Source organism: Cyprinodon tularosa, unplaced genomic scaffold (assembly GCF_016077235.1).
Source record: "Cyprinodon tularosa strain WSP-4 unplaced genomic scaffold, ASM1607723v1 ctg61, whole genome shotgun sequence".
NCBI classification, from domain to species: Eukaryota; Metazoa; Chordata; class Actinopteri; order Cyprinodontiformes; family Cyprinodontidae; genus Cyprinodon; species Cyprinodon tularosa.
This window is the reverse complement of record NW_024039352.1, coordinates 821,896-893,984: the sequence shown is the minus strand read 5'-3', so window position 1 is coordinate 893,984 and position 72,089 is coordinate 821,896. Positions and strand designations below refer to the sequence as shown.

Sequence of the window (72,089 nt, the reverse complement as noted above, 5' to 3'; positions counted from 1 at the left end):
AAGGTAACTATAAGCCCAAGAGCATAAACAACTAGACCATGTGAAGATGTGAGCCCCATAATGACATGACTGGAACATAAAAAGGCCAGATTACAGGTTGCAAATGTCTAGCATCTTAAAGTTAAAAGGTACTGAACAATACCAAAGGAACACCATCAGTCTGAAACATGGTGGTGGTAGCATCATTATCAAGATTCTTTTTTCATTTTTGAAATGTTTTTATAGTGACTTAAAATATTAATTCATCCAAAATAGTGGTCCTCCTAATTGTCAATCATTGTGATGATATGGTTTAGTAAGGTCGTCCTACATGTGGAAACGTGTGCAATGATCTGATTGTCTAAAATTTATCAGATTAACATTTGGAGGCCTGAGAACACCATCCCTACAGGGACGAATTGGTACATTTAAACCAAATAAACCAAAAAAATCCAAAAAGAGTACATTTAAATCCACTGGACTTTGTTTCCGAGTTTGTAGATGTTGCGCTTCCCATCCAGGAAGCTTTTTTTAAGTCTAAAATTTTGAATAGAAGTCTGAATTTTGAAAGTCTAAAATTTCAAATTGAATTTTGACTTTGAATTTTGAGAGTCTAAAATTTTGAATAGAATTTTGAAAGTCTAAAGTTTTGAATTAAAAGCTTCCTGGATGGAAAGTGAAATGTCATAGTCATTCCAAAAAAAAAAAAAGTTGAAGTTGAAGAGGTTTCGCTTCCTTCCACAAAACTTTTTTTGAAGTCTAAAATTTTGAATAGAATTTTGAATTTTGAAAGTCTAAAATTCTGAATTGAATTTTGAAAGTCTAAGATTTTGAATTAGAATTTTGAAAGTGTAAAATTTTGAATTGAATTTGAATTTTGATAGTCTAAAATTTTGAATTGCAAAAGTTTCCTGGATGGGAAGCAGATGTCTTCAAACTTGGAGACAATGTCCAGTGGATTGTTTTTTATTGTCTTTATTTGGTATATGGAAAATGACTTATTTAACTTTTAATTAATTAAGCCAGTTTAATTATATGGTGGTTAAAGAGAGATATGTTTTGCAGTATAGGCATATCAAAGCCTTACAGACATGAGTGACCCATCAGTTGTATTTAAATAAGAAGGAAATGCCTGCTTGTAATATAAATAAAAACCTGACTGTACTGGAAATGTTTAGTTTGATTAAACCTGACAAAAAACCTTTTGTTTATCTATCTATTTATAAATACACACCTTCTATAAGCAAAATGCAATGTAACTACTTTACATCAACCAATGCAACAACATTATTGACGTCACAGTAACAGTGATGGCCGCAGAGCTGTTTTTAAAGCTGATTTAGCAACAGCTGCTTTGACAGCATCGCCACCAACCTTCTTTGAACAAAGACACTCGGGGCTGTAAGACGGTCAGCTGCTCGATCTGCTGTCTCAGCTGGATGATTTCTCTCTTGGAGCGGACCGCCTCTTCCTGGTACTCCGTTATTGTTTTCTCAAAGAGCCCGAAGATCTCTTCTGCAGCCACCGTTAGCCGCTCGCTAACCAGGAGCCTGAGCTGCTGCATCCCCGACATGTTGGAACCAACCAGCACAGCCAGGAAACTAATGCTTTAAAAAAATACAATAACCCAGCTTTTTAATGCAGGGAGGCTGTTCTGTTGTCTGGCCGATCCAAAGTAATTAAATTAATATTTCGTCTTTTGTTACAGGCTTACTAAACATTTAAAAATGAAATTCTTTAGCGCCCCCTGCTGCCCAGATGACCAGCTCTTTAATACTGTACTCTATTAAATACATTTCACTTGTTTATCTTTTCTTCTTGTTGTTTTTTACATTCTTATTGTGACCTTTGTGGGTTTTTTTTATGTCCTGCTAGTAAAAAGATTTTTCTTTGCATAAAGGTTGAAATGTTCCCAGTTTAAGATGTTTATCTGGTGTCACTGGGATGCAAATAAGCAGAGGGATAGGCAGGCCACTAAGCAGCAGTGAGGGTTAAAATGGGAGTTGTTTCAGTGAGGAGGCTTTGTGGTGATGCTTCTTTGTCCATCAGACACAAACAAAATTCACTTTATGGAGATTAAAGTTTATTCTTTGTTTAATGAGAGGCAGATGCCAATATCTGGCGAACAAATGGATGAAAAATGTAGAATAACAGCTTGTTCAAAATAAAGACTGATCTGTCTTTATAGCTGTAAAGCTATTAATGAAGCCCTCTAATTCTCGGGGAAATTATTTGTACTCATCTCAAAAACAAAATAAAAACCTTTTTCATTAAAAAAACTTTTGTTTGTATCTTTGTGTGTTTCCATAATTACATCTGCATGCATTTAAAAATGTATAGTAATTACTTTAAATATTTATCAAAATGATTATATAATTATTAGATATTGGCATCTATTCTTATTCGAAAGGAGCCTATGAACATCTTTATTTGCAGATTTGCTTCAGACCTGTCAGACTGTGTGGAGATCTCTAGCCTTCCATTGTTCGAATTTTAAACGTATAGTGGAGGATTTTCACAAAATTTTTGAAAAGACCCACCCTCACCACTTTTAAAAAAATGCACATGCAAGAACCCTGTACCTGCTCCCAAGAGGGAAGGTCTATTAAACACGTGTGAAAGCATGCACAAGCCCAATTTTCCTCATGCACACTCTTTAAAAGTTGCTGTTTGCATTGTTCATACAAGCTTAGTTTCCAAAAGAAGATTTGCAATTTGTCCACTAATGTCAGACTCACCACTTAAGTGAAAATGGGGATGAGCACATAGGACGTCCTAACGTAAACATATCACCAGAATGATTGACAATTAGGAGGAGCACTCATTTTGATGATCCACCCAGAACGAGAACACCTACAACTATACCTTTATGGTTCATATTTAGCTGCATGTCTTCCTCCTCTCTTCAAACCACTTCCTGTCACAGTACTTTGAAAATAAAGGCTACTTTTGGCCACAAAAACAAATATTTTATGCGTTTTAAAAAGCATTTGAAATATTTTCAGCCACTATAAAAACATTTTAAAGATTAAAAAACTCTTGATCATGATGCTAACACCACCTGATGGTGTTCCTTCGGTATTGTTCAGTCACCAAGTTTATAAAACTTTACTAAAATGCTTGCATTTTACAGTTTGCATTTAGACTGAACACTAATCTCCTTGTGGCTGTGTTGTGAAGGCTATGTTGACATCCTTCAAAATTCAGTTCAATTCAAAAATACCTTGTTAATCCCAAAGGGAAATAAAATGTTGCAATGGCTAAGGTTTTTTGTTTTTTTTAAACGAGTTATTATGGTTGTTGATAGGTAGGATCTACTGTAGCGGTCTTTCAAAATCCTATGTGTAAACCCTGGTCTTAATTAAGTGAGCATTTAAGTGTGCATTTAAATTTGAATTGTGGTTAACCAGTTTCCCCATGACTGATGTCAGTTTGCCAAACAATGAGAATCAAAGTATTAGCTTAGGGGTGTATACATTTATGCAGTTTTTCATTGTCTTTGTTGCCAGTGTGTTTTTCAGTTAGTTGGTACAGGACTTCACATTAAAAGGAACTTTTATACATTACAAAACATTTTATTTTAAGAGCCTGTTGATGAAAAAATAAAAGTCTGAGTCTTATTTAACAAGAAATTGAGATCTGCTGATCCTCGTTCAAGCCAATATTATATTAAATACCTTGCAAAGAAGGACAGATGCAGTTGGCAATATTCCTGCCTATTCTGACTCTCACAGGTTTAAGGAGCCTGGAAAAGGCTACGGTTTCTCCCCATACAGGTTTAAGAACAAGTTACATACAGTGGGAGGAAAAAAAAAAAGTTAAATGTTGAAGAACCTGGAGAGGAAGGATTCTGAACTGTGATGGGAAAAAATGATCTTGTTTAAAACAGCATCTCTCACCCAGACACTGTGTAGCCTTGCAGGTATGCGACGGCCTGAGTGAAGACTTTAAAATATTATGAAGGGATTTGATGGGAAATAGATTTTCTTCTGACCACAAACTAAAGACGTTTCCAGGCTAAATTAAATCTATTTGTGCATTTATGTTTATTTCAGGGTTGTAGCTGCTGCTTCTCTCAGCTAGAGGTCAGAATTTAAAGATCAAGTCAGTGAGTTTGTGCATGATGAGAAATCTGTCTGCAAGCTCTGTGTTTTATACAAAAAAAAAGGAGAAAGTAGAATCTTCTGCTTTACCACCATCCCTGATGGACTGACTAAGACGTTAATGTAAATCTAAGAGCTTCTTTCATAATTACCTAGTTAAAAAAAACAAAACATCTGTGATTGGATCAAAAAGATTCAGAAGATCAAGCATAATGAGATGATCATTCTATATAGACTGGTTGGTTAACCCCCAAATCAGCAAGAGGAAAATAAATGTTTGAAGAAACTGGAACTTTTCAATATGCCTTTATTTCAACAGCATGGCGCCGGCTCATTGTTAACACACATGGTCCTGCAGATTACACCGAAAGAAATGATTAGAAAAACACCTGTACAGCCACATAATACATTATAAAAGAGATCAGCCTACTTCTACTAGGAGGACACTTTATAAATAACTGGGATCAAGTATTTCATATGACGGCCCATTTTGTTTTTTTTTGCATTTTTAAAGAAAATTACTGAACTGTTTCACTCCAGATCTTAACAAATGTCAAACTGTGCATTGGAACAGGACATTTCAAATCATATTTATTTATACATATCAACAGTCCAATTAAATGCAGAAAGTATTGCATTCGAAAAAAAATTATGAATGTTTGCATACTTGACTAAAAAAATGTTAATGGGCGAGTCCGTTTGCGTTATGCTTTATAACTCATTTAGTAGGGAAAGACGAATCCCTGAGGCCACACCCACCACATCTAAATTCAAACATAGGAAAACACTAGTAAAATTTAGCAAAAAATAAAAAATAAAGTGAATTCTTTTACTAAAAAGAGCCGGAGGAGGAAAAACAAAAGTTCATCTGGTTACAATCAGAAAGAGAGACATTCAATTCTGCGGTTCCCTTTTTTTATTCTAAAAGGGAGCTTTGTAGGTCAAATAATGGGACAGTTTGTTGTTACAAAAGCTAACTTCCCAAATTCATTGGATCATAAGGAGACCAACAGGGAGAGTTTGTTCACCAGCTCCTGGGAGTGAGTAGCCTTCAAGCCGATAAAGTGGAGTACCTTGTGATGTTGCTCTGTTTTTACCAGGTTCTGCAGAAATTTTACTGTTTCTAACATTTAGAACAGTTTGAAGCCCTTTAAACAAGATCCTTGAAAATGTGCCAGAGCAGTGACAGATTGATAAAAATAATGCTCGGTTGCCCCTCCCACACCTGCTGCTGTTGATCAGCTCTTTGAAAGAAAGCTCGGTTCTTGCGTCATGAATAGCAAACATCTTAAGAGAATGATGGTGGAAGAAATAATCTCCCCAAACGTTTAGCTATACAGGGTTTAGCCAACTTCTACCATTTTAAGATTGTTTTTGGTCAATTTTGCAGCAGCATAAACTGATTTACTCTTTTGTTTTCAGTTTTGGTGAAAAATGCTGAAAAGGTTTTTTTTCCCCCCACAAGCGTTACACTGAGAAACTGATACCAACCCACTAAAGCGACCAGATGAAACTCCAACAAGAAAGCCTGATGTAAACACAGAGCCTCCTGGTCTGAGGCCGGTAATTCCCCCCCGATTGTTTACAGTATCTCCCTCCCCTGTAATCCCTGCAGCCGTCAACTCTGCAAACTTCATGACGGCTGGAGGATCCACCAACAAGAGACTCAATGAAACACATCTAGTACTGAAACCTACTGCCAACACACTGTCACCAGTCACACAGACCATACCATGTTCAGGCAGTAGTAATGCAAACAGTAATTATTCAAAAAAGAGAGATTATATCCACCATTAATTCACAATCACACATTGCTGATTTGATCTGATGCCAGGATCTCTTGACGCGCTCGCATTCCACAGCACGCACACTTCCTGTTTGTTCCAGGAATAAACGAAGGCCTGCCAGCAAAGAAGAAGGACTGAACTCAGGAAGACTCAGACCACCCGGGGCTCGTGCAGCAGCGATGTTATTAAGAACAGTTAGTGCATACATGGGCTCACAGAGACTCCTTTACAGCTCTGAATGTTGCATGAATATGAAAACAAAAAATCCCCAGAGATACGGTGGTTGGAATTCTGGCCAGTGAAGTCAGCGCCTCAGTTATGCACTGATGTCATGGCTACCTCCAAGCTCAAGGCAACAACAATAGGAAAACCTTTGAACTTGGTATAATTAACATGGATTTCATTTATTTTCAAATTTTAGTCAAGTAAAGAAAAAAAAACAGGGAACTTTAGGTTAATGCAACCAATTAGGCTGAATTTCTAAACCTAAATGTCATCCTTTGGTAAACCTCTTAGTAAATTGCTAATTTCCAAATATAATTTTATAATATAATGAAATTAAAGCTTCCTAGAAGTAATCCAGACCTATATGTATCCATTTAGGTTGTAAAAGAGCAACAAATTCAGATCATGACGCATTCTTTTTCCCTTCAAATTTTCAAACCTCCCAGTTTAAAATCCGACAAGAGCGCTTCCTAAAGTCAGGATTAAGACTTAGGAAGATAGTCAGGTTCCATGACTAATGCTTTCACTGTGCATAAAAGAAATGAAAATCGCAGAAGTGAGGTTATTCAGAAAGCTCTCTGTGCAAAGTTAATCCTTTAGGGCAGGCATCCCCAAAGTCGGTCCTCGAGGGCCGCTGTCCTGCAGGTTTTTTGAGGTTTCTCTGCTTTAGCACAGCTGATTCTGATGATGCAGTTCAGCAAAAGCCTGTTAATCAACTATCAATGTAAATCAGCTGTGCTGGAGCAGGGAAACCTCTAAAACCTGCAGGACAGCGGCCCTCAAGGACTTTGGGGATGCCTGCTTTAGGGTCATATTGCTGATTATAGTCAACACCTTAACAAACGGGTGGAGACATCTCTTCCGGGTCTGAGCCCCCGATGGAGAGACAAACTGCATGCAGCATTGATACCAAATATTTCAATTTAATTACATTTAATTAGTCTGTTAGACGATAGTTGATGGGAAATATATTTAGAAACATTAAATGAACTCATCCTGTCTCGACAGCCTTAAAATCCTTTTCTTGCAGTGAAATTTTCTGATATTTCGATATATAAAGCTTTGGCAGGAAATGGCAGCAATGTAAAAGGTAAATAAAGGAAGAGGATTAATAGCAGCACCAGCAGAAAGTAAGACTTTTAGCAGTTTTACTACAGTTGAGCTGAGAAACAAGTTCTCCTGCACACCACAGTACATTGCATGTAGAGTTTAGGAAAAGCTGCTATCTTCACCGTGAGCTGGTGAGGAATGATTCAGGAGACCAAAATAGGAATGTAAGAACACAAAAGTTGGTGAACTGTGATGTTACAGTCCAAATAACCCCCCAAAAAACCCTGGTAAACATTTTAAATTAATTATGTACATCACTACATCTTCTACACACTTATGGAAACATGCACATCATACATTCAAAGTACCAACAATGATTTGATCCTGATTTCAGTCTTGCTACCAGGTTTGAAGGGCAACTAAAGAAAGAGCAACGTTTGTACAACCTGCCATGAACAAAACCATCCAGAGGCAACTTCAAGATGATTTTCAGCTTCCTATCTGCAAGAGCCACACAAAGAAAAAAAAAATAAAAAAACAGCAGGAAGCTGCCAACAAATACAGCAAATAAAATATGGGACATCTCAAGATAATCCTTATTTTTTGGGTATTTAGGTCGATGGAAGCTGCAGCGAATCGTGTAAACTGGGATAAACGTTATGCAGAGCAGAGGAGCTCGTCTACACAGACAGTTCTGCAGTAACAAGAGTCTTAATTCAAACTGAAACTATGCCTCCAGCTTTGGAAGATCTAATCCAAACACACAGATGAAGCAGCAACGTCATTTTGGATCTGCTATGAAACTCACATTCTGCTCTAATGGTAAATTTGTGCAAATCTTGATCAATATGTGAACTTTTTTTTCTGTGCAGAAGTATCCTTGAATTTCGTGATCACAAGCAACAAAAATGAAAAAAAAAAAAAATTTTCCTTTAGCTCATATTTCTCCTTACTATTCTACTCTAGAAGTTTGCTTTTATTTATGAATTGTGAAGAATTTACACTTTAAAAGCGCTCAGAATCACAAATGCAGGACTGGATAAAAAAAATGGAAACAATTTCAAATAAACAAGGAACAAAAGACTTTCAGCGGTGAATCAAGTCCTGAAGACCAATTAGAAAAAAACAGTAAAACCTTAGATGGTTCCTTTTGTAGAACTTTTGTTTCCCTCATGTGGAACTCTGCTGCAGCGGGGCAGGATAGATGATGATGTAACAGACGAATGTGTGTTTGTGTTTTATAATCAAGTCTTTGCTTTAAACACTCCTAGGAACTCCAGTGAGAGGAAGGCTTAACCGAGCTTGGTGATCTGTAGATCTCCTTGTATCAGTACCGTGTCAATAGAGGGCAAGGATTTTACTTTGTGATAAAAGTCAAAGAGCTGGTGTCCGTCCACGAATATCCGGAAGCGCTGGTGCTCGCAGTGGATCTCAATCTGCAGAGAGAGATGGAGGGTGAAAGAAAAAAAAACTTAGTGAACAAATTTTTTTGCATACATTTGATTGAAAAAAAACCCCCACATAAAATATCTTACAAATGTATTGAGTTCTAAACTTTTCAATTTGTTAGGGAACAATCATAAACTTGAACCCATTTCTGGGCCATGTTCGATGATGAAGCAGTGAATTATTTGCTAAAGTGGAAGGAATGATCAAAAATCTTTTAAGGTGACCCCAAAAAGTTTTTAAAAAGCTTTTGTTTGAGCAGCGCTTAGGATTAATTAGCCCTGCAGGAAAGAATAAAAAAAAAAAAAGGAGATTATTGGTCAAACATAACAAGCCTTGAGGGGTGCAGGTTCATCTTCTAGTGAGACACCAACCCTTAACATCCAGCCACAGATACCCAAAGTTAGGCTTAGATCAGAGGTCTTCATCATGAGGTTTTCACCCCCTAAGATTTGTCTGTGGTCCCAACTGGGATACCCTTTAAAAACACATGGTCTCCAGCCTTTAAAGGTCTTAGCTACCAAGTTTTCATCTAAATTTTCTTTTTTTTTTAATAATATATCCACAGAATGTCTGTATCGGTGCAGAATAAGTATTCATTTTATTTTTTTTAAATAAAGAAATTATAACTTTAAAGTAATACATTTGACCGGTCCAAAACATAAATATTTACTTCTGCTTACGATGCAAACATTGAGGATTTTTATTTATTTAATTCATTTTTTTTTTTAGGATTGAGGCAGACCAAGAGAGAAGAAAATTAGGGTGAACATTGTTCCAGCTTTGGGCGTTGGTGACGATTTAATGAAGAAAAACGGCCCAGAAGTTATGTAGGGGTTGATGGGTTTTTTCTTGGCCCATAAATTGAACATTTGCTAATGTTTAGCAATGGCAGACCTGGCAAACGGTACAACTGAAGGTTTGAACGAGAGCAGGAAGGTGTAAGTGTCCCACCTAATGCCCGGGAGGGCTGGAAATTATAGCTATGGTCTTTAACCCTATAATGCCAAATGTATCGTATTTGATACATACGGTTTCTGAAATGTTTTGCATAATTTAATGGTAAAAACTTTGCTCAAAATCCTATTGTACACAATCAAATATACCTGATAACAGCCAGTAGAAGACTACACAAAAAATAATCTTGACTTATCGCATAGTAATAAATTATTAATATCAAAAATGTATTTCTGTTTTTTCTTTTTACATATTTTGATAAAAGGGCAAATAAGGAATTAAAACCAAAAAAAGTAATTTTCTGTTTTGTTTTATTCTTGGATCGGGCTTTAAAGGGTTAAGGCCGGAATTTTAAAAGCAATGTTAAGATTTATTGTGCTTGATCACAAATGAATCTAGCAGAATAGTAACATCTGCTATACAGTTAAAGAAACTAAACTACAGTTAAAGAAACTAAACAAAAAAAACCCACAAAATTTGCATTAAAAGCTGATCTTCATTCATCCATCCATCCATCTTCTTCTAATTATCCGGGGTCGGGTCACAGGGTAGCAGCTTCAGTAGGAGGCCCAGACATCCCTCTCCCCAGCCACTTGGGCCAGCTCCTCAGGGGGAATCCCAAGGCGCTCCCAAGCCCGCCGAGAAACATATTCCCTCCACCGTGTCTCGGATTTGGGGGCATCGATCCTCATCCCGGCCGCTTCACACTGGGTTTCGAACCACAGTATATTTTCAGGTGGAAATTTGTTCTAAAAACCTTTGGGTCTGCGCAGGAACCACCCCTCCATCCCTTCCCAGCAACCCTAAACCAGCTATCACCAAGCACAGCATGACAAGATGGTCCTGGCTTTGTGTCTCCATCAATCTGTGGGTCTGGGATTGATAAACACCTTGTTTAGAGACTTTATTTTATGTTATTGAATGTCCTAGTCAAAGCACAAAAACAAATTCAATTGGGAATGTGTGGCTAGACCTAGACTTAGCAATTCACAGACACTCTCCATCCAAACTGACCAAGCATGAGCCGCTCTACAGAAGAATACCAGGCATTTTCAGCCTCAAGTAGAGCAGAGATGGTAGAGATAAAAACCAGACACCTGCACCTGGAACAGTGGAGCTCCTGGAGCTTGAATATGAATGCAGAAAAAATATTGAGATTTTGTTAAAACTATGGCTGAAACAATACCCTGCCTCTCGCCCGTAGACAGCTGGAGATGGGCACCATCACCCCTCGTGACCCCACTCGGGATAAAGTGTGTCAGATCAAATGGATGGATGGATAGGGCTGAAACAATGAATTGGATTAAATGTCGATTAATCGATTATCAGAATAATTGTCAAATAATTTAATGATCGATTAATCCTTAACTGAAGCGTAGAGACTCTAAAACATGCCTTTAGCTGACAGAGCGACCCACTTAGAGCAGTAATTATACCAAAATCGTAAAAAAAAATAAATAAATAAATAAAAAATGTTGTATCAAAGATATAAAAAAAAAGAAAATTCATTAATATGCTCTACCCAGAGCCCCTGAAGTGGAAAAGGTTTAGTTTCACTTGGTTTAATTCTGTAAAAAAAATCTTCCTTAAGGATCCTTCAACTATCTAAGTATTAATCAGTTAAATGAATAAATATTTAATGGATTAATCGATTAGCAAGTTAATCGTTACTTGCGGCCCTTGTTAAAACAAAAAAATTAAAGCATTTTCCTTTCAATTCAGTGTGCTGCGCTACTTTCTGTTGGTTTCCAAGTTTGAAGACGTTTCTTAAAACCTCAAACTCAAAGCTATTCCGGACATTTTGAATTGAAAAAGCGTCCTGGACGGGAAGCGAAACTTCTCCACACTTGGAAACCAAGTCCAGTGGATTGTTTTTCATTTTCTTTTATTTGGAATGACATTGTCGAGTTCAGGAAGAAACGTCCTAACCACGCTCCACTGCTCATCAACAGCTCCGCTGTAGAGGTGGTCAGCAGCAGCAAATTCCTGGGGGTGCACATCACAGACACCCTCACCTGGAATGTAAATACCATATCACTGATCAAAAGGGCACAAAGCGCATGTACGCATGCTTCCCTGTCCTCGGAACCTTCATCAGTGGTTCGGAAATGAGGAATGTTGTGCACTCTGCAATGCTCCCAACGCAAGCCTCCAGCACATCTTGTTAGGCTGCAAAGTGGCCCTCTCACAGGGCCGCTATAGATGGCGCCACGACCAGGTCTTGAGAAAGCTAGCCGAAGTGCTGGAGGAGCGCAGAAAGGGTAGTAGAACACCATCGCCAGCAGAGGACCCCACCATCTTTGTCGCGGAAGGAGGAATCAGAAGCTTCAAGCAAAGAGAAACCTCAAGGCCCTTCCCTACTGGCCAGGAGTGGAGCATGAAGGTTGACCTGGACAGGAAGCTTCAGTTTCCCACAGAAATCACCACCACATCTCTCCGACCAGACATTGTGGCGTGGTCCATAAAGGCAAGAGCGGTAGCCCTCATTGAGCTCACTGTGCCAATGGAGGAAGGGATCGAAGCTGCCTTTGAGCGAAAAAAGGCCAAGTATTCAGAGCTGGCTGCAGAGTGCCGGGAGGCGGGCTGGAAGACTACCATCTACCCAGTAGAGGTCGGATGCCGAGGCTTCACAGGGTTGTCGACCATGCGCCTCCTGAAAGACGTGGGAGTCAGGGGAGGAAGGCTGAGGAAGGCAACAAAGGAACTGGCTGAGGAGGCGGAGAAAGGGAGCTTTTGGCTCTGGCTGCGGAGGAAGGACAGAACCTGGGGGAATAACACCTAAACCCCAGATAACAGTTGCAGGGAATAACATCTTTCAGCTGCAGGGGGTGACAGGGAGACGCCCCTGTCACTGCCCCGCCACCAGGAGACGTTCCAGGATTAAAGGGGCGAAACGTTGGTGAATGGTGGTTCCTGGCTGATGACCCTGCAGCTGACCCATGGGCACCGGAGGAGGTGCGACAGGCAGAAATGCCAAACAGGATTTAACACCCTCCTGTATTATCCTGAATCAGTTAAATGAATAAATATTTAATGGATTAATCGATTAGCAAGTTAATCGTTACTTGCGGCCCTTGTTAAAACAAAAAAATTAAAGCATTTTCCTTTCAATTCAGTGTGCTGCGCTACTTTCTGTTGGTTTCCAAGTTTGAAGACGTTTCTTAAAACCTCAAACTCAAAGCTATTCCGGACATTTTGAATTGAAAAAGCGTCCTGGACGGGAAGCGAAACTTCTCCACACTTGGAAACCAAGTCCAGTGGATTGTTTTTCATTTTCTTTTATTTGGAATGACATTGTCGAGTTCAGGAAGAAACGTCCTAACCACGCTCCACTGCTCATCAACAGCTCCGCTGTAGAGGTGGTCAGCAGCAGCAAATTCCTGGGGGTGCACATCACAGACACCCTCACCTGGAATGTAAATACCATATCACTGATCAAAAGGGCACAAAGCGCATGTACTTCCTGAGGAGGATGAGGAGAGCCCACCTGCCCCCACCCATCCTCACCACCTTCTATAGAAGCACCATAGAGAGCGTTCTGACCAGCTGTCTCACTGAGTGGTGTGGAGGCTGCAGCGCCTCAGACTGGAAGAAGGTGAGAGCAGTGTTGAGAACAGCAGAGAGGATCATCAGGGCTCCTCTTCCCTCCAAGAAGACATTTTTAACCCAGCGCTGCGTGTCCTGAGCCCATAACATCATCATTGACCCCTCACACCCCCACCATGGACTGTTCTCCCTGCTGCCCTCTGGGAAGAGCTTCAATGCAGGACCAGTAGATTCTGTAACAGCTTTTTCTTTGCTGCCATAAGACTGTTGAACTGTTCTACTTTAAACTGGCCTCTGCATCACACTCAAAATATTATTTTGCAGCACCAACATGGCTGAATTTTTATAATTCTTTTAAATAGGACACAACTCAGTGCTGCATTTTGCACCATATTTATTTTGCACTAACAGACATTTCCATATTAATGCCTTTTTGCACCATTATTTGTTTACATGATGATCACTGCTGCACTTTAAATGGTAATGTTTATTTCACTGTTTCAAGCTGTACGCAAGTTTGTCTAAGTCCAAGTCTAAGTCTTAAAATTCCAGTAGAGTATATTTAAGACTGGGTGGCTTTAAAGGGAAAAAAATGTTTTTAAATGCCTGACAAAATAATGGTTAGAAAAATAACTGAATTTATCCTAATTTCCATCTCTTTCACCCCTCAGTCAGGTATTTCAAATATTTCATTTCTTTCAGGCTCTAACCGGGAAAGGTTATTTGTTCCATTTAACCCCCACCACCCCGCCCCATCTGCTTCTCTATGCTTTTTTCAAAACCCTGAAGCAAAACCAACGATAAACATCAAACTCATCGAGTGCAACTTTGACCAAATACAGTAACAAACACATCAACCATATAAGGACCTCGATGACTTCTGCACCAATTTTAGGCCAAAGGAAACATCCATTAACAGTTGAGCAGAAATTAGCCTTCTCACTGTAAAACCACAGCATGTCAGGCGTCTGCCCACATGCTTCCCAGTTAGTTTTAAACATGGCGGCTCTAATCTCCACGCTCCAGCTTCCGACAGCAAAGCCTAATCAGAGAGTAGATGGCAGAGAGTACGTAGAACCTGCAGAAACCCCGTCTTAAAGTATTTTGTGAACAGAATGGTAAAAAGTGAGTGCAGCAGCAGTTCAGGATTAAAAGGCGGAGGAACAGCTTGTCCTATTTTTAGCAGATGCAATATTCTGAATTTATTAGAGCGTGATTAAATTAAATGAGCCAACAGGTCCTGATCTCTACTAGCAATGAGTCACAGCTGTTCATCAGGAGGCCTCCTCCCTCCCAGAGGACTTTGTTCTTAATGTGAGTTTTGTAAACAGACCACTGATCGTATGCAGGCTGTGTTAACATTAGACAGAGAAGGGGCAGCATAGGTGATCATCTCACAAACTCAAAAACAAAAATGTTAGATTCTCCTTCCTATCCCCCGTAATGCGAACAATAGACAATGCTAATATGCACTTTTTACATGGTTTAAAGTCATGGCGCCTTAGTATTAATTGATATTTCCAAAATATTGCAAACATTTTTTATATAGTTTCCTCACAGGCAGATTCAGCTGGACTCTTAATAGATCAAACTGAATCATTTTGCTTAAATACCTTTTTCTTTCTGCCATCTGCTGACACCAATTCCCTGTTGCAGCAGCTGAATAATAAAATAAAAGTCTCTAGGCTAAAAATGCAGCTTCTTTCCAAAAATAAACAAACCTTTCTGACATTTCCTGGTATTTTTTTAATACCGTACAGATTCAGATAACTAAATAGAGCCTGCTAACATCAGTAACAACTTCCACACCGAAGAGTGTTGTTAACAAAACCAGCTATAGTTAATATATGGTGCATGTAAAGAATCCTCTTGAATCCTAAGCAGCCTTTAAAAATATGCTTTACCTATAAATTTAAAAATATCCCTTGTCACACAATGCTGCACAGTTCTTACATTCATAGATGATCATTCAACCAACCCAATGATAGAAATTCCTTACAACAAAAGAGCTCTTTAGCCACGCCCCCATCTATTCCTTATGCAAACATGTGGCTGAGAGGTGCAAATGATCTGCAAATACACACATTTTGATAACACCAAAAAGAATTGAAAAATGATGCAAATCAGAACATAGAAAGAAGTGAAAGCTATATACACTAAAGCAGCTAGCTAATAAAGATGCAAACTTTTCACCGACAAGAAGCTTAGTGTAGCTTAACACTGGGGGAGTTGGCCACCACGCCACATGGGACCTGAGAGGAATGAAGAGAAAGATGCTTCCCTAATGTCATTTAAAGCAACACTATAAGTCTTGACCCAAGTATTAGCTTACTTTAAAATGTATATTAAATGCTTTTCAGGTCAGTATTTAGCACTTGGTACATATTGATGCTCCTTCTCGAAAACTCAACTTTGTAACTTTGAGAGGGTTGAATCCATTTCTGAATAAATCATGTTTTTATCAATATTAGTTATAGAGAGGAAAGCTTGATTTACTGTTTTTTTTTTAAGTCATGAAAATATTTATTTAAAAGATATTCACATACTTTTTTTTTAAAAGACCTGCTTGTGCCATCTTTGTTATAAGTAGCCGCTGACGCTACACGAAAGCGGGCCGCTGTGACAGCAAATCCCATAAGACTTTGAGCAAAGCATTCTGGGATATATCTGCCTCTTCTGAGGCCTTTCTTTTCTTCTCATACACAGACACTTTTTCTCTTACGAGCCTCGGCCATTTTCAAAGACCGGCAGTGAGAAAGGTGAGCTTCAATGACTGTGTGAAACCATAGCTCACCACAGATATACGCCTGAAAGAGCGCATGCATAGAAAGAGATAGCTAACGGGACAAACGCGTAGGACAGCTTTATGTAAACACATCACCAGAATGATTGACAATCAAGAGGACCACTTATTTAGATGATCCACCCGGAAATAAAAGATCATCCTCTATACCTTTAAGCTTATGTTATTTACTTGCTTTTTTCTGGCTTTCATTCAATAGCGTAGCTAATCCCTTCAGATCCACCTTTAATGGCTTCATCAGTATCAGCTCCAAAAATTCAGTTCTTGTTTTTAGGTATTAATGTTCCAACCATAGATGGAACTCTCACCCTACAGGTCTCTGGGGATTGGGTTCATCCTATGCTGAGATAACAGAGGAGCACTTACCCTAAATGGCTGGTCTGGGATGAAAGGAAAGTAGTCGGTGGATGCCTCCTCTTCCGTCCATTTCCCCGAGACGCGGGCGCTGCGCATGAACTGGCGATCGTTGAAGCGAGCGGTGAGTTTCAGCGCCACGTCGAACGGCGACGTGTCCTTTTCTGAATCCCGCCCGCAGGTGAGGCTAACGTCAAAGCTGAGGAGACGAGAAACAAGTCAGGAAGGATTCTCTACAGGGCAGCAGACGTAGGAGTTCAGACCGTGAACTGGACAGTAATGTTTAAAAAAAAAACAAAACTATGAATCCATCTTTTTATCTTTCCTGCCCAGCATCATCTCTTCTCTTCAGTTTCCTAAGTCAAGGGACTGAGAGGGTGTTGGAAGATAATAGATTTTGTGTTATTTTAAATGCAGAGTTGGACATACAGTCCCACAGCACCACGGAACCTCCACCCTGCTTAATTACACATGAGCTGCTTTTCCATAAATCATCAGTTGTTCCTCGAAATGCTGCCTTCTCAGAGAGTTTGTCACTTCTGGACATAAAAAATGAATCCATTTAAACGAATCTTTACCAGTGGGGGCAATAAATGTGCTTATGTCTCTAGCTAATCTGGGATGAGACTTAAATAATTCTGCTGTTGCTGTCTAAGAGCTCACCATGTGTGTGTTAATTATGCATAATCCCTGATGCCATCCTGCCCTGCAGCTGTGCAGCTCATACATAATGAAGCATCTCTCGAGGAAGTTTCTAAGCTGGAAAAAAGTCTATTTTCACATGAACTTTAGACTTTGGATCATCTTCCAGCAGCAGCCTCTGAACAAGATGAGGTCATGGAGAGTTTTTTTTTTTTTTCCAGTTTTAGAACAAGTCTGCATACAGGGTAAGGACACACCCAAACAAAGCTGCCTCATTGCTCCTTATTCCTCATATTTTCCCTTCATTTTCATGTCCTCCCTGCTGGTGAGGGAACGCCCTGTCTCTGCATATTTAAAGTGCTCCTGTCCACAGTCTCATGAAGTGGCTTTGCAAGTTTGTTTAAGAAAAAACAGAACAAAAGGATCTAATCTAAAACCAATCAGTGCACACAGATTTATAATAGGAAGTTAAGTAGGCTATGCAGAGATGAGGACGATCAGCTGCTGTGTGGGGCCATTATCTCACCTGTGTGGCTCCAGGTCCACGATGCCCATCACTATGATCTTCTTGCCCGGCCGCATTCCGCCGCGGATGCGCCCGCTGAAAGGCACAGTCTGCCCACAAAGAAAAAAAAAATCAGATAAACTCATCAGTCATTCATTTGCATGATGATAACTCTGCTCAAAGACAGCGACACAGAAAAGATAGAGGGGCGCATTTCTCACCAGCAGACGGGATAAATCCTCCTTGTCGGGTGAGATCAGCCCGGAGTTTCCCAGTGAGTCGTTCAGCGGGTGTTCCTCATCCATGCTCATGTTCTTGGAGAGAACAGAACAGATCAGGAGCTTAGAACCAGTCAGGGCTGAAGTTAGACACCCAGATCAATAATTGATATTATTGTAGCCCCGCATGCGGACAACAACAATGTAGATCTGGCAGGTTTATTCATCCCTGTGGATCAGGGAGCTGCTTGGATTGAACACCAGGCGCTTTGAGCGCATCCAGATCTCCAGCTGGGCAGCCTGGATGAAGGCACCACATTAAAACTGGGTTTCCTGGCTTCCTCTCAGGCCCACAGATAGATGATAGTTGGATGAAAGAGGAGTCCCCCCCTGCGCTCTGATCGCTCAGCCCCCCCACCTTTACAACAACCATACATCCAGATAACGGCGCGTAATGACCTCCACCAGATAAACGCACCACCGCCCACCGCAGCCTCCGATCACTGATCGGGCTTGGAAAATACTCACTATCCCGTCCTTTTCCGCTGCCTGCACCGCCATCTTGAGCCGAAGAGCACAGGATGAAAGCCTGCCGCGGCGTGGGGGAGCGTGGCGCGTCAGCGTCGTGGGACTTGCCTCGGGAGGATTTCCCAGTTCCTACGTCCCTGACGTTCCCTCCGTCCTTTCGCAATGGTGGAAGAAAAAGGGGAGCGCAGGCGTCTGCCTGCCTTTAAGATGGGTGGATAGATGTGCTGACGAGCGCTTTCTAATAATGAGAGACCACCGTCTTTAATCCACCGTCTGCTGCAGAGCGCTAATCATCGGACAGATCTCCTTCAGCCAATTAGGAGCTGCGCTCTTTGGGCTGATTTGGGTTTTGTCAGCAGGCTGGAACCACAGCCCTGGACTGCTTCCAGTTCAGGAGCGTTTGGATGTGGGAGGGAGTGGGGAGACTGGTTTAAAGGCTGCTGCGAGCAACAGGAGAGCAAATGGTGCAAAATAGGATGAAAATGCGCACATTTGCACAAATGAAACACATTTTAACAAATAAAGCGACAGATTCTTAGACTTTTGGCCCTTTTTCTCTCTCCCACTCTTATCAGTTTAATTGAACCACTCTGCCCCGCTGTGGACGTTTGGAGACATTACAACTAGGGGCGTAGCTAGATGGGGGCCCAGGGGTGGCCATGGCTACCCTTAACCAATCATTGGCAGAGGTGTCAAGTAACTTGTTACTGTACTTAAGTACACTTTTTAGGTATCTCTACTTTACTCCATTACTTATTTTCCTCCTACTTCTGACTTCTACTCATTACATTTTGACACAAGTATCTGTTCTTTCTATTACTTACATTTTTAAAACGTTACTCGTTACTCTTGGCTTCAGTTTAATGTTTCTAAATATTTATTTCACGTCATGTGCGCCATCCAATGCAGATCATTGGCTCCATCCACATCTATTGAAAACTAGTGTAATTGGATGAGTCATATAACGCCAACACTCATTGGTTAGCTAAAGGAAATCATCAGAAGCAAGCAGGTGTTCTTCAAACTGCAAACGTGAATTGTCTGTGCCAAGGGTCACCAACGCAGTGCCCGCGGGCACCAAGGGGCCCTCAAGGACCACATGGGGTGCCCTCAACGCTTTCTGAAAACAGCAACTCAGCAGTGGGCTAAGTTTGAAATTTTATTTTATTCTGTGACTCTTCTTTTTAATCATTTATAGAGCATTTCATCATAGTAATCATATAGGGCATTTTAGCATTTATAGAGATTTAAAAACTATATTGTTTCAAGGAAAATTAGAAATTAAAAGTTAACAATAAAAATGTGTTTAATTTGGATGAAGTTTAGGTGAACGCTGACCCCTCTTGTTCATAGGTCAGTATTGGTAGCCCTTCCTAGGATTGATTAGCCATGAAGTAGCCCTCAGGCTTGAAATGGTTGGTGACCCCTGGTCTATGCCATGCTACAATGTCGGATTCAGAAAAAGATGCTGAAATGTCTGAAAGGTCGAACACAGGCGAGAGCGCATCAGGAGAATGAGACCAACAAGACCTCACTCATCCTTATAGCCTGGGTGCCATTCCGAACTTAGTCCCGCCCACAACGTTTGAGGTCGGGAAGTTCGGTCTGGCATTACTCCATAGCAGCGCGAGTATGCTCGCACAATATCTGGTCGAGTCAATCAAATTGTCAGGGCGGGCTTTATACGATGATGGAAAGATGATCAACAGTAACGTAATCAACCACGTCACCAAAAAGCTCTTGGGTGACAACAACAATGGCTGCCGCTGGAGAGTTGAGGTGAGTAGATTCTGCTATTAGGTCTGTTCTAGAAGATATCGACAGCAAATTAATTTTAAAAGAGGAGCAGAGAAACGCGATCAAGGCATTTGTTGAAAAGAAAGATGTTTTTGGCGTCCTTCCTACGGGATTCGGCAAAAGTTAAATTTATCAGCTGGCTCCTTTGGTCGCTTATCATACGTCACGCACTCCGTTGCTCTTAATGGTTGTAGGTCTATCCAATTGAGTGCAGAGGCATTTTTTTTTCTGGTTCGTTCGAAACACGCCCCATAATCACAGCTCTATGGAGCAGTATCAGACTCATATTCTGACTAGAATTGAGTAGGACTACGTCAGGCTATCATCCTTGGCCCTACCTCAAAGAATTTTTCAAAATAGTCGTAAAACTGAGCTTTAAATTCATATAGTGGCATCTGGCTGTTTTTTGTTCTAAAGGTTACTTTATACTTTTATACTTTAAGTAGTTTTTGGAGCACATACTTTTTCACTTTTACTTGAGTAAAGAGGCCAAGTTAATACTTCAACTTTTACCAGAGTGTTTTTAAACTGCAGTTCCGTAAAAATTCAAAAAATATCCACTGGACTTGGTTTTCAAGATTTGAAGACGTTTCGCCACCTCTCCAGGAAGCTTTCTCAATTCAAATGTCTGGATCCGCAGTGAGTTTGAGTCTTATATAGACAACCCCTTGTATCGCTTGGAAACATGCAATGGTAACCGATGAATGGGTCGTTTAGTTCCATCGTTAGCCTGTAATATCTGAACCTGTCTATGATTGTTAAGGTTTGGTCGTTAAGGAGGTATTGTTCACCGGCTGGAGCGGGTAGGTCCCTCGTTCCTCTGTGATGGGGCGGGGGGGCTTCGGAAGCCATCTATGTTAAGAGAGAAAAAACAACTTAAAACAGAGGTGCTGGACTGAGATTCCAGCTTCCAAAAACATACAATTCAATCATAGACATGATCCCTTCCAGATATCACCAAACCCCCCACCCCATCACAGAGGAACGAGGGACCTACCCGCTCCAGCCAGATTTGAATGTCTTCAAATCTTGAAAACCAAGTCCAGTGGACATTTTTTTAATTTTTACGGAATGACTATGATCTGGATGACTGAGAACCTTCATCAGCATATTAAACTGCAGTATCTATACTTCTACTTAAATAACAAATGTGTGTACTTCTGACCCCACTGATCATTGGTCACCCCTACCATTTTTTTCCCTAATACAGATGGTGGCAGCAGTAATACTCTCAAGTGGAATATTCAAAACATTGACATTTTTGTGGTTAATTATACACATCAATAAACTATCAAAGATGATAAATACAGAATTCCTGCTCTTTTCAGAACTAGATTTTGTGTTATATGGGGTAAAGAGAAAACATGTCTCTGCAAGTCATCTGGGAGTCTTCAGTGAAATCATAGATAAATACCAATTTTAATAAAAACTTATCAAATAATCAATTTATGTAGATATTAGTGCACGTAAATATCAATTTTAGGCAGAATGTTTATTGATACAAGTAAGTAAGTAATGACGATGGAAAGATTTACGCCCCAGATCTCAAAACTGAAAGAGTTTTATCCACTATATCTTTTATTTAGAAAGCACTGATGTTTAAATATATGCGTCTACTTGTCAGCAAAGGTTGTAGAAAAGTATAGTTTGTCTTTATTTAGAAAATGTGGATGTTTTTCTCGTTAATTTTCCTGTTGGAACAGTGTAGACTGACCCTGAGGTTCTGGTGCCTATCTGCTTTCTTTAAAAAAAAAATGCTCTGGCTACGCCTCTGATTACAACATCTCCGCTTAGAAATTATGGCAGCAATGAATGCTATCAAAATTCTAAATATACTTTATTATCATCCATAAGGAGGTGCTTATTTTGTAGTTAGCAAAATGAAACATTTAAAAATTTAACAAATAAAAAATACAATAAATATTGCAAACATTTATTCAGAGCAGAAATGCTGGAGTAGAAATATCTTCTGTTTTCTAGTGTTGGATTAGGTCCCATTGTTCAAAAGGCTGATCCTTTTTCTTTTTATACTTCAGTATTTTTCTGCCAGAGACCAGATGGTTGCATCCTCTAAAGGAGGTGAAGACAGAGGCGGAGCTGGAGGGCGGAAGCAGATCATAGCTGTACTTAGATATACTGGAATTAGAAATATTGCATTTGAAGTAAGACAATAGAAGATGATCATTTTCTATTTTTTCTAAAACAAAAATCATATTCTTTCTTTAGATCTTATTTACAGTTCCCATTAAAATAAAGTACAAATCCATTCATTTAAAGAAAACATTCTAGCCTTTAGTTTACTTTTTGCAGTGAAGGGGTATCAGTAATTCTAGGACTGGAAAATTAGTTAAAATAATTAGAAGGATCTACCAGAGCCCTTACTCAGCTGTTTGGTCTTCTTTAAACTTTGGTGTGTAAATTAGACCACAGAACATCCCTGATTGTTCAAAATATTCAGCTCGAGAAAAAAAAGTTTTTAAATCTGTAGAAACATTTATGTATTTACTGATAAAAGTAAAGCCTGACACCTCACACACATTTTGGGATCTACATCCTGGTACGGATACAGCATGAAGTGGGGGTCCATGTGCTCCACCCGGAGAAGAACACAACAGCAATGAGGAAAAAATGGCCTAGTTAAAGATTTTAACAGGATCTAAATGATGCATACATGGTGACCAGAGGTGGGTATAAACTAGTTACATTTATCCATCCAAATTCTGTCACGCTTATCCCAAGTGGGGTCACGAGAGGTGCTGGTGCTTATCTCATGCTGTCTACAGGCAAGACATAGGCACACAATCATTCATACACTCACACCAATTTAGAGAAACCAACTAACTTATTTGTTTTCAGACTGTGGGAAGAAGCCAGAATACCCGGAGAGAACCCACACATGTTCAGGGAGAACATGCAAACTACATGCAGGAATCAAACTTATGAAATTATGAGTACTTTATCTACATTGTAGTTTTTACTTTTATTTGAGTAAAATATGAAAAATTATCACAACTTTGAAATAACATTTCAGGCTACTCTATACTCTATACCTTCACTTCACTTAAATGAAAACAAGCTAAAAAAGTATCTGAGAGGAAACGACTTCTTTTTTGACCCAATGCTTAGTGGTATAATGTTGTTTTCAGAGATAGGTAGAATTCCCCCAAAAACTTTACTCAAGTAAGACTTTTTCCCCCCCTTTATTTCACTCAAGTAAAAATAGAAAACAGTCATCCAAGGAATCATTCAAGAGGAGGTAAAAAAAAAAATACTTGATATGGGCTAATAACATCTGATTTAATATTTGAACGTATTTAATAGGACAGACAGCTATGTGCAAATTCAGGTATTTCAAAATATTAAAAAACATTGGAAATAAAAATGTGATTGCAAACTAATAAATTGGACCAAAAGAAACACTTTTCTAGAACAATTTGTCATCATAAACTTGTAAAACCAAAGTGTGTAATGCATATATATTTGCAATTCATAAAGAACTACTAGAATATATACCTGATCTCTAATAGAATAAGTTTCTTGTGGTTGAAGTAGAGTAGTGATATTTTAACTAGAATATTACTTAAGTAAAAGTATAAAGTACAGTAAAGTACAAGTACTCCTAAAAGTATTTCTATACTTGCTATTTCTATACTTATACTTTCTAAAAGTATCTCAAGAAAATGTAACTGAGTAAATGTAATTACTTTCAACTGCCTCTGTTTCATTTGGACGTCAAGTGAAAATACAGTAAACAGAATACTGTAGTTAACTTGTTGCATCATAAATAACTATTGATATATAAGTAAAAATAGTTTTTTTAAAGTTTTCTTCCCACATATGAATTTTTACGTATATAAATATATATATTTTTTTCCCCTGCATTTGCACATAAAGGTATATTTTATGTAACTTTATATTATTTTTAACATATTAAATCAGTCTCTATGATAATGAACAGTGAACCAATCAGTTACTCAATACTGCAGTCTTTTATTTTTTTACCTACGGTTATATTTTTCAATCATTTCTTTAATGACTACTTTTAATGTTAGTTAAAATAAAAAGAAGTCCTGCTACTTCTTTATATTGTGTTGTTTTTTTTGTGGTGGCCTAGTGGTTAGAGCAGTGCGCTTGTCCTCTGAGAAGGTTGCCAGTTGCTGGTTCGATCCCCACAGCCTGCACTCTGGGTCACTGAGCAAGACCCTTAACCCCACACTGCTCCCTGAGTGCCGCACAGTGGCAACCCACTGCTGCCCAAGGGGATGGGTCAAAATGCAGAGAGGGAATTTCTCCAGTGTGAGATTAATAATGCTCAATTAGCTTATCCTTACCTGCATAAAATGTTTGTATGTACATGTATTGTAATTATCCACAATGAGTAAATGAACAGGAAGAGCTAGTTTGTGTTGAGAATATTTTGGCAAGAGGAAATAATAGAGATGTGAGAGTATTGAAGCCTTACAGCCTCAAAAGATCGGGTTTCATTTTATTCATGCAAGGCCAACTCATTTTAAACAATCTTAAAATGAGTAAAAACATTCTTAATACAAGTGTATTTACCATTAATTTGAGTGGCTAAATAAGACAATAAGATCTGACAATGAAAATGTTTAGCCTTAAGAAAAGATAATTAGATATTATGTACTTGAAATAAGAGACTGCAGTTTTTCTTAATTCAAATGTAAATAGTCTTATTCCATCGGCAAAATGTTTCACTTGTCTGCTCAATTCAAGAAAAAATTACTTAATTTAACAAAAAACACACTACATTTTTTTTTGCAGCGAATCCCAGATGTTCTCTAAATGCTCATTCAGCAACTTTTATAGACACATAATAAAAGTTGGATTTCTTTTAAACAGAATTGCTGTATGAAGAACTGTGGAAGAAGTTTGGAAAATGACCTCTGAAGAGCATTTTGTGAGCTGAAGTCTGAAGGGTAGTGGTCGTCTGTCCATATGGAATAAGCAAAAAACAAACAACAACAAAAATAAATAAATAAATAAGCCTATTCTTGACTTTATCTGATGTGGACGGTGATTCAATTCATGTTTCTAAGACCGTCTTTTACTTTGGTATCTATCTAACACTATATTTCTGTTTATTGCTCCTACAAAAGAAGTTCACTGATACGCTTAATCCTTTTGTTCATAATCATAGTAATCAATCAGAATAAACAAAAACCATGCTTCAGATTTAAGTATCCGATTAAATAACTAACTCAGTGTGAGAACATTATTAAAATTCTTAGATATTAAATCAGATAATTGGCGTTTCTAGGTCACATCAGGGGTAAAAAAAAAAAAAAAATAATAAAAATACTTCAAAAGCTGACTCAGCAGCTTCTGGCGATAAGAAAAAGCCTTGAAGTTTGATGCATGAGCTATTTTGTTGAAATTGTAAATCACTCGTTATTCTTGACACCATGACGTCAATCCAGTCAGATGACTCCCAGCAAAATAGTTTGACAAATGTTATTTCATTGGAGGAAATATTTCAATTTTTTTTAATCCACTAGGGGGCGCCAAATACAAACTTTTTTTTGTGCATTACATTTATCCCAGTTTTTGCTTGGTGACATTTTCAACAACATAACTTAATGATACACGTTGCTTATGGCATCTGTAGCAATATAATGTAAAGGAAAATAGCAAAGCAATTCTCTAATACTAAATTGTGTTTTTGAAAGTTATTGTTCCAAAACAGGCAAAGGTTGAAGAATAATACCAACAAGAAAGGGGATAAAAATGGCATTCAAAGCCACAGACCTATATTAGCATTTCCAAACTTGTGAAAAGTAACAGAATGAGAGTTTTATTCAAAAATAGTTAAATATTTAAATAAGCAAAGTATACTTGTATCTTCACCATTTTATAAAAAGCACAAGCAAAAGTATGGCCATTTTAGATCTTGTTGAAAAGAAAATAATGCAGTTATTTAAGGGGATCCTGGAATCTTAACCTTTTAAAGGTATTTAATGCAATAGATTTTTCAATTCCTCTATATATGGTTTGAGCCAGAGGCTTAGCTTTCCAGTGGAATATGTTCCAGAGAATATGTTTATGGAAGATGGCTGTATGGAATAATAAAGGGGTAAACTCTAGAAGGGCCTCCTAGTGTTCTATATTGGGGTCTCTTTTGTTTATTATTGATCTAAGTGATTTTACACTTTAATCCAATGATCCATACAAAACATGTTTTCAGAGGAAACAAAATGTATCGCATAAAGCCACGAATCATCTCATAAAACTCTTCAAGGAACAATTGGTTAAGGTAAATGATAGGTTAAAAATTAATCAATTATATTTGAATAATGGTTTATTTAATAGTGTTTTGCTTGGGTCAACATATGTGCAGTGATCAGGGCTGTGTTATATTTTGGAAAGGAATCATTTTCAATCCATAAAGTTAAACCCATAATGAATCCATAAATTGTTTAGGTATTCAGATAAACCATTTTTGCCAATTAAAAAACAATCATATAAATGAAGTATTTAAAAAAGCAATCACACATTGTTGTTTTTTTTAAAGGTCATACAATTTCTCATTGTTCAGATTACTGCTTGTTGCTTACCGGTATCTAAAATATTGAAACATAATATGAAATAATCCCTACTCTACCTACATGTTATAAATAAAGCCTTCAAAGCAAAATCACATGTGTTCAATTTCATATGTTGGTGCTGAGTTTATTCAACTCAATTAAATGAGCACTAGTTCCCCTAAAGAGTTGGTGTCAATCTGCTGAGTTAAAATCAAGTAGTTTTAGGTATTGATTTTAAAGTAAGCAATTATTTGACATGTTCTTCCATAATGCAAAAATATATGTGCACTCTGTTTTAAAACACCTGCGCTAACAGCAACATTTCTGGACTATACATTTGTGCCGTTGGATATAGAAGTTTTGTTCTGCGACTTGAGGGTTGCAGGTTTGAATCCAAGATTTAACTTGCATTGGTGTTCAAAGGGCCTGTGTATGGCAGCCTTGCTTTTGTCAGCGTGCCCCTGCGCAGCTTCAGCTGCAATGTATCAGACAGCATAGGGTTAATTATTGTTGTGATGCTGATGATAATCTGCAATATTTGTCCATAATTTCTGTGTTAACACTGGTGTGGAGTTAACTTACACTAAACACTAGCCTTAGATAAATTATACCCCAATAAGTGATGAATTACACCTATTTATACTGTAGTTCCAATTTTTTTCTTGGTGTTAAATGTTTAAAACTTTCAATTCAATTAAAATAAATTCAGTTCTTCAGGCTTGGCAGGAGGCAGAAGTCAAGGGGCAGAAACAGGGTCGTTGTCCAGAAGGCAGAGAAATCCAATGAGGGTTAGGCAAGAGGGAAAAGCCGTGAAACAAAAACCTGATAACATGAAGTGCTGGATACTGCTTGCTTGTTGGCTTGCAATTATCCGGCCCTGTCTGCCTGCCACATGCTGCCTTATGACTGCTTGTACTGCTGAGAGACATGCTGTTGATTGCACTGCAGTGCAGCAGGCAGCGGCTGGAGTTGATTGCTCACAGGGAGAGCAGAGCAGGCAGACAGACCAGAATCATGACAACAGTCAAATTGTTAAAAAGTTTTCTATCTAAGGAAAACCAGTTGATTGCATCGACTCATTGACTCTAAGGCAAGTCCTCCAACCAAGCATGCTTGTAGCGACAGTGGAGAGGAAAAAACTCCGTTTTAACAGGAGAACCAGACTCAGTGTGAGCGGCCATCTGCCCAGGCCGACTGGGGTTCAAGGAGACAGAATCAGTCATAGAGAAAGGAGCAGATAAACAAAAGGTAACTGTCAACCAGCTCCACAGGAAACACACAGCCAGGCAGACGAGCTCCAAGCCAGCTCCCATCTAAGAGGATGAAGAGAGCACATCCAGCCAGTCACAGTCAGAGAAACAGGACTACACTGAAAAACAGGTTGAGCTCAAACATCTATAAACAAAGGTGTTGATGGCAGCAGCACAGCTAATATTTATCTCCAGGATGGAGTCACAGCCAAAAATACCAGATGAAACTCCTGTGAGAAAAAGCAAGAGAGCATAACATTAGAGATTGAACTAACACATTCTGCAGTGGGAGAATAGAGATCGAATCCAGTGCTGGTCAATATAGATTAATTAATAAAACAACTCTCTAGAAGTTTAATTAACATTTACACATTTGCTGTGTTAAAAGCAATATCTCTGACCTTATTAGGAGGTTAAATGCTACATATAGTAAAGTTTTTTCATTGCATCTTGCAATTCTTTTTAATGTGAAAAAGAAAATGGAAATAGAAAAATGATCTTTCACTTTAAATGTTTAAAGAAAGGTATTTAATTCATGTATAGTCTGTATAATCTGTGCATGTAGCTCCCATATTCATATTTATATTTATACACAACTTTTTACAGTCCCTAACTATTACTTTTTGCTTGTATATACACCTGTAATACTGTTTATATCCTGTATAGCACTTCTGGATAGATGCAAACAACATTTCATTGCTTTGTACTCGTGACAGTGCAATGACAATAAAGTTTAATTCTATTATAATCAGAGTTATGAATTGTGTTTTTTAAATATATATTTATAAATGGGATTTTCATTTAATTTTTTTAATATTCCATTATTTAATACTGGATTTAAAAATACAATTTATGTCAAAAATGTGAAATTACAAAATGCTTTTCGAATTGGATTTCTAATTCTTTGAGTTAGATGTTTTATATGTTTGTTTTAGATGTTTGTTTTTCTTTTTGATTGACTCTCCTGGTCCTCCATACTCTCCTACTGTGTTCCATGGGACAGAAAAAATGTTTTCTTGTTTGTTTGCTTTAAACAGAGAGTTTGAAACCCTGCAGCCCACCCGTGCGGCTCCATGTCGCCCCTCCGTGGCGCTCTCTCTCCTCCGCGCAGACCCAGCAGTCCTGCTCCTTCCTCCCTCCTCCTCCTCTTCCTCCTGCTGATGCCATGGCTGCGGAGGCGGATCATGCGACCACCGGCCCCGCAGACTGCACGGAGATGCGGGAGCAGCTGGTAAGGATGCTTTCAGTTCAACAACACATTTTTTCTGTGTTGAACGTCGCGGCCTTTGATGCGCCGCTGCAGGGATGGAGTCCAGCCTGCAGGATGCACCAAACCTGCAGCAGGGACGCGTTGTTGTTTTAATACAAACTCGGGTGAAATGTTAAGATTGAAGGTTTTGCAGGGGGAGGACAGGAACGCAGGTGTGGGGGAGGATAGAGAGGGGTGGGTATCTGTAGCTCCCATCCAGCGTGACGCGCTGATGCGCCAGAGGAGAAGTGAAACTAGAGGCTCGGCTCTGTGATTCCCTCTCGCTTCTCGTCGCTTCAGAGACCGTTTTCTTCCACTCGGTAATGACGCAAGATCCTAACAACTTGGCACCAGAGGTAAACATTCTTCCTGATCACCCGAGCGGGGTAATGAGAGCAGATTTGTTAGGTTCATCTGAGTCAGCAGCAGACAGAGAGGAAGTGGGGTTCCCACAGATCAGAGATCCAGGTAGTGTTCCTTCAGCCTGACTTCTAATTGGAGGAAATAAAATCTGCATTTGGAGAAAACTTAAAAGTCACATGTTCATTTTTATTATTATTTCTAAATAGGTGGTGATTTTTGAAGAACATTTTTAATAATGAAGAAATAATGTTTGATATCCTAAATGCTTTTTTTTTTTTTTAAAGAAGCTTGCTTTTCTCCACCTCCAAGCTCTTGAACCAAAACCTGTTCTTCAACTCAGTTGAGATGTTTGTGTCAGCTGACCGTTCACTGGCTCATTACTAATTGTCTTCAGTGTGAGGGACTCAGTCAGTCATTGGTTGCTCTGCTGCCTCTGCGCTGCTCACTTTCTAACCACATCTTCTCTCTTGGGTGAGTTCAACCTTCATCAGTAGTGTCCAAGTTTGTTTCATTTTAAAGGCAGGGTTAGTGCATGGAGGGTGGAATATTTAGGCTATAGTGGCAAAGGTTAGGATACCAGATTATGCAATGCAATCCCTTTTAATCTCCATGCTGTAGAATTGGAGAGTCTTGTTGGGGGGAAAAAATGAAAACCTCGAGAGAAATGCTGTGATTAGAGCTTACTTGGTTCCTGATTGTTTTGGACCCACATTATGTGCCTCTGATGGCTTGCAGGCAGTGAAGCAAACAGACCACGAGGAATGTCAGAGTAAGATCCCACATGTGTTGTGCTACGGGCCGTTCCTTTGCTGCCTCTCAGGTTGAAGTGCAGCATAGTTTCTGAAGTAAAGGACCTAGTTTTCACCTTTAGAGGCCAGGTGATTGCGTTCTGAAGGAAAATGCTTTGTTTTTTTCCAGTGGTTTGCACTGAAACGCTTTCGACGCCAACACTCATACCTCAGACATGGTGTTACAACATCCTCACCAGTCCCTAAGGCCAGGAAGCAGCATGTTGACTCTTTGCTCCTGGGGGTCAAGCCTTGAATTAATGCTTTTTTGTTAAAGAAGGATTATAGTTACAGCCAGATCCATACATTGATGCCGTAAAAGACACAAAGATTAGTTTGCAAATGTGTGAAAGTTTGTAAATAGTGGAAAAAGCCTTCAGTGTAGGTGATTGAACATCTTGATTTGTTGAGTGTAAACTGGAAACACTGATTTCTGATTTTCTTTGAGGTAAGAACCGCCAATTTTAATGTTGACTGTATTTTATTTAGGACTGTAAAATATGAAAAACAACATAAAGATACTAGCTTTTCTTTGTTAGAGGGGGTGATTTTAGATGATGCCCCAAAGATGCGCCTAATATTTATTTACTTTCCTTTAAACAAAGCAAAACTCCTCCAATAGTATGCTAATACTTATTTCATTTATAGAAGGGAATCTCTCAGGACTTCCTCTGCTTTGATAATTTCAATCAAATGCTAAAATAAATAATAATGTTTTTCTGTAGTCATCCTGCCGATCATGATCAAAGAAGATAGAGGGAAAGTTGTCTGATTGATCGTCATTTTGAGAAACGTCAGAGATCTTTAAAAAAGGAGTTTCTCTTTGAGCAAAACAAAAGTTATGTCAGGTTTTTGTCATTTTATGGTCGCTCACTGGCAACATAAAGTTCTGGATCATCCTCACAATCAATATGAGGTGAAGTTAAAGTTACTAAAGTTAGATTAATATGAGCAACAGGCTTCAGTCCACTGAAGTAAAAGCCAAATGCATGAAAGAAAAACATGAGATTAGGTATTAGAGGTCTGAAAAAACAGCTGGGTCTGTCTTTAAACGACTTTATTGAGGAAACTAAGGAATGGAAAATTACAAATTAAGACATCTATGCTGTTGAATTCAAGCCACATATTCATATCTGCCTTCATAAAAGAGAAATAAGCATTCAACCTTTTTCTAAAGTCCCAAACTCAGCCCTGGAACTTTTTTTAGGTCCCTATTTTACATCACAGAAGTCAGAGTCTTTTGAGCGATGACACAATCTGGTAAACTGAATCTGACAGCTGTCATTTCATTTTCATTTAAGGTTTATTTCCCTCATTAAAAAAGGCAAAGTCTGTGTGAAGTTGAAACTGTTTAAAATCTTTAATCTTTAGTCCGCTCCTTCGATGACATAACAGTCATAAGTGAAGAGGGAACTTAGTGGCTCCTGAAGGTCATAAGGTTACCGGCCCATCCATCACGTCCTAAAATGAATGAAGCCACTGTGACCAGCAAACAGACTTCACCTTAAGGCCTAAACATTTATTAAACCAGCAGCTCTTTAACCGATCATAGCTCCTCATTGCTCAGCTGAAATCAGCTTCATTTAAAGCAGCAGCATATTTCTTAGCACCTGTGAAACTGCTTTAGATTTGACAAAAAATTTTCCTAAAACTAAAATATGTCAACATAAACAAAGCTTAAATAATCTTGTGATTATTTTTTTAACCATTAATCTAAAACGAGATAATTTAAGTTAATAAGAAAAAGAAAAAAATCCTTTATTGCACATCTTAATTGAATTGCAATTGCAATGTTACAAAAATACAAGTATAACAATATAACAGAAATGTAATCTTTAAGGAAAAATGTTTAATTATATTATGTTAATAAATGTTTATAGTTAATGTTTGTAGCTTTTTCTTTATTATGATGTAAGTAGGTTATTCTTTCAGCAAATTAGGTGTAACAGTCTGTGCATCATAACTCTAGGTTTAACAATTCGACTTAGACAACTTTTAATGTCATTTTGTAAACAAAGAGTGTATAAAAAACAATATTTCTTTTAGTAAACCTTTTAGACAGTAAATGAACAGACAGTAAATGAATTAGATTCAATTCGTTGACAATTATTCCAATAATTAATTAATTAATTAATTGTTTCTGCCCTAGTTTTACAACCAGACCAGAACAGTGACTGAAACACTAAGTTATAGATGGAAATGAGAGGTCCGGTGTTTTTATATATGTATGGAAATATAGCATATTGCTGCTCAAATTAAAATATTTCACTCAGAAATTCCTGCAATGTTTTACTTTAAGCCGGTTTCAGTGCTTAAACATATTCACCCCAATACTTAAATACCGCATCTTACAAGGTGTTCTGAATTGAGGCATTTTGCAGAGATAAAGTCGATCTTATCACAGATTTTTTTAAGGTAGGTGCACATCTGATGACGAGCTGATAAGGAATATAGCACAGGACAAGTGAACCGTTGCATGACCTTTATCAAACCGTCTCTCCCTTCCAGACGAAAGAGGGGAACATGAAAGAAGATCTGGAAGCGCCTCTGTCTGCTGGACATGAAAGCTTTGCCATCAAGTGCCGGGATGTGTGCCGGTCGTATGGGAAGCTAAAGGTCCTCACCAACCTGAACCTGACCGTACCACAGGGACAGATGTGAGTACTGTCACTCTGAAAGCAGTTCCTACTGGGTTTTTTCTAAACTTTTCAACCCTTTGCTTTGCTCCAGGTCGCTTTAAGTAATGGTCTCTTCCTGGCCTTCCAAGATTTGCACACCATGCAAACCATGTTTGCATTCTTGAAAAAGTTGCCGGCCGGCTGAGGCCAGCCCTCGCCTTTTGTCACTCATCTGTCTGACTGATCAGTTGCCAAACATGTCAGCTTCGTTGTTGGTAGGCAGGTTACCGCCTGTACATACTGTTTAGCTTGTTTTTGTCAAAAGAGGAAAATTCCATTCCTCCTGGGTGGCAAAAGGAGTCTGAGATGAGATTGGAAAAAAGAAAACATACTGTTCAGTGACAAGTTAACCTGCAGCTTCTTGGAAGAACCAGCTCATTTCGTCTTTCTTTGCTGTGTCTGTCGTTTGTCTTTGTCACATCTGAGCCCAGTCAGAGGGGATTTACAGGCGACTTTTTCCCACACAGACCTACATGGTCGAAATGGCAAAAGTACAGAGTTCAGGTTTAATTTTGCAGCATGTCTTCCAAACACCTGTCAGTTAAATGAATTAGCACAATCTGTACCTTTTGCCTGGTAAAATGTTTGCCTGCTGGAATGAAATTGGATAATCTAGGTTGTACCAGGGTTTAGGGGGTCATTAAATTATTATTTTTTTTAAATTAAGGCCTTAATTGGCATTAAAATTTATTAAATGTGATTATAGTGGTATTTAAAATGCTCTATTTAAAAAAATATATTTATAAAAAGTTCATGAAATAAAACTATTTCATTAGATATATTATATCGCAACACATTTGCATGGAACCGGTTGATCGTAAAGCTGTATGTTCGTAAAAGATGCGGAGAAAAAGCTAGAGACTGGGAAAATGCAAATTTCAACAAATTTCAACAAAAGACAGATTGCAGTATTAATATATATATATATATATATATATATATATATATATATATATATATATATATATATATATATATATATATATATATATATATATATATATATAAACTTCAAGTCATGGGTACTTGTTGATGGCATTAAAATTTCTAAGAGCATTAAAAAGCATTAAGTTAGAGGTACTCATTCCTGTATAAAGCCAGTGTACTCCATGATAGTTCCCTGAAAAAAAATACAAATAAAATGTTACTGTACTGCTGTTCTTTTTTTTTTTAACAGTTTATGATATTACCTTTAAAGTGTGTCATAGCAATCATTAGGTATGCTAAGTATGTGCCAAGGTCAAGACCTACTGCACAAGAACAGATAGGTATGTTCTCTCCCCATGGCTGCAAAAACAGAATGACGTGATATTCTTGCTCTCATTCTCTTCACATATTCTAGGCAGAGCATTCAAAGGCTGCATTTGTGAGGCAACGTTTACAAACTCCCAATGATTCAGTTCTTTATCTCTAGGGAAGAATAGAATCTATGAACCAGAAAGAACTTTGTTCACCTTTTTGCAGGGACTTTAAGTAAAATAACACATGCACCTGTTTTTTTTAGACTAGCCTGAAGAGCATGCAAAATATGCTATGATGGTTTGTTTTGAATTAGTACAGATATAAATCAGAATTGCAGCCTTTTAAAGTAGGTTACTTTTGTTTTCTATATGACTGTTATGTAAAACAAACTGGGAAGATTATAGATAATTGCTTAAAATTGTCAGTTTTTAATGCAGAATCTGTGGGGATAAGTGGAGCCTAGTTAATATGAATCATACAGGAGCATTTTCTTCCCCCAATTGATGGGCAATAAGCAAAAATTATGTCTATCCTTTCTTTAAATACATACATTTTTCATATTATTGTTAATGAAATAAATTCCAACTCAATAAAAATTCCTTGTATTTATTTTTTTGCAGTTACGGCCTTTTGGGTCCCAGCGGATGTGGCAAAACAACGCTTTTAAAATGCATCGTTGGAACACTGAAAATATCCAGAGGACACATCACTGTGTTGGGGAAACCGCCTGCATTTCCCGGACATGAGGTTCCTGGGAAAATGGTTGGATACATGCCACAGGTAAAGTACAACACTTCAATTATAACATTAATGAAGATAAATCACTGAAAAGTACAGCAATGCATATAGATAAAAAATAAAGTATTACAGGTACCTCTAGCTGTTAATCTAAGGACAATTATTTGATTTTTAGCCTGTTTAAAAAAAGAAAGAAAGAAAAATTGTTGACATAACTGTTTTGTAAGAGTGGGAGTGTGGAAGATTTTCGGTGGTTTTTCACAGAATATTCTAGAGCTCGTTCTCATGCAGGTGAGCCGCTCTTAAAGGTCCAAAAACACTGTCACGCTCCAGGGCTTCAGCCATTTAGCCTTTGTTGCTGGTAGGCACTGGTTACCTCATTACTGTCAAACTAGATTTTAAACTAGCCAGTAGCAAACATACCATCTCTCTTCATGTTACCTTCAGTAATGTGTTCACTAATACAGATTAGGATGCTTAATATAGAGAAAAGAACTGTAAAAATTGGCTAAATCTGATTTTTTTTCATACAAAACTACAGATTTACTTACATTTTTTAACCAGAAATATCTGGTTTCTGTTTCTATATTATACAAAAAATGATCCAGTGAAAAAATGTAAAGCATTTAAGACATTTGGATTGTCATTTTCTTAAGATTCATTCTGATGGATGGTTGCTTTTTACAAAAAATGTCATAATATCAGCCTTTCATATCAGTTGATATCAATAATTATTGATTATGTTTTCTTTATGTTATTAAAATAAGGACCAGATAAAAAAACTTAAGTTTAGGATTTTAACAATAGGTCGAAGGTTCAAGAATTATAACTATTATTATTATAAGGAGTCAGAAAAGTCAGAGCATTTTGACGGGAATCATGTAATATAAGAAAGTTGGACAAAGCAAAAATAATATCTCCCTCCATGTTGAAAGTCGATGCAGACTGTGCAGCGAACTCTCCTCTCATTTATGACCAGTAAAGGAAACCCTCCCTGACTGGTTTTAACCAAGCAACAGCGATAAAAGTTCAAAAATTTCTAACATCCTTGTGTCACGTCATAAGCTTGGGTGTATGAGATCAAAAATTCCCATGCATGAATAACAGCGGTTGCTTGACTTGGGGAAGGCGAGCAATTTCCACCTCATCACACAGCTGTTTCCAGCCCTAAAAATGAAAGATTTCTAATGCTTCACTTATTTGAAAAGAGAACGCTTCTTTGTAAAGAACAGCCTATAGCAAATGGTAAAGGTTGATATTAAAGGGTCTTTGTATAGTGTGATGTTTCTCTACTGCAGGCGATTACTAGTGGCCAGCTTATAACATATGTTAGACTAGATGGAAGCTGGAGTACCTGGACAAAAACACACATGGTTTTTATGTTTATCAAAAAATAAAACCTCACAAACCTTTTTGCTGTACCTATAAACCCACCAAAGTGGAACCTGAATTTATTTGCTCCTGATCTTATCTTTTCATCAATGTCAGGTCAATGATGATGATGATGTTTTTCTCTATGGCTTCTCTAAAAATAAAGGAAGCTTTAAATACTTGAATCTTAAAACTCTGGTGTTTTTGTGTTGCACAGGAGCTGGCTCTGTACAATGAGTTCACCATTAGCGACACCTTGACTTTCTTTGGACGAATCCATGGTCTGACATCAAAGGAAACCCAGGCGCGCATGGACTTCCTCATCGACTTCCTGCATCTACCTCAGAAACACAGCCTGGTCCGAAATCTCAGGTAAAACCAATAGTAATGACTTTAAAGATGCTACAGTGAGAGGTTTGCGTTAAAAGCATTTTATCCTTAGATACAGCCTATGATTAACTGAGGACTTTGAACCCAGAAGGATCTGTATTAGTGTAGCAGACAAACATTATCTGCTCTTATGAGAGGCTGTAAAACAACAAAACCGTCAGAGTTTGATAATGGAACAGGGGAAAGTCAAATAAGGTTGGCTCTTTAACGACTGTTACATTCACCGCCGTGTTGACAGGACTGACTCAAAGACTCAGATATTTCTTCCTGTAATTATAGTTTTTAAAGGCAGTATCCACCAAACATTTAGAAGTGACGCATTAGTGAAATGACACCCAGAGAAAAAAAAAACTGTATGTTTTTATTCTGTAGAAATTAGTCCACCTTTGCTGACCTAAAGGAGCAGAGATTCAGACGTAAGCATGGAAGAATTTCTGTTGTTTTTTTTTACGGTGTGCCGCGCCGCTGTGGGCCCCACCCTGCCTGCCTCATCGCCAAGGACTAAAAGTGGGCTGTAAGGCGTCTGATTGGCATCCGGGTTTTCCAATTGTGTTTTTCCAATTGAACAATTTTATTGGTTTGTTGCAGCATTCAGCCGCTGCTTCAGTTTTCCAGTTTTTCCTTTGATTTGGGGGTGTAATACAAAAAAAAAAAAGATAAAACTCAAAACATTTTTCTGCATAGATTAAAATAAAAGGATTAACTCGTTAGTCTTCTTTTGTTGTTATGGAAGTATTCCAGCCCATGCTTGTTGGTCTCCATGCTCCTTTTGTGGTAATGAAGTCTTGTCATGGTTTTGCACGCTGTGGTTCAACCTTACATGGGAAACTCCACCAAAGACGTTACACAGCAGATATGTCTGGTATGCACAAACATGTTCTAAACGCCACCATCATAACAATGCTTATGCAATGATAAGTTATTTGGTCATGTAATTAAAAATCCAGTTGTTTTCTAAATAATGATTGTTAAATTTTGATGTAAAAAGTGGTTGTTTTTTATTATGTAACCCATAAGCATTACTTGCTGTTTACCATAGCCCTGCCAAGCAGGTTTGTCTTGACCGTTTGGTTCTGGAAGCTTTCAACTCCCACCTTTTTGCCTTCCTTTGGATCGAGCGGCATGCATACATTAAGCAGTTACGAAACAATTGGGAACATTGGAGAAGTTTTCTTTTTTTTCTCATGTTTTCCCTTTCTGTGTGTCACAGCGGGGGTCAAAGGAGAAGGGTGTCCCTGGGAGCTGCTTTGTTGCAGAACCCTGAGCTGCTCATCCTGGATGAGCCCACAGTCGGAGTGGACCCTGTGCTTAGAGCTAAGTATGTATCTGCTTGTCTGCTCTCTGTGAGTCACGCAGCAGGTCTGCAGACTGTTCTTCACAGTCATGTCTTGTAACTTTCCAGCTGCCCTTAGACAAACTAAACCCATTGAAGAAGGACATTTTATTTGATACAGCTGAGATCCACATGCTTCATACATTTATAACTTTTAATTGGGGTGCAATACCAAAGGTACAAATAAAATAAAAACACCAACATTTATAGATACAACACATTTTACCTCAATCTGACATGAAATCAGACCAAATCTTTCCCAAATCTTTGATCTTTTAACTCAGTTAAAATTAGCCCGAGTTTTTGTTTCCTAATTGACCAAAAAATAAAAGAAAAAACTAAAATTGAAATTTTTAGAGAGATTTCAAATTCTCCTAATTCTCCAAATGACCTTTTTGTTTTAGATAGGGCTGGATGATATGGCTCAAAAATGTAATCTCCAATCTTTTTCCTTCCAAATCGGATTAATCTATTTTTTTCTTACGTATGTTTCATAAAAAAGTACAAATGACATATATTGCTTTCCAAACTTAGCTTTTATTTCACTCCTCCTCCAATGAAAATAACTAACTAAAGCTTAGCAGCTGGTGGCATCGCACAGAGAGCTAGTTTGTAAGTTACAGTATGAGAAGACATAATCAAAAACAAAAACGTAATGAATTTTCGTCACCCTGCTCTTTTAAAGCGCAATGAGTGGATTGGGGCAAAATAATCCTAATTTTCTCATCAGTTTTTAAACACACAAATATTTCCAAGCAGCAATATTTCTCTCTCCTGCAATAACTATGTTGTTACTATCAACCAATTAAATAATTATATCACCACTGGCTGCACATCATCCAAAACAGATGTTTAATTTGTATCTAAGGTTGCAGTCTTAAGGAAAATGAAAGCAATCATTATCTATAATTTTTTCATCTTAAACACTTTTGGTTTACCTGTAAATGATAAGATAATATTATTCAAATTGTCAAATAATTTTACTATCAGTTCATGTGAGTCAGTGAAGAAATTCATGTGATCATGTAAAATGACAACTCAAGCTCTCATAAATGAGCATATAAATAGGTAATTAATAGAAACATTTAAATATTATTGTGATGAAACAGTAATCTTCAGAGTAGATAAACACACACAAAAAAATAGCATATGAAAAAAATCAAATATGTGAACGTACTAAGGTCTTGTTGAAAAAGTACCCATTTACAAAAATACCAGGAAATTAGAGTAAAAATTACTTTATCAAAATGTTTTTCTTTAATTTTCTCCCTGTTTATTAAGGTGAAGATGTCACAGTAGAAGCGGTGAACATAGTAAACATGTGCTTAAACACAAAAGTTTCCATCTTTAATAAAAAAAAAAGCTTTCTGGTATTTTATAAAAATGTGTAAAATCTTATAAAAATGTTGCTTTATCTTTATTAGGAACATTGTTATTACTGTGCATCATTTATAAAGTTGCTATTGTTTCTCAGTGATGCACTCTTTAATACCTCTACTGACTAGCAGTAAACAGCAACAGGTGAGGAAAGGGCACCACAATGTTACTTCCCACACTGCCTGGACAAAATTCAGCACTCTACCTGGCGTCTCAGTAAGGTGATGGAAATTTTTTTAGCACTTTGAAAGTGAAACGTAATGTCAGGAACTAGCTCATCCTTCCCTATCTGAGTTTCTATACAAAAGAAAAAAAGAAACAATGGCAGTATAAACATTTTTCTAACCTTAAGCTGATACTTTTGACAAAAACCTAACAATCCTTTGGTAAAAACACATCCTGGCAGCTCAGTAAAGAGTCTCACCAGCTGAAGTCAACCTAAACGGTTTAGATTATTCCTGATAAATGTCGACTTTTGAAAGCATAATCCCCCCTGCAGGGTGTTGCTGCAGTATCATTACATAATCACTAACCAGATCAGACGGCTGGAAGCATGGCAGCTTCTGGTGAAGCATGTGAGCTGTGAGTTTAGGAAAACTCCACTGGTCCACTGGTTGGGTGTTATGTAACCTATGTTTTTTTTTTTTGCTTTGTTTTTCTTTTGTCTTTGGTTGTAGGATCTGGCAACATCTGGTGGAGATTGTGAAAACGGGGAAAGTCTCTGTCATCATTACTACGCATTATATAGAGGAGGCCCGGCAAGCCAATGTGGTAAGCAGATAAGCAGGTGCATACATGTATACACACTGCAAAACACTGAATGGAGAAATACAAATTACTTAGGCATAAAATCCAACATCTATAGAACACAGAGTAATGAGCCTCTAGAGTAATTATAGTATTCATTAGCTTTGACAGCAGGGTCATGAGTTCTGATCCGGGGGGGAGATGATGGAATGAGGATGAACAAAGGCTCAGCTGTGTGCTTATTTACATCCTCTGAACAATTTGATTCATGTCTATGATGTAGCGTTTCCTCATAGTGAAAAACTGTCATCATGTTTCTCCTAAAAATGATGGAAAACTGCAGGGCCTTGTTTGTTTTTCTAGAAAAAAAATATTCATACCACATGTTTGTCTATATGGTATGAATTTGCGTATACCTACAAACTCTAGGTACAGTTTTGTTTTACAAACATGTCAACAGCTGATTATATTATGATGATATTTTGTGTGCGTTCAACATTTTAGGATTCATTTGTTTGGATCTTTAATTGGATGATATCAGTGGAGCAGGAATATCTGATTGCTACAAAAAGACAATAATTGCAAAAATATTTTTTAAATGGCAAAGAAGGGAAAAGAAATAGCAATAGAAATGTAAAAAAAAAAGTGTAAAGAAAAAACTGACTTTGCTGTAACAGGAAAAGAACCAGTTCATTACTGGTAACTGCAGAAAAATGTGTATAAAAGACACACAGAAAAATTTTATGATTGCTGTTATGCTTAAATGTTTAGGTCTGGGCTTTTAAACAATTTTCTACAAATTAATTTTAATTTTGATTTAAAAAAGTTATTTTTTTAAATATTTTTAAAGATTACAGTAAATAAATGTATTAAGAAACCTTTGCAAAACCTGTTTCCTTAAGTCACAAGAAATCCATTAATCCCCAGGGTTCATTTGTTTTACTAATAATCTCCTTAAATGCACCAAATGTTTCTACAGTCAGAAAGCATTTGGCTTTCTTTTTTTTTTTGCGATAAAGAGTTTGCAGGTTTGCTGCATTCCTTCTGGCCTTAGGATAAGCTAAGCTAAGTTTTTGCTTTTTTGCTCCTAAAACAATTTGTGGCATTTCTCCATGCTGAAAATCTCTTTCCTGTAAGCCAAGCAGTCAAACCAGATTGAAGGGTTAAAACAGATTTTTTTTTCTTTTGTTTTATATGAGAAAAAATAATTGGTTCTTAGCTTATAAACCACTAATAGATACAAAAAGAAACTGCTGGTTCATTAAAGTTAAAAGTTTTATTTATTTTTTTTTGATTATGTTGCAAGGGACTATATAACCTCTAATTTTCTGTTTAATTTTTTTTCACATCTTATTAAGGTTTAACATTTAGTCAGAAAGGGGTTTTTAGTTGCTATTCATGCCAACAATAAACCAATAAATTGACATTAAAAATTTCTTTTTTTTTTTACTTTTTAGCATCATGTAGATATTTTTTTAGATTGGTTTAAAACAAAACAAGATAAATGAGGTAGCAAACGACGATGCAGTTATGTAAAGTTGCAACCCATGATAATGCCTTTAGGACTGAACCATTGACCTGAATAGATGCGGGGGGGGCATAAAATGGGAAGTAGCACATTATATTTACTCATTTATTAAATAACTAGAGTACTCTAAGAGTGACAAATACAGTAAAGGACTGAATATTCTTGAAGAGAGTCTAAATTAACGACTGAAACCAGGCTAAGAAAAGATACAAAAGATTTAAAAACAGAAAACATTTACTTTTAAACATTTACTATAAAAATATACTTTATGTTAACATTTTTCTTTGCTCTAACAGTTCCTACTTTCTATCTGAAGCTTTCAACATTTTCACAGATGATATCTGATTATTTTAGCTGCTGAAACATCACTTCTGGTTTCTTGTGTAATCATTTTTCAGCTCTTTCCACTGTAAAGGGAATTCACCTGCTTGCTTAACTTACAGTAGTATCAGAAAGTATTCACACTCTTAGTAGTAGTAGTAGTGTTATAAGTGTTTTTTTTCCTTTCTATATTTTGTTATTTTTCCCTTTTTTTGTTTTTGTTTTTACAACAGAATATGCTATAATATTATCTAGTTTATTTGCAGATCAATGCACGGTCTGCTACACTAAAATAGCATAATGATTCATAAGTATTCATAAGTTGATTCATAAGTTAGTTCCTGCTGCAGAATAAGATCCCCCTACATGATGCTGCCACCACCATGCTTTATAGTAGAGATGGTTGTAGCTAGGTAATGCGCAGCACACGTGTTTCCTCCAGATTTGGCCTTCAGGATAAATGTAAGTATTGCAAGAAAGCAACTCCTGAAAACCTCTTAAGGGCTTTTTTTTTAAAGGTTTCATAAAGATGTGACTGGTGGAGCATATAATGGGTGGTTGTCCTATCTTGTCAGGAAACACAGAAGCTCCACCTTAGTAACCAATAGGTTCATAGTCACCCTCTTTTTCTGATTACTCTGTCTGCTCAGGGCCTGATCTAGATTGGCACATATTTTTTTCTCCTCTTCCATTTCCAAATAATGCCTTGTAGGATGATAATTTTTTCTGACAATTTGAATACCTTTTCCCCAAATTTCAGCCCTCAGTAGAAATGATTCACTCTGCTAACAGTTGCTTTGACCCTGTTGCTCTGCTTCGCTCCAGAGTTCACCTCCATATCACACTCTGGCAAATCATTTTACTACAGATGAAATCGTAATAAGCTGCAAAGCAACTCTTGGATGATCAGGAAATCTGTTCAAAGTGCATGATGACCTACATATTTAAACATTTTTACATAACGTCTAACCGTTCATATTGTGATTGTAATCTGTTTTGTGTGAACTCTGTAAGTTTTACTTAAATTTATTTTAGAGTAAGTCTTGTGCATCTAATTGTGTAGAAAATTACAGGTGTGAATACTTTGTGTTTTATTGCTGTAAGCTTGGCAGGTGGGTTAGGAAAACAGTATTTCCCCCTTCCACAGCTGGATTACTCTGCTATACTGTAGTTACCCTAGGTATATTAACCCATTGACACTTGATGGTCTTGTTGTCACTTAAGACTATTTTTTTTTTTAACCAGCTGAGAACAAATTGCACATCTAATTGCGCATAACTTGAAATAAGAGCCCAAGTCTTTTTTTTTCTTGCTGAGGGAGACATAGAGAATAATAAAAGCTTTCACCAAAACTAGTCTGACAACCTGGAGGTGATTACCTTCAGTGTCAGACAGCTGCATGCACTGTACAGAGGTAGAATGACGCAAATGCGGGTGCTAATCGGCTTTTGTGATTCCTGCACCTTGACAGAGGAATGTTTGGTCATGTAATAAGCATAACAAAGATGTGCTGCTCTACTAATTTCACTGAAGAATTAAGTTCACCTGGGAGTTGGAACGGAGCCATATCACTTTGACGTGACCTAGAAAAAGGCAGATTTATCAGTTCCCTTTGTATCCTAGCATCGGTTGTAGCAGGTAAACGATTACAGCCAGCGCATTGTTCCTGCAGCTTTACTTTGTGGCATGTTTGCACCACAGATATCAGCAGCATGCATTTAAAGAATGAGTTCTTGAATATCCCCAATTAAATTAGCCTTTTTGATTTCTGTTGTATATTAGCTAAAATATACATCATAACCTGATTTTACAATGAAGTTTTTCTTCTGCAAAACTGCTTTGTAACATCATGTGTTAAGGAATCACTAGGAAAATCCAAACCCTGTTGTATTGTGCTTTACATAAGTATACATACCCATCATATTATTGTGAGATTACAGCCTTAAGTTGTTTATTTCTGATGGGATCTAATATAATAGACACTACAGATGAAATAGTATCGCTGTATTTACAGCTACAAGTCTTTTGGGGCAGTTTATACCTTTTCTTCTTTTGCTTTTTTCTGTTAAACTTTTTCCTCCAAGTATCTCTGACCTGATTCACTGTCACACCATTATGCTGGATGATGTTCATGGTTTGAAAGCTGTCAAAAAAGTTCACTTTCATCTTATTTTGCAAGAAAACCTCCCATAAGTCTGCTCTCAGTCGGATGGCTTGAGGACGACAGGCTGTAGTTTGTGCATACAGAACACATTTAAAAACGTATTTAAATGCTAAATATAACATTTAAACTTACTTTTACTTTTAAAACATATTTTAAAAACAATGTATCATTTCTCTTTGCAATTCTGTGCTTCTGTGTTGTTCTCTGACATTAAATACATGAGAAGACATGTGGAAAGTGGAAAAGTTAAAGACAGGTTCATACTTTTGGGAACCCTTCTGGAGGAATAAAAGTTGTTCACCCAACAGTCATAAAAGAGAAATTCAAACTGCCACCAGGACGACATATGAAGATTTTTTGATGTTTAGATGGACCTTAATCGGACCTGTTTCTTCCAGTAGAGCAGTTTGCTTTAAGATTCATACTTCAACTGTTTATCTACAGTAAAGTGCGACTTTCTGTTCCTGTTCCACATTTCTGCTTATCTTCTATTTCCTCTATTTCTGCTGAAGGTTAATGCTGTTAATCAGTTTTAGGAACTCAATAGCTAAACTAGATGTCACCTTCCTTTTGTTGCTGCTTTGAGAGCTTTAGGGCCCAGTTGCACATTCAGCAGGACATAAGGGATTTTCTAAAAGTATGCAACGACCTATTGTCTTTATAAATATCCATGCTTAAGATAAACATGCAGGTGTTCAGGTCTTAATTGGTTAATTAAACCATTTTCCCTATAAATTATTTGGTGTATTTTCTTATTTTCTTAAGGTCGGTCTGATGAGAAACGGCCACTTGCTGGCAGAAGGTCCTCCAGATGCTCTCATGAAGCAGCACTGTGCAACAGTGAGTATTTTCCAGGTCTCTCAACGTGTTACTCCCTAGAGTGGGGGTTGGTTGGGGTTAAACCTGAAAAGCTGACTTAAGTGACTTGCTTTCTAATGAAGGAAAAATGACTAAAAAGGGGTAAAATTAAGGGTGACCTCTCAGGCCTGTTCATAAACATGCATCGCAGCTTGTTTTGATCTGTCCTGTCTGCTGTTTGCAGACCCTGGAGCATGCCTTCCTGCAGCTGTGTGAGACGTCGGACCAGAACTCCACCCAGGAATCTAGCTCAGAGAGCGGCACCCTAGAGAAAGACCAAACTTTTCCAAATGGCCGGGATGAGAGTGAGCCGATTCTCGCAGTCGGACCGCCGCCTGTAGAAGAAGTTCCTAAATGTACAGGTATGCATGTGTGCATGAAGCATTCCATCTCAGTATTGCAATGGTTTTCATTTTGTTTGTTTAATTATTGAAACTCCAAGGTTAGGTACATCAGTGCCAACAGTTATTTTATTTCAGTCATTAATTCTATAAGCCATAACTGTAAAAATATAAATTTGAATTTGCATTGGGGAAGTGGGTGTATTTCTCACCATATGTCGTCTGAAATATGTCTCCTTAACCCATCTCAAGACTCTGCATGACAAGGAGTGAGTATTAGAGAAAAGGTTTGCCTTTAATGCTGCCTGTTAGCAGGGTAACTGCTTTTCTCCAATAACAAAAAAGTAACACTTTTGACTAGAATCGTAATGTAATTTATTTTGCAAATTTTTCTACCCAAAATTCTAGTTATTCCCATTTTATCATCCATGGGCGTAGGTTTGCATAGGGACCATAGGGACATGTCCCTACCAAAATTTTGAACCGACCTAATTGTCCCTACCAATAATTGGATGTGAGCAACATGTTTATAATTTCCAGCAGTAGTTGTTGCAGCAGAGGCTTCTTTTTCTCTCACAGCTCCTCTGCCTGGTCTCTCCTGTCCCTTTCATGTAGCAGCGCATGGAACTGTGCTGCGCTGTTTAACTCAACTCTCATTGGTTGGTCTGCCTTAAGTTCCGCCTTCTCTCTCTCTGATTGGCTGTTTTCTAGTCAGCCTGTGCTTGGAGCACAACATTGAAATTTTATTCACACTAGAATGCTGCGGTTACTACAATTAATATTAGGCTACAAAACTAGTCCCAATAAAAAAAAATGAATATCATGTACACTAAAAAACAAAAACCTTTTTTTTTTCTTTTATAAAACGAAATATTCTGAGTCAGCCAGGAGATCTGAAGACTGCTGGAAAAATGGGCAAATAAAGGCTGTAAGCATCAACATTTCTGATTCTTAGCCACAGCCACCTAAAAAAGAAAATGTGAGGGTTTCTTTTTTACCGATATTTAGTTAATATTACTGTTTTCATTTTTTTGTTTTTATTTTTACAATTTTGATATAATAACTGATCTAAGTGGGTTGCTCTGTGGGGAAAGGCACATTTTACATTTATATTACTGTATGTTTTAAAGTCTCTATTCTCCAGTTAATGATGAATCACTTACTAAATTAGTTGACAGTTTTTGAAATAATTAATTAATATGATTCATTTTTTTCAGCCCCAGATGAAATACATGAAATGTGCTACACAGAGTACCTACAGCCCAGATGTTCAACTTTTATAGTGAAGTTAATATTTTAATGAATGTATTATTTTGCTTGATACAGAGAGAGAATAGTAGGTACAAATATTAGAGTGGGGTTTAACTCTGCACAATTCTATATCTTCAAAAGAAAATACTGTATTTACCTTCTCTCTTAGTCGTTCAAATGAAACCATTTTCAAAGTGGAAAACAGTCCTAATTCCACATTCATCAGAGCCGGTGATACTTCAAACATTGATAAACAGCATCTAATGAGTGTAGAGCTTATAACATTGTTATTAATGGAGCAAAATGTTTTTCTCTTTTAACAATGAATTCCTCTTATCAGTACGGATGCTCACATTGAGCATAAAAAAGGACATGCATATTGCATAGCACCAATGACACCAGGCCAATAGTGTCCCTACCAAAGTTCAAATCAAACCTACGCCCTTGTTATCATCTGAATATTTAGCCGAGACCCTGTATTGTCCACTTATTTTCTTCCATATTTTTAATTATACATTTTCCAAATCAAGCCTTATCTGTACGACTATACTTTATAGTCGCTTTATGATCGTCGGCCTTGTAGCGATACAGCTTTTGATAATAGACTGACGTTTATCGATACCTTATCAAGACATTGGAGCATTCTGTAGATGACGGCTATGATAAATGCAGTGATGAAGTGGGATCATGCTCCTTCACAATATTTGCTTCCTTGTTGGGTCACTATAGTAAATCTGTTGTGCACTTTTTGGAGGAAATATTTCTAAAATAGAAAAATCCTTTATTAAACTACAGTGTAAAATTTCATGAGTTTTGCAGGAGCAAGAGCGTGGAGCATAGTAGTTTAAAACAGAAGAACAAATTTTACATAATGAACCGCACACTCGGATAACATTAAATACAATGATAGAATGAACAGAAACGTGTACAAAGCTGGAATTCCAGCACAAGCGTTTTATTTGAGTTATTCGATAGAGTTCTGATAGCAATAGATGTGTTTGTTTTTAGTGATAATCTTTATTGAAATTGAACACTTTTAGTTCAACACTTTAATCTAATTCAGAGTTTCTGTTGGATTTCAACATGTGACCCAAAAAAAATAACAAAACAACAGACTGGAGACCCCCTGAAAATATATTTTACAGTAATACTACATATATATATATATATATATATATATATATATATATATATATATATATATATATATATATATATATATATATACATATGAAGTGAAGTAATATTATTTTTTACTTTAATTTCTATAAACTGTTTATTGTTTAGTTAAATAAATGAAATTTATTTTCAATTATTAATTGTGCAACTTAAAATTGAATGGAGTATTCAATAGTTGAAATATTGTATTGTTTTATCTTGATCTAGTGACACTAGAAAGGGTTGAATTTAACTCTTTAGGAGTTAAATTAGCACTTAATTTACACAGACATACACACTAACATTTGTGTATGTCTGTGCTAACTTGCTGTTTTCCTAAAGCATCTCATTGAAGAGCAAGTGACGGATGGTTTTGTGTGTTTCTGTTCTAGTGGACTGGAAGGAGCGTGCCAGACACATACTGCCGAAGGGGAGGAACATCGGAGCGTTGGTCATTAAAACGATGGTGCGGATGAAGAGAATGCCGGGGTACGTTCTGTTTTTGTGTTTGTTTTTTTTTTCATCTAAGATTATTTGCTGGTGGGTAACAGCAGGACAGAAGAAGCAGCTGCTTTTTTGACTGTGGCGTTCTCCTATGTGCTTGCAGCTCGCTGTGTTTCCAGTTCCTGCTGCCCGTCATCCAGATCTCTCTCATCTGTTTATGTGTGGGCGGAGATCCGAAGGGGATCAAGGTTGCCGTGGTGAATAACGACACTAGCCCTGCGTCCTCCTCCTACAGCCAGTCACTGCTCTCCTTTCTGGATAACTCCAGCGTCATTCAGGTATAACTGTGACCCCGAGTCTCATTGTTTAGTCACCAGATGTCCTTTATTTTATTTCACATTCTTTGATGATCTAATCAGAAACTAGGACAAAAAAATATTGGTTATCCTTTCCATTTTCAGCATGTCAACCCAAACAATCATTTTCTTACACATATGGTACATTTAAAGCTAGACTTGTACCATCAAACAAATGTTCAAAGTTTTTAAATGAATTCATTCAAAGAAAGCTAATTTACTAAGTTTTTCAACATGGTAGGAGTGGATGTGTGTTTTCTTTATTAAGGCCTGCTCAACCTTAACCAACTAAGTTTCAGTTCTATTTCTCTACAGATCAGACTCTAAGACTTCCTTCCTTCTAGGAAAGTTTCTTTCTGTTTGGAGAGGAACTACAACCTCTCAGCACACTGTAACATACTCACAGTATACAGTGTAAAACTGACCAGTGTTGTTTAAAACACCTATCTCTGGTGTTAAAGTAGGAATATAATTACTTTAACTTATTTTGGTTTTTAAGTATAGCAATAGTAAAGCAGTCATCCAAGAAATGACTCAAGTGAGAATGCAAAAAAAATGTAATCAGACAGAGAAATATGTTCAAATGATGGTTTATCAAAGTATTTAATAAAATGTAAGAAATAAGGAATAAATAACATGTTTTAAAAATAAATAAATTCAACATAAACTTATTACAGTATTCATTGACAGACTGCTGCACCATAAATGCACCAGGGAGCGTTAGCATAGATCCTTCCTCCCGGCAGCTGTAAGACTTTATAACCATCACTGTTCCCAACAACCTCAATAAGTTACTACATTAATGATGATTTTGCACAGTTTCTACCTTAGTCAGTTAAATAACATGCTGCGGTTATTTTGCACATCTCTGATGTTGCTGCTATTTTCAAATATTCATTACTGTAAAATGTCCATTGCTGCATATTGGTTATTTATTCTCAGGTAAACAGTATTTATATTGTGAAAACACTTTATAGTACCGTATTATATTTGTTTATGTTTTACTTTTCTCTATTATGTTATATTTATTCTAAGGTCCTCATTTGTGTGACAATTTTTTCTATAATCTTTTTGCTGCTGTAAACACCAGGAATTCCCCATTGTGGGACAATAAAGGGATTGTTTTATTTTATTCTATTCTATTCTATTCTAATGCTTAAGTAGGATAAGGAAGATATTTATTAAGTTATTTCACCTGATCTCGATCAGATCAACTTACTCATGGTGGTTGGAGTAATCAGAAAGTTTAAGTAGGAGTAGCAATTCTCTGAGAAGAAAACTGAATTGTTCAAAAAGTCACCCTAGTAAATGTTATTAGTTATTACCTATGTCATCTAACAAATCAGCAGTAAATTAAAACTGTTAACATTGAATAAGAATCATCCAAAAAAAATATGAAACATCCCTTTATAGCCTCTCTCCATTGGGTTCCTTAATATTAATATATAGAATTAATTTTCCTAAATGGCCAAAGCCTCTATGAATTCATAACTGACCTGTTTTGTTTCCATCTGTTCTCAAGTAGAAAGGAAACAGCAGCTTTTCAGTTTGTGAAACCATGTACATCTTGATGCTCCTTCTGTCTCCATCTTTGTTTGACTCTTCCTAGTTTGCTACTTCCAGCAGATTAATCGCTACAAATTATATGTTTTTTTTTATGTGTCTGTTTTCCATAAACTATCGCTCATTGGAATAAAATGTTTGTAGTTCCTCTCTATTTGCTCTCACTGTGTTTAAAATGCAGATCTCTGCGCAGAGAGAACTGGATTTAAACGCACTATTAAAACATATTCTGAAAGCTTACTGAAAACTAAAACGGTTAAATAAGAAATGCTGTTATCTGGAAATAGTATAACATCAGAAATTCTTCTGTTTTTTCATTGGTTTAGGTTCCTGTCACCCATAACGAGGCTTTTGAAGGAGTCTATAAAGGAGAGTACTGGGGCGTCATCGGCTTTGGACAGAACTTCACCAGTTATTTAACTAAACGGTAAAAAAAAAACAAAAATGGAGAATCAGCTGTGATAAGACAAAGACATTGAATTGTTTTCTTTGGATTTTTTTGTTTTGCCAAGTACCAGAATCTAGGTAAAATAAAGTAAATGTATTCTACTAGAGAAAAAGAACTAAGTTTTTAACTTTTTTTTTAACTGATTCCTTAAAAATATACATATATGCACAAATATCATTAAAATATTTGTTTTTGAGGGCCATCTAAGAACAACAAGAGCTTATTAAGGTTTTAAGGAAGTGGTACATAAATCGCTTATTTATTATCCCTGTTATTTTTAACTGACAGAAAATAAAAGAGAGGAAAACAAAAAAGGAAAAACATCTTTTCTTTAAGCTTGTGCTTTGCTCTATAGATAAATCCTCATAAAGCATGGTGCACTTTCTTCTGAGTTTCAGAAAAAAATCCTCTAATATTCACTATATTGTGACAACTATATTCTAATATTCAAATCTGCACAAAAGATTTCGTTTCATCCTTGAAAGGAAAATTCCAGATTAGTCTGAAATTTACTGTAAGCAACTAATAAGGTTAACCTTGAACATTAGGGAGGAAAATACAAGATAAAAAAAAAATGGGTGGAACTAGAACAATCTTAAGAGCTGCAACCTAAAGAATCTCAAATTATTTTTAATAAAACCAATTTTTCAATGAGGTTTCTCCTCCTCATTGGCAGTATGTATCGGCAGGTTATTCTCTGCTGGTGTTCTTGTGTTTTTTTCCCACTCAGCTCAGGATGTGAAAAGCAGGATCTGCATAGAGTGGAGCAGAGCTGCGTAATGTTTGTAACTGTAATCCTCCAATCAGCTCTCACATTTCTCTGCGTGGCTATTGTTACACATATATACAGGAAGCTTCTCAAGCCCTACAAAGACACATACTATACGCTGCAGGGATACTTCAACTGCTTGAACCTTTTTACTTTTTGCCTCTTTATTACATATCTACTACTTTAGTCTGCGATATAAAGGATAGACAAAAAGATATGAGTGCGTTATTGTGAGGAAGAAGTAAAATGCTTGTTTTGTTTTTTTACTGTAAAATATGTCAGTAGTAGTGGCAGGGTCATGCTGTGGGGCTGCTTTTCCACAGCAGGGGCAGAGAAGGCAGCAGAGGCCTTTTTTAATCAGAAAACATTGAAATAAATGTTCTGACTGAATTGGAGCTAATTTACAAAGAAATATGAGAAAATATTTTAGCCTCCAGATCAGCGATGGTAGAGAGACATGCCCCAAAGGATTTGCAGCTGTAGTTGCAGTGACTCATAGGCATATGAGTGTATGAACAAATGTATGCCAAGTTTTTGCAATTGTTTTTACAAATTTTACAAAAACTTGAAGCACGATTCATTGTCTTTCCATTAATGGACACCTTCCTTTCTCCCGCATAAAATCCAAGCGAAATAGCTTTAACTTTGAAGTTTTGATGTGGAAAAATATGTGAAAATGTTAAATGGGTCCAGATTTATTAACTTAATGTTTATCTCTTTTTGTCACAAATCGTTTCCCTTAGTATCAAATACCAGCCCCTCTGCAGGCCCCAGCCTCTGAACCTCATTTATTATTGAACTGGTTCCACGACACATTTGACCTGCTTAATAATTTATATCTAAAAGAGTAAAGAAAAAGAGTCAGAAATTAGAAAAATTACAAATCTTCTATTGGGGAAACAGAGATGATCGGAATATAATTCTGACGAATCTGGAGGGAAAATCCAAGCAGACACAGAAAAAATAAAAACAATTTTATTTTAGAGATTCTAAGCTTCAATTCCTTCCCTTTCATGTTTCAAAAAACAAATCATCATCCTCCTGTTTCTCTCCCTCCTTCCTCTTTTGTCACCATCAGGGTTTGTTTGGTTTTTCTCCTCTTGGGCCGATGCTCTTGTTGTTGTGCACCTGCAGCACAGTTCTGTCCTGTTCAGTCATACTTCAAACACAAAACCAGTTCAGACCGGCTCTGTTAAAGCATGCAAGGGTGTCAAACAAAAAGTGCATTCCAGCTACACAAGACAAACTCAGCAGTGAGAAAAAATGTTCACCACACACACACACACACACACACACACACACACACACACACACACACACACACACACACACACACACACACACACACTTGCTCTGAGACCAGGAAACCACCTCACAGATCGGGTTATGAAACTTGTTTCCTTTCCCGTTGTTTCAACCTGGCTGACCTCTGACCTAATATATGTTCTGATATCAGGATGATCCTAATAAAAGCGTTTTTTTGGCTTTAGATTTTCAATGTTTTATTAATTTAATCACTTGGCACTGCAGTACTTGCAGTATGTTTTTATATTTTAGTTCTTTAACCTAATGATTCATCAAAGCTTCACTTAAGCCAAAAAATTAAATGCAGAGAGTGGTAGGAGCTGCCATATGCATTAATGATATATTTAGGATGTAAAAGTAGAAAACAGATTCTGATTTCCTCACTTTCTTCTGTTAGAGTCACTCAGAGCTTCTGTCATGTGAACATGAGTCAGTCCTCAGTTTTTGTTTTTCTGCCTGAATCACAGACTCGCAGGTGGACTTTCTGGTCCATCCTGTTCGTAAAAACACTCTGTTTGAACGGTCGACCAATCAGACACCTGTGCGTTTTCCACATCCTCGGCCTTGGGATAATAATCTATTACGAAACAGCTCAAAAAAGAAACAATTTCCTTTCTTTAATTGTGTTGAATGCAGGCAGGATGGAAGTAAAACAGATCAGCAATACATAGACATTGTTTTTGTGTATCATCTCCAGCATTAAACACAAGGCTCAAAGATGGCGGTTCTAGTCCATAATTGGAAGGAAAAACACATGTGCAGTACCTCAGATAAACAAAAGATGGCGCTCAGCACTTTGCAACAGTTTTTAAGACACAGATCTCCAGTTCCTGCAAATATTCAGATTAATTAAGTCCCAAGATACAAACTACACTACCAGTGCCATTGATGTTGGATGTTTCATACAATCAGGGAACAAAGATTTGTTTTGGATCGAAACAAATCAGCAGTGACAGAGAGCAGGAGCAAAAATTAGCTGCGTTTTTGTTTTATTCTCTCAGCAGGAACATGAGAATTAGCAGCAACTGTGAGAACTTGTCTAACAGAGAGAGAGATCAGATTTCAAAGTTCAAAGTGCAGTGCAGCTGGAGTAGAGGCTGCTGGTGAGGGAGAGTGAAGGCATGACCAACGTAGTATTAGCAATTTATCAGGAGCTATTAACTGAAAGCTTGGCATGTTTCAGTTCCATTCAGTATATCAGGTTGGTTAACTGTTTCTGTCTTTTCCAGTCACTGACTCTGCAGGATTTGCACCCCCTGGATAAGCATGAGGCATCAGTAGATATTTGCCTCTATTGTGTCGTTGACTATAGAGCAATCCCTCACACTGAGCATGCATGCAGCAACAGTGGAGAGGAAAAACCTGCAGCAGAACCAGGCTTGGCGTGAACAGCCTTCTGCCGAGGCCAACTAAGCGTTCAAAGAAATAGAAGCTGAAATAGTAAAGGAAAATAAATGCACCGATTTGTGGGTAATTTCTATGTTCGAAAAGGTAACAGTAAACTAGCTCCCTTGGTGGACCTGTCTAGGAAAGATACAGTTAAGCAGATGAGCTCTGAGCAAGTTTTCCTGTCAAAGGGATGAAAGAGAGCACAGTTTGTAACAGTAAAAGCTGAGCCCATTGCTATGTCTACGTGAGAAACAGGACCAAGCACTTAAATGCAGAAACAACTCTATCATCTATGATCAAAAGATGGCAGCAGTGTAGATATTACCCTCCATGATGGTTCTCACAGCCAAACAGGACCAGGCCAAATGCTGCTACAATGATGAGTAAAAGCTAGAGAGAACATAAAGTTAGAGGTTGAACTAACATATACTACGAAATAGTAGAATGGAAGCAGAAAGGAGCATAAAAATATAGAGTGGTCCCTATGTCCTCCGGCAGCCTAAGTCTATAGCAGCATTTACAGTAATAGATGGCTACTGTACAAGGAGCAGGTTTTGGTCTAGAGTTTAGTCCAGAGAGCCCTGTTCAATCTTAGTCTCACTCTTTCATTTGGTTTGTTTGCTCATGTAACCTTTGCTGGTGGACCGCAACGTCCTGAGACTGTGACACGGCTACAGAAGATAGAAAAGAATCTGTTCACTATTACCATTTAATTAAAACAAAAATAAGTGCCTATCTCTACTTCTGGTTTAAATAGTTAATACATCCAAAATTAGAAGGCACACAAAATTAAAGCTAAAATTGTTTTTTTTATTAAACAGAACATGTTTCTAAAAGGAATTAAATAGGCAGTGAATTAAACATGATCAATAACTATTTAATAAATAAAAAGCTACAAAAAGATGCAATATGTTGTATGAAAGGAAGGTTAATGAGAAGGCAGAATGAAAAAAGTGGTTTAAAGATTTAAATGATTAAATTAAAATTCTTACATTTGAGTTAGAATCTAGTTAACTTGACTGAAAAAGTGTTGAATCAGTTTAAACTCTGGGAATAAGTTGAAAATGCATCTTTATTTTATAAAAAAAAATAACACTTTAGATGAGCCTGGGTTTGGATTAATAAGCATGTTATGTGTAAATCTACTCAAATAATTTGGCTGAAAGCAGAGAAAGCAGACAGACCTTCCAGGCTTCCATACAATATATAACTATGGATTTACAGCCTTCCTTAAGCACACAAATTTATCACTATTTCATTGATGTTTTAATAGAATAGTATTACTATTTTGAACTAAAGCCACACAAATTAAACAAAATACAAAACAGAAAGATAACCTACAATAATTATTATAAAAATATCACAGACAAAATGCAAAATAAGCACATAATCTGTTTAAAACAAATATGAAGCCCCAGCTCTTCATTTTACTTATTATTTGATGAAAATGTGCTTATGTCATCAAATATTTTATGGTCTCTGGGCCACTTTCAAGATCTCTGTCTCTTAAATCAGCTCTTCCCGTGTCTGTTTGAGGTGCTACCCTGAGCTTCCAGCTGTATTGATCAGTGCTGACTGTGGGGCTGTTCTGTCTGTCCCTGGTTTTCTAGGATTCTGCAGCGGCAGGTTTCCAAAGAAGTGATCGATGGTGGATCAGTGCACGTCTGGTTAGACCTAACAAGTGAGATGCAAACTTCTTTTCTGTTCTTTTTGCGAATTTTATGTTCCGTTTTTAGTTTTCATGCTCTTCACATCTTGATACCCACTGACAGCACTAAAATTAAATGGTTGCACCGTGGAATGAAATTAAATGCATTCAGTTTAAAAACCCTGATCAAACTTTTGTTAACAGATCGACAAATCGGCCTGATGTTACAGAAGCAGCTGCACCAGGCTTTTCAGGTACCACATGATACAATAAATGATTAAAAACTGAAAGAATGTGACTGAAGAAGCATCTTGCCATGAAAACAAGCAAATGTTCCTGTCTTCTGATCAAATCATTCTCGTGATTTAATTTGATCAATATTAATATCAACACTTTGTTTTATGCATCATTCTTTCTCCTCTGCAGGCTTTTATCGATTACAAATTGGGCAGTGCGGCGTACTTGGCAGCTCTACCAATAAAAGTAGGAGACTTCAGGGATAATTTCAGAACTTGCACATTGATATAGAAATCTTAATCAACAGGACAGTTGTTGTTTTTTTCTGAATGTAACATAAAGATCTTTATCTTCCTTAAATAGTTCGAAGAGCCGATCTATGGAAGTCTAAACACGGATTTTACTACCTATGTGACCCCAGGAGCTGTCCTCAGGTCAGTATAAAGGCCACTGCTCTGTTTTTATATTGTTTATCTTCTCCTTTAGTTTGCAAATAGTTTGATGCAGAAGTTATTGACTTATGATGTAAGGTTAACCTTTTTAACAATATTGGCTGGAAAAACCGTGATTTAATATCCTATTGTCTGCCCTCTGTTCCTGCAGCATCTCCTTCTATCTGGCTGTGGGACTGACAGCGCTCTCTTTTGTCCTGGAGAGGAAGGAGGGACTCCTGGACAGGTGTTGGGTCGCAGGTGAGAAAGCAGAGTCTGCTTTGCTCTGAAAACTGCACAAAGTTCTCAAGCTGTGTCTAAGTTACAGCTAATAACTTATTTATATTTAAATGTCAAATCATTCTTGCTTAAACATCTATATAACTGTACTCTTTATTAGATGCTCTTGTCCCGAAATTTTAGAAATTTCTATTTTCAAAATAAGAATCCTGTCTTAAAATATGTGGGGTTTTTTTGTTTGTTTTTCTCGGTATCTTAAAAAAGTATTATTGTCTGTCATAAGTGTTGCTTGTTTACTTTAAGAAGCTATATTATCACCAGCCTGTCACTTTCAGATGTTTGTTCTTTACTTTTTTTAATCCAGCTTTATTTGATTTGTGCTGTTCACATAATGTGCGTGTACATGAATCATATAAAAAATAACAAAAAACTGAGCAGAACCGCTGTGGAGTAAAGTATACATATCTGTAAAAAAAAGTTTAAATAACATGTTTCTAAAGAAATGGCTTTAAATATAAAATAGAAATACTTCAAATTGTTAAAATAAAATAAGTACAAGTAAATAGAGTATAAATACAAACTACGCAAGTACAGTTGTGCTCGAAAGTTTAATCAAAATTGTTGAGTTTTGCAAAGCAGGTGAGAAAAGCTAAATCAAAGCTCGTATAAAACCTAAAATTAAACGCCTAAAGTTGCTCTTATAATTTAAAAAAATAATAATTTACTCCCTATATGGGCTTTAGATTACTTTAGAAAATTGCAAACATACAGACCCACATTTGTGTTTTATTTGTTCTGTTGACTACAAGTTGTAAAAATGTTTTATTGACGAATGAGCTTGCGATGCATCATTCAGGTGTAATTTGAGACATTGCCAGTAGAGGGAGGAATAGGATTACAGCTGGTAGGGAAGATGTTTTGGTTTAAGAAAGAAACAGATGACCTATTGTTTTGCTTTTCTTTTCTTATAGCTAATTGTTAAATCACTTTAGGGTTCACAGTAGAAATAACCCAACTCGTAGAATGATCAAATCTTATGTCAATTATTTCCAGCTAAAATGATTGGTAGAATGTAACAAAATACTTTAAGGTTGAGCTTTAAGTTATTGCTTGTATTTTTGTTTTGTAACTGTAAGTAGATTTGTCATTATTTTAAATATAGAACAAACCAACCCTTTTCCGTTCTCGTGTCCCTCAGGTGTGAGCTCCATGGAGACCATGTTGGCTCACCTCTTCTCCCAGCTGTTTGTCATCAGTGTCCAAATCGTCCTGATGCTCCTCTTCATCCTGCTTGTCTTCAAGGTCAGCATAACAACGAAATAAATAAAAACTCACACTCAGACATGCAGTCTTCAGAACACCATCAAATGCAATCCCGTATTTATTACCTTAATATATGGATAAAGCTGAGAGTTTGGTATTTTTATGGGTCTGTGGTGATAAAGTGGTAACTGTTTAGGAAACACACAGGTCAAATGAGAACGAACCTTAAACTCTTTGACAATTACAGATTCATTTGCGTCAATCTGTCAAACCAAATCTAAATTAAAGTCGTAGGGAAATCTTATTTAAATGTCAAATCATTCTGGCTTAAACATGTATATAAATGTACTCTTTATCGGACGATATTGTCCCAAAATTTAGATCATTTCTATATTTAAAAAAATATATCCTGTCCTAAAATCTGTTTGTTTTTTCGTTATCTTATGCAGGCCAGTTAGTTATATGTCAGCTTGTTCACCTAAATTCAGCCAACGGTCATCTGTCAATCAATTTTTTCGGTCACAGCATCTTGATTCATGTCGCAGCTAATATACGCAACGGTTGAAATAAGAAATCAGAATCATTTCCTTTCCCATTGAGTTCCGTCCCAGTGTTCACGGGATGGACGTCTGTGTCTTCAGCAGGCGTAGAGCTAACAGAACTGGCAGCGTTGCGAGGCAAGGGCTCAAACATGTACGGCTGTAAGCCTTCTACACCAAACCAAGCTTCTGCCGCCCTGGCGTCCTCTTCCACAACATCTTCGTCCCCGCTTTCCTCCTCTATATAAAAAAATGTATGACGGAGGAGACTCATCCACGACCTCCGACACTAAACTCTCCTCCTCTTGCTAGTTTCTGCTGTCCATAGCGTTCCTTGACAGTGTCGTTTCTAAGTCACCAATTTAGTGCCACTTTGTCGTAATGTAATTTCCCATTGGGAACCTACTAGCACTAAGTTGCTAACTGGTTAGCAAAATGCTTCCGACAAACCGGCCACAACCAAAGGTGCTTGCGAACCTGCAACAATCCCGCCCCCTTGATAAACGACCAATCACATTCACTTTATTCACATGTGTAAAGTCGTGCACCACTCGGGAGAATTTCGGAAATGCAACGGTTGGAACAGTCGCTTCCTTACGACTTTAAACACAGAGGCCTTTGTAAAGCACTGTAAAGTAAAAAAACAAACAAAAACAAACTCTGGTGTATGAGCTTCCAAAGTCACCCCCTAACAGAGTGTGGGTTTGACAAGCGGGAAGTGTTTCCAATATGTTGAAGGTTAATATTTCACCAGCCTGGCAGGCTTTTTCCGAAGTTCATTTGCATTTTTACTACATCGGCAAAAATCTGACTTCACATGTAGCAAGTAAGAGGCTTGTAATTATGTTAATAAAACTCCCCTGTAGCCAGCGAACAGCTTGTCAATATCAGCCGGTTGATTTAGATTTATTTGGCATTACAATGATGCCCTCTGGAGGGAATCAAGGTTTCTCCACTGAGTTCGACTGAGTTTGAAGGGAATCAAGGTCAGGCTGGGTGTGAAAACCACACACACCACAGCAAGTCAACTACTGAATGTCTGTAGGTACAGTTTGTGTTTAGAATCAATAAGGGAGGCAGACAGAGTCTGAAAGATTTACATCTTGGGACATTAAAGATACAGAGACAAAAAGTTTTTTTTTGAAATGTTGATCCTATTAACCTTAGTAGAAATGTGTGTGTTCTCCTTTGTCACTGTGTGTTTATCACATGTTCAGAGCCGCTTTAATTAAGCTGCTGAACTCTAAAGAGACCACTGCTTCACAAATCATTTCCTGCATCGCCTGTATCCATGGATCGCTGCAGGATCGCCGCCACAACAGCCAGCAATTGCTGTGGCAACCGTGTGGTCATGTGGCCTCTGGGTGCGGGTCTATTTTTGCACGTTGTCAGGGGAGACGGATAGTGTCTTAGAGCTCCGAGGAGCAACACAAACATTCCAGTCAACTTTGGAGAGTTTATCAGCTCCATTCCTGCAGAACTCTGGATGCTTTTCAAGTGTCCCATCTCATCTCAAGATGCATTTATTTACAACTAAACAGAAGGATATTACCATTTCTTTCAACTTTTCTTTCTATTTTTTATTTTCCTTGGTCATAGGATCCTGTAAGGACTTTAGGAAGTATTTTTTTGATTCCCATGTTCTTGTTTTCTCCTTAAACTCATGGCTAAGACACTTTATAGAAATACTTCCAAACATTTTGAGATCTAAAATCAATAACCCCCCAAATTTCTTTGAAAACTAATTAATTATGTATGAGTCTTTCATCTACATGAAACAGGGATTGCTTGGAGGTTTAAATTCCTGGAAAGTGACTCATGTTAATGTTGTGAATGCTCCTGGCATGGGTTTATATGTTTATATAGTTGCTAAATACTCTGAAAAAGTATTGAATTTCCTTATACTGCTTTTTTTCCAGTTCAAAAAGACTAGATTTGAAAAATAAAGATCTTCCTAATTGTTTTACTTGACACCATCAGGTCTACAGAAACAGAAAGATTTTCACTTGATTAATCCATTTGACATCCTTTGTTTAATTTAGCTCTCCCTAATTTGAACATTTTACACATCAATGTCATCAGTGTATTTCTATGCTGAATGAAAATAAATTCAGAAAAGGTTGTTAGATCATCCTGATCCTGTTTAGTATTTCCGGTTTTATGTTTCTTAAAGGAATAGTACACCCAAAACATGATTAGCCTTCATTTTCTACTCACCCCCATGCTGAACAAAACTCTGGAGTACTTTTTTGATATCTCAAATGCATCTGGAGATCAGGGAGGCTTCTTGCTGTCTGCTGACATTCAAATAATGGAGGTCTATGGTGCCCGAGGCAGAAAGGTCCATAAAAGTCCACAAAAACGTGTCAATATTCCTCCATACTGCTCGTCCAATGTAATCCAAGTGTCCTGAGTGGGTAGCATCCAGAAATTACTCGAAACGAAGTCATTTAGAATGTTTTAGAGCCTAAACAGTAGTGTATAGGATTTCCTAATAGCGCCCCCATGCGCGCTCACGATTCTACGGAAGCCGGCAGACCAAACCAGCGCATTCAGCTCGGCAAAGAACTCTTGCTCTTCCTCAACACTGAAGTCCTCAGACATTTTTCTTTCGTTGTTTCTTTCTTTGCACAGGTAAACAGCACATTTCTTCTTCTACGCTTGCATTATCGGCAGACCAGACGCTGAATGCGCACTTTCTTCCGGTTTGGTCTGCCGGCTTCCGTAGAATCGTGAGCGCGCATGGGGGCGCTTTCAGGAAATCCTATACACTACTGTTTATGCTCTAAAAACATTCTAAATGACTTCGTTTCGAGTAAATTCTGGATGCTACCCACTCAGGACACTTGGATTACATTGGACGAGCAGTATGGAGGAATATTGACACGTTTTTGTGGACTTTTATGGACCTTTCTGTCTCGGGCGCCATAGACCTCCATTATTTGAATGTCAGCAGACAGCAAGAAGCCTCCCAGATCTCCAGATGCATTTGAGATATCAAAAAAGTACTCCAGAGTGTTGTTCAGCATGGAGGTGAGTAGAAAATGAAGGCTAATCATGTTTTGGGTGTACTATTCCTTTAAAGGTTTATTTGAGAATTTATTTTATTTATTAATTTTTTTAGTTTTTACGGCACTAGTGGCTCGTTTTTCCGAAAGTAGGCTGACAGGAAAGGGGGTATGGGAGAGGGAGAGACATGCGGCAAAGGATCACAGGTCGAATTTGAGCCGCGTCGAGGATTAAGGCCTTAGTACATGGGCTGTGCACGCTAACCACTGCGCCACCTGCACGCCTAGGTGTTTACCAAGCAGATCATTATGAAATTATTTTAAAAATGTGTTTCTTAAAGGCTATTTTTGCACAGGTTGCAAGATGCTGCAGCTTGGTTTACATTCATTTTAATGCCAGAGGGCATTAGGGCAGCCGTTTATTGATAAATAAAACACCACTTTACCACAAAAAATGGTCCAGTAATGTGAAAGTGATGCATTTTGTGTTTATGGGGTCATTTTTTTAGCAGATGCCATCTGGCGGCTGTAAACACAGGAGCAGCTGCTGCTGCGGCAGCGGAAAGAGTGGCTGTTTGTGGCTGACTGCTGCTGTCATGCTGTTTGAACCCCATGTGTTATTATAACAGATAGAGAAAGTGATGCTCAACCAATTGCAAAAAAGTCTGCATGATCTTTGAGACTGTCATCATTCCTCACTGTACTCCATTCTTTCCTCTCTGCACAGATCCCGAACGAAGGCTCCTTGTTTCTAGTTGTATGTCTGATCGTGCTCCAGGGCGTCACGGGCATCTCCTTCGGCCTCGTCATCTCGGCAGGGATTGATGACGAGCAGAGCGCCAATCAAGCCGCCCTGGGCATTTTCTACCCGAACCTTATCCTGAGCGGTGAGCAGTCTGTCATAAGAACCGCTTCTCGTGTGAGAGCAAACTAGAAAAGCACAGCGGAGGACCGATTGCTTATTTAATCAGGAAACACTGATGAAAGATTGTTTTGAGTTGATGTCAGTCAGCGTATGTTGATGGTATTTGTACAGAAATGGGAACTTTACATGTTTGGAGTGATCAACAGTGTCATGTTTTTTAGTTTGATGGTGAAGGTACTCATTGCAGGGGATGCTAATCCAAACCACAAATGATCACAAACAAAAGAGCAATTCTCCATGGAGAAATAAAGGCAGAAGCACAATCATTCAACATAGAGGCATAATTCTATAGACTCAAAAGATGTGTCGCTATGTTGCTCATGTCTTTGATGGTGTTAGAAGGGCAGAAACAAATCAAAACAAATTTCAAATAAAAAATGAAAAAGAGATGACTTTCAGTCTTTTTCATACGGTAACTTCTAAACTATTCAATTTTCCTCCTAAAAGGCAGATTTGATTATCTTCTAAAACTAAACTAAACTGATCTAAACGTCTGCATGCAATCCAGTCTGTGTTGTGGAGACAAGTAGCTTTTTCAGTTTTAAAAGTTAACATAAGGTAGATAACAGACACGGCACCAAGAAAAAAAAGCTTCTTTTTTTATCTGAAAGTCAGGACTTAGGTTAAAGTCAGCAAAGATCTGACTGCAGCTGAAAGATGCATTTCACTTTCAACTAAAAGTAAAGCTATATCAGAATAATCTTTTAGGTTTAAAAGAAAAAATATACAGTTAGCATATAAAACATTCATATTTAATTGGAGTACCGAACTAATACTTAGGAGGGAAGCAAAAAGAAAAAAAAAATAGTAAAAAAAAAACTTTTGGCAACTGCTCAAGATTCCTAGAAAAGAAAATTGTACCTTCTTAGAACAAACCAACATAAAGAAATGACTGGTATTGTTCAGTCAGCACTGTAAATGTTTAATGTGTTCTTTTGGTATCAGAGTCCAGACACAACCTGCATTTCTTATTTAACTGATATCTTACACTGCGTTCTTTTTGTCCCGTCATGCATGCAGGTATCATTTGGCCTGTGGAGTGCATCCCTTATCCTCTTCGCTACCTTAGTCTGGTTCTTCCTCAGACCTACGCCTCAGAATCACTTCGCTGCATCATGTACAGAGGTAATGTTTACACATAATTAAACACAGCAGCTTTAAACAGCATGTCTGAGACTCAGCTGCAGCCTGACGGCCTAATTTCTGATAAAATACACATAATTAAGGTAATTCTCATTAATTAATCAGCCCTCAGTTCTTTGTAGTTAACTTTCCTGGAATAAAAGGTTGAGAAGTTGTACTTTGTATTCTTTTTCTGTCCTTTAACAACACTGCCTCTAATCAGAAAGATGCACCTTTAGACTTCTATGTTACATGATATACATGAAAGTAGAGAGGCCTTTTCCTGTTTAAATACCTCATCCCTGAGGGACAGAGGAAGATGAGACCAAGGCAGAGGTGCACACTGACACAATTTAATTTAGGGGACTAAGACTTTGCACTATCACTCCCTGGAATTTCGTAATTAAATTATTCCCTGAATATATTCTGTCATACCTGAGTTCATTATGATCTCACCGCTGTTATCCATACAAATATATGTAACAAAAAAAATATTGCTAAGCTTATAAATCCATCATATTGTTATCCAGTCCCTCTCAGCACATTTGTCCTGTGATATATTTTCAATATGCTTCAAAACAAACAACAGCATTGCATTTTCATCTTTAAACTCCGGTTTTTATACACTTTTTTCTTGTGATTGTGCTGTTTTTGCCTTTAACCTGTTCTGAAGCAAACTAAACTTGCTTAAGTGTGCTTTTCCTTAAACAGTGGAGTCTTGCCCAGAGACTGTATATAGAGGGAATAGAGTGCATTACTTATTGTTTACTTTAAAATTGCAGTCTATTTATCGGAATCTGTTTTTGAGTCATTTTTTAGACTTTTTTTTTACTTTTTTTCATCCCACCCAAATCTGTCTTTTCATGACAAAGTCTGCAGGCGGTTGCTAAGTGTTGCTGCTGGTGTAATTTGTTTACCTTTTGCATAAGAGATAAGGAAATGATAGTAAAGGAGCCATGGCACACTGCAAAATTCGCTAACGCTACATCCACATGAACCCACAGTCAACAGATAGAGAAAGTTATGAAAAGAAGTACAAATGAGCTCAATGTTTTGTTTTTTTTCCTAAAAATAATATTAAAAATAGACATAAAAATATATTTCAGAAGGATTGTATGATTAAAATGCTAGGTTATAACAGTTTTTTTTTTCAGGGGGTTGGCCACCCTAGTCAAAACTCTTACAGTAATTGCCGGCTTATTGCTAGGTTGCAGGCTCATACCGGTCCCAACACTTACTCTCCGGCCAAAGCTCAAGAAGTAATCCAATGTTAACTACCTAAATGATGCATGCAGTATATATAACCCTTCCTTGTCATGCACATCCTTGTGACTGTTGGCATATGGTGTAATTTTCTATTTCTTCAAACTGTAAAATCCTTGCAAAAAGCTAAATTATAATAAAACTAAAATGTTTTTTTAAACCAAACTACGATGTGCCTATTATATTTGGCGAATTTATGTTGGAATATTTTGCGAAAATATGTTGTGCTAGGGCTAACGTTTCCCATCTTACGTGCATTGTTGCCAGGTTGGGATGTTTCCCAATGTGGCAGTGTAGGATGGCCATCTGAGGGTAAAAAAGTTGCGTATGTGTTTATAACCAAAGCCAGAAAAACCGCATTATAGAAGTGGGCCATAAAAATCCCAGGGCCGAAAATCGTTCCCAGTCCGTGCCTGCTAGTTTCTGTATAAATAATGCACTTCATCTGCCTAGATTACAACCCAAACAGGACCCAAGCAGAAATATTCAGAAGTTAAGACCCAAGTTTGTAACCAGACCTTTATGCTTGATACAGTAGGAATATAGGATTGTGAAGGTATAGTGTAGTGCTGTAGTAATTAAAAAAAAAACATTGTTCATAAATCAGTCATTTATTAGTATAGCCTTTCCCTGTCCACAATCTTGGTGAGCAGAGGACTTATCAAAGTTACTACATTTAGATTAAAAGTAAGGTAGATAGAAGAGGGTTGATAACGGTATAAATGTAAACACATGTTGAGTATTAAAAAGCCTGCCTGAATAAAAGTCTCAGGCTTTGATTTAAAAAGGTCAAGTTCAGTTAAAGATTGTAGATCTAATGGATGCTGTATAGTTTAGGTGCAGCTGCAGAAAAAGGGCTTTGTTATCTAATCATATATGTTTTGTTTTTCTTCAGACCTCATTGATATGGAGTAAGACTGCTTTCTAAAATTCATGAGCCAAAAGTTAGTTTCTTAATTATAACAGTTACTTAAAATATTCAGGTTGGCCTTGCTGCTCAGTTTGTGTGTATTTAGCAGCGATGCCCAAGCCAGGTCCAGTCCTTGAGATTTACTAACCTGAAACTTTTAGATGCATCCCTCCTGCAAAATTAATGAAATGACTGAATTCACCTCATTCAGCGCTTCATCTGCCCGACAACAAGCTATGAGCTCACACCAAGAAAAACAACCCCACAGCATAATGCTTTCACCACAAGCCTTAAGGGCTTGAAACAATAGCTTCCCTTCTCTGTTGGAGTCATAAACCAAGAGAAAGGAAGCATGGCTGAGACTTTGAGTCAAAAATTTCAATTATACTCTTTTTGCATCTGTTTGCAGAAGCGATCTGCAGGCCTTAAAGGAATAGTACACCCAAAACATGATTAGCCTTCATTTTCTACTCACCCCCATGCTGAACAACACTCTGGAGTACTTTTTTGATATCTCAAATGCATCTGGAGATCTGGGAGGCTTCTTGCTGTCTGCTGACATTCAAATAATGGAGGTCTATTGTGCCCGAGACAGAAAGGTCCATAAAAGTCCACAAAAACGTGTCAATATTCCTCCATACTGCTCGTCCAATGTATTCCAAGCGTCCTGAGTTGGTAGCATCCACAATTTACTCGAAACGAAGTCATTTAGAATGTTTTTAGAGCATAAACAGTAGTGTATAGGATTTCCTGAAAGCGCGCGCCGGCGCGTTCATGACGCTACGGAAGCCGGCAGACCAAACCAGATGAAAGTGCGCATTCAGCGTCTGCTCTTCCAATAATGCAAGCGTAGAAGAAGAAATGTGCTGTTTACCTGTGCAAAGAAAGAAACAACGAAAGAAAAATGTCTGAGGACTTCAGTGTTGAGGAAGAGCATGAGTTCTTTGCCGAGCTGAATGCGCTGGTTTGGTCTGCCGGCTTCCGTAGCGTCATGATCGCGCATGTGCGCGCTTTCAGGAAATCCTATACACTACTGTTTATGCTCTAAAAACATTCTAAATGACTTCGTTTTGAGTAATTTCTGGACGCTACCCACTCAGGAAACTTGGAATACATTGGACGAGCAGTATGGAGGAATATTGACACGTTTTTGTGGACTTTTATGGACCTTTCTGTCTCGGGCACAATAGACCTCCCTTATTTGAATGTCAGCAGACAGCAAGAAGCCTCCCAGATCTCCAGATGCATTTGAGATATCAAAAAAGTACTCCAGAGTGTTGTTCAGCATGGGGGTGAGTAGAAAATGAAGGCTAATCATGTTTTGGGTGTACTATTCCTTTAATATTACAAATTTGTAGTCATGGAAATCATTGGAACCATTTTTTCAAATGTGTTGCTAACTCAGTTATCGTCTCTCCAGGCTGGGGGCTGTCTGAGATGATGGTTTGGAGAGGTTTTGCTGTCACCCTTGGCTGGAACACCTTCTTCTTGATCCTGGCCACCGTCATCCTAAAGCTGAGGACGTGACAGCCTCCTTCTCCTTGGAGGATGTCATCCTGAGCAGGACGCAGAGATTTCAGATTCAGGAGCCGATGACAATCCTTGGACCTCCTGTTTGTGGAGGAGGCACAGCAGCAGAAATCAAGAGAAAAAAAACACAAAACAGGGAGGAGGGGAAAGATTTACTGTGGTTTAAAGGACTGATAGGTTGATGTATCAGTCTCCCTCCTCCTGATCATCTCTATGATACACACTAACACACACACACACTCTCTGTTCCTGCAGGGGTTGGTTTGGCCTGTTCCAAGTCTAAATTCAAGAAACTTCAAGTAGAAACTAAGCAGTAGCAGTTTCTGGTTCTACCTGCAGCTTCTTGAACACATGTGAACAGCCATAAACCAACTCAGGGCCACTTTCTGTTTGCCTTTTAGACTTTAATACTGAGAGTTTTTTGTTTGTTTTAAACTTTATTTTAGAATAAATGAAGGTTGTGCCGTTCATTTTTGATATAAAAAGAAAATATAAATTTCTTGACTGTAACTGATGGGTATTTTTTAAGGCTCTGCCATCTATATGACATTAAAACTTAGATGGGCCTTGATGAAAATGAAGGATTTTTTTTTTTATAGAGGAGGAGTCTGAGCACAAGAAAAGGAGAAAAAAAGGCCTCATTTCTAAGCAGGAAATTGAGGAAATTATTGCACAATGTAACGTGAATGCAGATGAAAGTGAAAAAGTGATTATTTCTTTATATATTACTTAACCTATCTTTTTTTTTTTTGCTTCTTGCTTGTTATATTTCTGTGGAGCCTATTGCCCTGTCTGGATTTGAAAGGAAGCGGTAACTGTTTGATCTCGCTGCGTTACCAGGTGCTCACATGTCCTTCTTCAGCTCCGGTTGATTGTGTCTCTTATAAATCTGTGCCTGTATCTCCTAAAGCAGGGGAATTTTGGTGATGGGAAAAAAAACTCTTTTTTCTGTCCTTTTCTGATGCTTTTGATGAACTCTCTACTTTGCCGGACAGAGTTGAAGCTGTTCTCAAACTGTCAGCATCCATGCCGTCATGTTATTATTATTTTTTTTACAAAAAAAAGATCCAAAAAAAGAAATATATTTTATGACATTTTGCTTTAAGAATCATAGAGAATCTAAACACACAGGAGTAAGGCTTTTAGGGGTTTAACACAAAGATGGTGTCAAGGCTGGGAGAAAATCAGAGAAAATAAGAAGCTGGGATGAAGTTTGTAGGTCAGAAACCTGTTTTCCTATCATGCAACTGTAGTCAAAAAGTCACGTTTCGAATAACGAATAAAGATACTTTGAGATGGTGAGTTAAAATTTATCATGATAAAAAAAAAATACAATCAGATCATTTGAAAATGCTTGACACCAGTGAGCGAAACTCTCCTCTAACCATTAAGGTGGTTTTGATCCAGCTTCCATGTGCAATGTAGTTCACCACTCAGAGCAACATGACTGAAGGGGCGTCAAAACAACTTCACATCCAGAAGGGGATTTCTGTCACATATTTGCATTATCTAAACAGCTAAAAATTGTAGCTGTTGTAGACTGCTAATGTCTTAATCTGTATTTCTCCAGGCTCTCCGAAAGCATTTAACGATTGTTTTTTGAGCTTTGGCTACTAATCAGTCCTTAAATTAATTTTACAGCAATCAAATGTGCTTATATTTATAGAACAGAGAGAAATCTATTTTTTTTAAAAGGACAAGGGGAATGCATACATTTTAATTAGCAGCTGTTTGAGAATCACTCTGTTGATGTCATGCGGGGAAAAAAAATGATAAAAAAAATGTATGTTTTACGAGTGCATCTGAAATACTTAATTAAACTGGCCAAATACCTGTTTTAAAATTTGAACATTGTCAAATTTTCCATAATACAGAGAGAAATAAAAAAACTAATGATTCACACGTCAGTTACGGTAAATAGTTTTTTTCCCCCCTTATAGTCAGTTTCATAAAATTAAAAAAATACTTTCATTAATAAAAAAGGAAATTAAAATATCCATTCCTGACTATTCCTCTGGTAATTCACAGGAATAGAACTGAAAATATACAAACATGTAACCTAAGACAATAAAAAAAGATCAAAATACCTTCTGAAAGCCTAGAGAAATGCTTCTAAAATCACTTTAAAAGATTTTAGGAATGAGTGGCTCACTGTGATAATGTAAAGAAACACCTCTTAACATATGAAAACAATTTTACATCCTAGTTTTATTTAAAGTTTACTCCAGTAGTTTTAAAGACCTCAGCTCATTCAAATCAACCATCGAACCATCTTCACATGTGCCATTCATAGATTTCAAAATGTTTACATTTATGTGCATGGTGGTAAATCTGTGCGTGTTTTTCTTTGTTTTCTGTCATAATCTCCTAATATCAGTGAGTTTGGGTTTTTTTCTGCACATTCAAATTATAATGTTGAGTTATTCTATGATATGGAAAGGTTGAAAAAGGTGATTGTCAAACAGAATGGTTGATTTGCTGATTAATGATTTTATAATATACTATATACACTATAGCATATTTGTTCCTCACTCAAAGCCTATAATAATGACAAACCTTTATCAAATATATTTAAAGGGGGGGTGATCTGTCTCTGGGTTTCTCTGGTTGTTTTTTTTTTTAAACATTATTTTTAAGTTAAAAGCATTTTCATTTGGACCTTTTTTTTCTTTATTACCCCAAAAAACCTATTAAAATGTTGTAAGACGGTGGTAATGTTTGTTAAAATGTGATTATTATTTTTTTTATGCAGGAGCTTCTTGATGTAATTGGTTTTAAAAATTGACACATTTTTCAAATTATGATTTCTGCAAAATATTTGCTAAACTCATCTTGGAGATTTGAATGCGGTCATACAGGAACTGTAAAAGAAAAGCCGCAAGGGGAGTTTGTTGTCATTGTAATTTGCCAGTTTTATTTAAAATGTGACCTATTTTCCAGTTAAATGTTGCAGATTATGTGAGCAGTTATCCACTGTGCTCGCTAAAACTCCAGTCGACTACCTCCACCGTCTCTCCCTGAAGGGCACGTGAAGAATTTAGACTCCTGTGTTGTGACTTGTATGCACTGTGATAGCAGACATGCTTGGATGAAGTTCTGTTCATTTATTCTGAAACAATAAATGTCATGGCAAAATCCCTCCTCTTTGTGTTTGCTGCTAATTTTGCGGTCGCTGAAAGACGGTATGCGGTTACATCACGCTTTGCTTGCATGACTGTGTGGCTCGTTACCATGGCCTCAATCTATCCCTACCTGACTGGTTACGACTGACTGTTTGAAACCTGTGTGTTTTATAAGCGTTTGTGAATTACAATGCACATGTTGTTAAGGCAATCTCTCTATGGGGTCATGTCTTCTATGGCAGCTCTACAGGGTTTGCAGGGTTTTTTGTGACCTGATTATTAAAGATAAATATTGTAGCTAAATAAAACTTTAGATTAAAGGCAGAACAAAAACACAAAACAAAAAGAAAAATGCTTTGAAATACAATCCAAGAAGAGGGGGAAAAAGAAAGACGAAGGAATTGCAATGTAAAAGCTACTAGCCGACATTTGTGCGAACCAGTTAGCTGTCACGTCCCTTCTGTATGCGGCGCTTACAAATTTTTAACACACAATAAGGCTACTTACCACCAGTACAATGGTTATGTATGGCAGGCTGGATCCTTCCAAGGATTAAAGAACAGCCACTGGATAAATGAATGCTTTTTTGACATTCTTTGGTTATTTAGTGTCATCATCTTTTCAAACTAAACTTTGCTTTGAACTGTTTTGTGCTTGGAAAAATATAAATTGTAATGATAAAAATCAAAAAAAAAAATTGACAGGTTAAAAATTTACACTACTACTACTCACCAATTTAACATGTTTAGCTCTATAATATTTTTTATGCACCACTCCAATGCGTAAGAGAAAAAAATTTAATGAAATTTTTTTTTATGTATGACCACTGTACAGAAGACTGCCATATGATAGAAATATTTACACTGTGCGCATACAGTTATTATTATTATTTTCCAAATCCCCGACTGATCATTTTTAATCTAGCGTGTATTATAGTATAGATTAAATTCCTCATCCAGCTGCTGCTCTGCAGAATTCTCTCCCCAAGAGCTGAATCACGTCATCTAGCAGAAAATCACGCGGCTTTTTAAAATCACGCGAGAATGTGTAAAAAAACAACAAAAATGGCGCCGGCAACGCTTGTGGGTCGTTTTCAGCAAATTTCGGTGATTTTAAAGTAATTTTGAGCGATAAATATTTTTTTTTTTAATTTGTACTCTCCTGACAATAAAAACTACTTGCCCCGGGCGATCTGGCAATGGTTAATATCGAGCCCTGCTGTGGAAGTTTATCATCTGTTGCCATAATAAAAATTTAAAAATTTCAGTCTAGACAACTGGACGCGAGGTTTTCTAGAATTACCTTTTTCAAGCTTGACCTGAATGAGAGTTGGGAGCTGGCTCGGAGCTCGTCTGCCTGGCTGCGTGTTTCCTGGAATGGGCCGCCTTTTACAGCTGCTTTTTGTATCTCTGCTTCTGTTTCCTTGAAACCTAGTTGGCCTCGGCAGATGGCCGCTCACACTAAACCTGGTTCTGCTGGAGGTTTCTTTCTGTTAAAAGGGAGGTTTTCCTCTCCACTGTCGCTACAAGCATGCTTAGTGTGAGGGATTGCATTCGAGTCAATGAGTCGATGCAATCAATTGGTTTTCCTTAGATAGAAAACGTTGAATCAATTTGATTGTATGATCTGGTGAACTATAAAGCCTTGAGATGACATGTGTTGTGAATTGGCGGTATATAAATAAACTGAAAAAAATGAAATGATGACTGAGAATCTTTAAATATATGTCGCCATGATAAATACTATCAGAATACTGACAGTAAGGAAAGAGTTAGAACAAGGAAACAGGATGCTTCCTTATACAAATTCATGACATTTCTGGCCACTACTTGGAGCTTTATGGTTGCTCACAATCCTTATGTGATAACTTCCTTTCTTACTTCAAATTAAGAGTCACCAAGATATATACAGTACGGTTTGACCTTGATATCCAGGAACCTTTCTAATA

General features: G+C 37.5%; 3 protein-coding genes across 6 annotated transcripts in view; 1 reads left to right on the top strand and 2 right to left on the bottom strand.

Moving 5' to 3' along the window:
• Window positions 1-1,707, bottom strand: part of LOC119798104 (zinc finger protein 354C-like) — a 3,934-nt gene extending 2,227 nt beyond the window's left edge. The window contains exon 1 of the mRNA XM_038307449.1: window positions 1,354-1,707. Within this exon, the coding sequence (XP_038163377.1) occupies window positions 1,354-1,552 (199 nt within the window). The 5' untranslated portion in view covers window positions 1,553-1,707. The remainder of the gene's footprint in view (window positions 1-1,353) is intronic.
• Window positions 1,708-7,225: 5,518 nt separating this feature from the next.
• LOC119798064 (galectin-related protein B-like) lies at window positions 7,226-18,657 on the bottom strand. Its single transcript, XM_038307404.1, has 5 exons — window positions 18,144-18,657; window positions 17,619-17,711; window positions 17,419-17,507; window positions 16,263-16,449; window positions 7,226-8,580 (listed from the first exon to the last, which is right to left on the bottom strand). Exons 1-5 carry the CDS (start codon window positions 18,174-18,176, stop codon window positions 8,437-8,439), a joined length of 546 nt encoding a protein of 181 aa, XP_038163332.1. The 5' UTR covers window positions 18,177-18,657; the 3' UTR covers window positions 7,226-8,436.
• Window positions 18,658-28,827: 10,170 nt separating this feature from the next.
• Window positions 28,828-68,705, top strand: abch1 (ATP-binding cassette, sub-family H, member 1). 4 transcript variants are annotated; one of them, XM_038307426.1, is made up of 21 exons: window positions 29,329-29,449; window positions 29,629-29,815; window positions 32,641-32,789; window positions 34,673-34,832; window positions 36,379-36,533; window positions 37,762-37,869; window positions 39,939-40,032; window positions 44,787-44,861; window positions 45,064-45,241; window positions 48,022-48,118; window positions 48,237-48,411; window positions 50,319-50,419; window positions 55,514-55,584; window positions 55,756-55,805; window positions 55,978-56,034; window positions 56,152-56,222; window positions 56,392-56,480; window positions 57,658-57,761; window positions 61,997-62,156; window positions 63,215-63,319; window positions 66,910-68,705. In XM_038307426.1, exons 3-21 carry the CDS (start codon window positions 32,656-32,658, stop codon window positions 67,014-67,016), a joined length of 2,091 nt encoding a protein of 696 aa, XP_038163354.1. In that variant the 5' UTR covers window positions 29,329-29,449; window positions 29,629-29,815; window positions 32,641-32,655; the 3' UTR covers window positions 67,017-68,705. The 4 variants fall into 4 exon arrangements, with proteins under 4 accessions (XP_038163352.1, XP_038163353.1, XP_038163355.1 ...); XM_038307424.1 differs by lacking the exons at window positions 29,329-29,449; window positions 29,629-29,815 and adding an exon at window positions 28,828-28,963; XM_038307425.1 differs by lacking the exon at window positions 29,629-29,815 and having other exon boundaries at window positions 29,200-29,337.
• The last annotated feature ends 3,384 nt before the right edge of the window (window positions 68,706-72,089 follow it).

Bases quoted from the DNA above. Each gene is read 5' to 3' on its own strand.
- LOC119798064 (XM_038307404.1), bottom strand. From the start codon at position 18,176: ATGGCGGTGCAGGCAGCGGAAAAGGACGGGATA. The intron at 17,712-18,143 runs GTGAGTATTTTC...GTTCTCTCCAAG, and splicing joins CAGCGGAAAAGGACGGGATA to AACATGAGCATGGATGAGGA. The intron at 16,450-17,418 runs GTGAGATAATGG...TCGTCTCCTCAG, and splicing joins GTGGACCTGGAGCCACACAG to CTTTGACGTTAGCCTCACCT.
- abch1 (XM_038307424.1), top strand. From the start codon at position 28,898: ATGGCTGCGGAGGCGGATCATGCGACCACCGGCCCCGCAGACTGCACG. The intron at 55,585-55,755 runs GTGAGATGCAAA...TTTTGTTAACAG, and splicing joins CGTCTGGTTAGACCTAACAA to ATCGACAAATCGGCCTGATG. The intron at 56,223-56,391 runs GTCAGTATAAAG...CTGTTCCTGCAG, and splicing joins ACCCCAGGAGCTGTCCTCAG to CATCTCCTTCTATCTGGCTG.